Raw genomic sequence first — 72,089 nt, forward strand, 5'->3', positions numbered from 1 at the left:
GCTAACTTCTTCGTCTCCGCTATCACCGTCACGATGCTCTCTCCACTGCTAACTACTTTGCCTCTGCTCTCCGCTATCACCATCACGATGCTCTCTCCACTGCTAACTACTTTGCCTCTGCTCTCCGCTATCACCGTCACTATGTTCACTCCACTGCAAACTGCTTCGTCTCTATTTACCGCTATCACCGTCACTATGCTCTCTCCACTGCTAACTGCTTCGTCTCTGTTCAGCTCTGCTATCGCTATGCTCTCCACTCCTGGCTGCTTCTCTTCTTCAGCTCCGCTATCGCTACGCTCTCTCCACTCCTGGCTGCTTCTCTTCAGCTCCGCTATCGCTACGCTGTTTCCAAGCTCCGTCTCCAACTCTGTCTCTCCAACTCTGTCCCTCCAACTCTGTCGCCAAGTTCTCCACCCTTCAATTCCCCGCTGCTGACTCCAAGCTCTCCAACTTCAACAACTTCGCTCCAATTCCCGACTCCCCAATTTATCCCCGCTCTCATTACTCCCCAATTAATTAGTCCGTGCCCCAACGACGCTCCGCGTCGTTCGCACCTGTTTCTCACCCAGACCTTTAGGCGCCACTCTAGCCTTAACAACAGCTCCAGACAATCACAGCCGTCCTTGGCTCTCCCAGCTTAATTGCCCTAACATAACCTGCACTGTATTTGCCTTCGCTACAGGCTGACCCAACATAACCCGTACTGTCTGTGTTATCATGTAATCACGCTGTTTGCACTACACACCTTCCTGCTCCACTACATATTCATACAGCCGCCAGTTATTTTCAGTTAGCATTGCGGGCACGCGGATTAGGCCTTAATCCCAGGAGGTGCGCGCGTGTTACTGACAGCAGCAGCCGATTTCTTTGTTTAGCGCTCGGCGTGCGCGGGAGAACGCCGGCGGCGGTGAGCCGGCCGTGTAGAGATGTCCCTCGGAGCTGGTGCGGGGGGGGGGGCGATCACTCGATCGGTGGGGGCCCGGCGAGAGGTGGCCAACGAGGAGGGGGGAGTTGAGGGGGTGGACGTCACGCCCTGCCTGCTCACGGGGAGTGGGGAGGTGGGCGTCCACCCCCACAAATGATGCTGTGCCAACTCCCTTCACCGTGGGCGTCAATCGACAAGCCACGCAGCCCCCCCTGGCTCGCCAGGAGATGACGACATGGCAACGAGGCGTGGACTCCACCTGTTGCCTCTCCACAGGGAGGCAAATCCCCATCACCTCCCCGATGTTGCACCGCACACTCGGCTTTAGGGTGTGAAAGAAGTTTCGACGTAACATGGGGGACTAACAGACGACCCGTAGACTCATAGACTCACCCATGGGTGTCTGTTGTGTGTGGGTGTCTGTTGTGTGTGGGTGTCTGTTGTGTGTGGGTGTCTGTTGTGTGTGGGTGTCTGTTGTGAGTTTATGGGTGAATCTATAAGTCTACGGGTCGTCTGTGAGTCCCCCATGTTACATTGAATCTTCTTTCACACCCTACACGCGTAAATATACACATGTAAATAAAATGGTCCGCACCTAGAGAAAAAAATGTTTATTGCCAAAATAATCCTGCGGACCCACCCGAAGTGAGACCTGGGCTGGAGGGCCCACCGTGGGCTCCCTGGATGCGCTGAATGGAGCTCTCCTGCACGTCTCACTTCATTTTGATTCATTCTTGCTCCAAAGGTATCATTGCCTTGTGACGGACGCCTTTTAAGGGCGTACGAAAGGCGTGCCTGTTGTGTAGATCAGGAAGCCGATTCACTGGACGTCACCTTGCGGGTGCCCCTTTCTCTGACGCGGGGCCACACGCCATGCGTTGCCGTGACGTCGAAAACAAACGGCGTGAAATAATGGAAAACAACAGCAAAGGTGGCAAACAAAATAAACGTTCTGATATTATTTTAATGTGACCATCACTAAAGGATTCGTGTACGACGGTGTTTTACCTTACTTGTTGGCTGTGTCGGGTGGTGGCGGGTTTAACGACATTTAGATATTTACGCGATCTAACCCACACACCTCTGTTATGGATGAACTGCATCGTTTTGCAAGTCGTCAGAGTGGACGAAACGTTTGCAGCTTGACGTTAATTGCAAGACAATTCACACAGGGTGACTGTAGCAGTGTGACACACAGGGTGACTGTAGCTGTGTGTCACACACAAGGTGACTGTAGCTGTGTCACACAGGGTGACTGTAGCAGTGTGACACACAGGGTGACTGTAGCTGTGTGTCACGTGACTGTAGCTGTGTGTCACACAGGGTGACTGTAGCTGTGTGTCACGTGACTGTAGCTGTGTCACACACAAGTTGACTGTAGCTGTGTCACACAGGGTGACTGTAGCTGTGTGTCACGTGACTGTAGCTGTGTGACACACAGTGTGACTGTAGCTGTGTGTCACACAGGGTGACTGTAGCTGTGTGTCACACAGGGTGACTGTAGCAGTGTGACACACAGGGTGACTGTAGCTGTGTGTCACGTGACTGTAGCTGTGTGTCACACAGGGTGACTGTAGCTGTGTGTCACACAGGGTGACTGTAGCTGTGTGTCACACAGGGTTACTGTAGCTGTGTGTCACAGCTACAGTCACCCTGTCAGACTGGACGAAACGCAAACGTTTCGTCCAGTCTGACGACTTGCAAAACGAAGCAGTTCATCCATAACAGAGGTGTGTGGGTTAGATCGCGTAAATATCTAAATGTGTCGTTAAACCCGCCACCACCCGACACAGCCAACTAGTAAGGTAAAACACCGTCGTACACGAATCCTTTAGTGATGGTCACATTAAAATAATATCAGAACGTTTATTTTGTTTGCCACCTTTGCTGTTGCTTTCCCTTATTTCACGCCGTTTGTGTCATCGACGAACGCGTGGCCCCGCGTGGCCCCGCGTCAGAGAAAGGGGCACCCGCAAGGTGACGGCAAGTGCCGCTCCCCCAGTGAATCGGCTTCCTGATCTACACAACGGGCACGCCTTTCGTACGTCCCTTAAAAGGCGTCCGTCGCAAGTCAATGAAACCTTTGGAGCGAGAATTTATCCAATTGGAAGTGAGACGCACAGGAGAGCTCCATTCGGCGCATCCAGGGAGCCCACGGTGGGCCCTCCAGCCCAGGTCTCACTTCGGGTGGGTCCGCGGGATTCTTTTGGCAAGAAACATTTCATTCTCTAGGTGCGGACCGTTTTATTTCCACGTGCATATTTACGCGTGCGTGAATTGCACCTTCAATATTTTTTCGTAAATGCTTTGTATATCTTCTTTGGTTCTTTCGGTAAAGTCACCACATAGAATGAGAATAAAATAATAAACTGATAAAATAAAATAACGCAATAATATTTTCACGACGTTTCGGCCACAACACAAGCGGCCTTCATCAGGTGAAGGGACGAGACTGTGACTTTACCGAAAGAACCAAAGAAGATGAATCATTGCTGTCACGAAAGCTTTAAATCGAAATGCTTTGTATATGTTTACGCATATATATGGTAAGCGGTGCAAAGAACCACCGGACCAATGTGAATTTGGATCGGGTAGATATGTAGCGTTCGATTTCACTCGGACAACTTTTGTCTTTGTTCGAACACCGCTTTATTTACAACTCTCCTCAATATTCCACAGTGTCCATGTCGCCACGTGCGCGATGTGTGTGCGCAAACACAGTACCATGTATACACGGAACACACATGCAGGATGTTTACAATGATTATGAATTTAACGTCTTACACAGCACAAGCACTAAAGTACTGTTGAGTCCTTGTCGTACTTCCCAAAGCCACATTTACTACACCGTCATCAGCAGCTATGATCGATCCACTGCTGGGTGAAGGCCTAAGGTTAGAAAGCAAACATTAACCCCCCCCCCCTCTGCCCCCATCCCAACTCACCAGGCAATTTCAATGAATTGTCACAATTCAGGGTCGCGAATTGATTAAATAATCCATTCTTCTTTTATATAAAAAATTGCGGTGAATGTATCGGCCACTAGTGGCTGCTGCGAGGGTTACATGATCCCATGACATGCAACATACGTATACGATTTCACCAGAACAAATATTATTCTTACATGTGCACGTACACACGATGATGCATCGTGAGGTTAATAATTCAACATGAATCAGTGCATCATCTCTAAGAGACCGTTGTTTTAGTCACGTTTGAGGAGCTGAAGAACGTCTATGAAAGCAAATCTCAGCAAGCTCTCCAATGGACTTGGCGGTCCCGCTGTGGTTAGAAATGGAATGTTTACGTCAGCAGTGGCAGGTGGTGTGCTCCTCAACACACTGTGGTGCTCACTTCTGGCTTTACTCTGAAATTTTTTTTCCAACACCAACTTCTCTCCCTCTCTCTCTCTGCCCCCATCATGTTAATCCGCTGTTCTTTTACGTCGATCAACTGCGGGATGAATGCCTCCCCATGCCGAGCGGTCCGTGTGCGTTATTTGAACACATTTCATCGCGCCGGTCAGTGCGGGTTGGTGAGAATGGGGGTGCGTATGAAGTTGGGAGCGTAGAAGAACGCTACAACAATTAACTTTCCTGTACTGCCTTCTCCTACCACAGCCCTCTTGTACACGGTGGTTACTCATCCATGCACTAGCCGGGCTCAAACCTGCTTAGCTTCTGAGTGTTTTGATGACCTGGTGCATTCCGAGAAAATTGGTCACACGCCCTCGAGGCATTCTGTCACCAAGAACACGATTTTTTATGTTGAGCCCCACAAGTCATCACAGTCAGCCAATTTTTGCAGTCCTCTCTTTCTCTCCTTCTTTCCTCCCACTGCTCGACTTTGAAATAAACTAAAAACGAAACTTTGAACTATTTTTCATTTCACCAGGAAAGGCCCCACTGAGCTAAACACAGGCAGATATTTTTTTGTCAGAAGCGAGCAACCTGGCCACACATTATAGCTCAGCGAAGTGTGCTTATGTTGTGTGTGGTGGACATTTATAGCAGCCAAATATTCCAAATGCATGTTTCAAAAATGCGGAGGGAAAACCGGACCACGGGGAGAAACTGCAAACACCAAATATAAACATAAAATACCCCTCGTCACTTTTCTTAAGTTCTTATTACCTTGCTTATTGCAGGAAGTGTGTTGACGCTTCTCTTTTTAATCTTCTAGTGCACTGTTTGTTGCTGGCTCATTGACATTTTGAGCACAAGGCAGGATTGTGACCACAGGCTTACCCCTGCCTTGAATGTCACACGTGCACGTACAACAAATGACTCTGGCTCAGATCAAGAACCGCGTTCCACTCCCATCAACCACAGCTCCCATCAGAGTGCTGTTTGTGCCTGGCCGCCTCGCGCGTTGGGCCTCTACTCAGCAACTGTTTGCACGCAAAATGTACAGGCAGAAACCATCGCTTTTATGATTTTATTATTTTTAATGTTCAATTTATTATTTTTATTTGAAAATGTTATTTTATTATTTTTATTTTCTATCTTCCTGACTTTACCGCAAAGAACCAAGAATATTGTAATACATTTACACTGTCAACTTTAGCTGTACATTGTGAATACGAAGTGTATATGGTATATTTATGTTTTATATAACGTAACACAATCAGCCATAGATCGGCGGGGTCGTGGTTCAAGCGCGGGGTCAGAGGTCGGCAGGAAGCGCGCGGCGGGGTCAGAGGTCAGCAGGAAGCGCGCGGTAGGGGCAGAGGTTAGCAGGAAGCACGTGGTGCTGGCGGCAACGCGGCCCAGTTCAGTTCCATGTATTTGGTATAACCCTGTGAGCCATTCAGCTCTTGAATCGGGTGCGGCCCTTCCCTCTGCTGCTGCCCTCTGCTGCTGCTGCCCTCTGCTGCTGCTACTGCTGCCCTCTGCTGCTGCTGCCCTCTGTGCTGCTGCCCTCTGTTGCTACTGCTGCCCTCTGCTACTGCTGCCCTCTGCTGCTGCTGCCCTCTGTGCTGCTGCTGCTGCCCTCTGCTGCTGCTGCCCTCTGCTGCTGCCCTCTGCCGCTGCTACTGCTGCTGCTGCCCTCTGTGCTGCTGCTGCCGCCGGTGCCCGCGGGCTGCATTGAGCTTCGCGTGCGAGCCGAAGGGCGACGCGAAGCGGCGCTTCTACGGAGAGGAACAGCAGCAGGAGGAGCACAGCGCCCTCGACTGGCAGGTGCGGTGGTGGCGGCCTGGGGTCGTGTTAGTGCTGGCTATGGTGGTGGTAGTTGTGGTTGCTATGGTGGTGGTTGTGGTGGTGGCTGTGGTGGTGGTAGTGGTTGTGGTGGCTATGGTGGTGGTTGTGGTGGCTATGGTGATGGTTGTGGTGGTGGTGGCTATGGTGGTGGTTGTGGTGGTGGTTGTAGTGGTTGTGGTGGTGGTAGTGGTAGTGGTGGTTGTAGTGGTTGTGGTGGCTATGGTGGTGGTTGTGGTGGCTATGGTGATGGTTGTGGTGGTTGTGGTGGTGGTTGTGGTGGTGGTGGTTGTGGCTCTGGTGGTGGTGGTGGTGGTGGTGGTTGTGGTGGCTGTGGTGGTGGCTATGGTGGTGGTTGTGGTGGTGGTGGTTGTGGTGGTGGTTGTGGTGGTTGTGGTGGTGGTTGTAGTGGTGGTGGTTGTGGCTCTGGTTGTGGTGGCTGTGGTGGTGGTGGTTGTGGTGGTGGTTGTGGTGGTGGCTGCGGTGGTGGCTTTGGTGGTGGCTGTGGTGGTGGCTGTGGTGGTGGTGGTTGTGGTGGTGGCTGTGGTGGCTGTGGTGGTGGCTGTGGTGGTGGTTGTGGTGGTGGCTGTGGTGGTGGTGGTTGTGGTTCTGTGGTGGTGGTGGCTCTGGTTGTGGTGGTGGTGGTGGCTGTGGTAGTGGTGGTGGTTGCGGCTCTGGTTGTGGTGGTGGCTGTGTAATTGGTTGACAATATTTTGTATTTCTCTCAATTTCAATAGATTTTATAATTAGTATTGGCCAGTATTAAGACTAAAATAACACCAAAGAAATATGTTGACGTTTGCGTAAAACGAATTATTATTGGCCACGACTATTTAGATCATCTGTTGAAATTGAGAGAAATAAAAAACAATTTCACCGTTCTGACAGCTGCAGGCTCGGTGCTGCTGGGAGCGTATTGTTTAGTAATACATTTAACGCATGCTTATATCCAGGTTATCGTATGGTTACTCTTTGGTTCTTTCGGTAAAGTCACGTATGTAAAAATAAAATAAAACAAAAATAAAAACAACTAAATTAAATCATGACGTTTCGGGCGCAACACAAGCGTCAAATATTGCATTCACTTGCAGAGAGTTGTACCTGTACATATCCGCCCTGAAGCCAATACAGTCTTTTGATTTTGGAGAGCTTTTGTTTTTCTGTGAGGTTTACCTGAAATGGAATTGTGTAAAGTGTTGTGCATTTTTAACGCGAAGCTCTCTGTGTGTGTGTTTTTACGTAAATGTAATCACAGGCCGAGCGATATCAGACTTTTCGTCCCGAGACGGCGGTCTAGAGATTTGATCCAGACGTCTTGTCTCCTTGCACGCCTCGAAGGATGATGAAGCTACGCCTCCCGGTCCTGTTCCTCTCGCTGCTGCTGCTCAGCGTCTCATTGCTGCTGAGCGTCTGGTACATGTACAGCTGGAAGGGCTTCCTCGTTCGCGACCTCGACGCACTCGGCAACTCGTCCGTCTTCAGGCCAAAGCCGGGGTCTGCTTCCGATAAGATCAACCACGTGACGCTGTGCGGGCAACGGGGAGCGCTGCAGAACACGTCGATGATGCGCGTGCGCGACACCAAGATATTCTTGGTGTCGGCGTACCACGACCAGCGCGAGGCCGGTCAGAGCACACGCATCATCGGCATCGCCAACCGGTATGAGCCGGACGTGCTCTCCTGCCACTTCTGCTGCCGAGGGCACTCGGAGATCCTGACGGTCACCGCCAGCGCCTACGTCCACTCGAATCACTTTGACTTCCCGTACGGCACGGCCGACTTCCTGTGCACGGAGCCGCTGGACTGCGAGCCGGGACACGTGTCCGTCCAGCGCATGCGCACAATACCGGACGAGGAGGAGGCCGAGTGGGTCTTCATGCCCGTGCGAAATCGGCTCTACATGCCCCCCACCTTCACACAGGAATTCAGCGTCTGCATCTCCACGCTCTTCGGGAACTACGGCAACGTCCTGCAGTTCGTGCAGGCGATCGAAATGTACCGCATCTTGGGTGCGGGCCGCGTGACGGTATACAACACAAGCTGCAGCTCTGAGCTGAACAAAGTGCTCCTCTACTACATCAAGACCGGCCTCGTCGAGGTCGTTCAGTGGCCCATCACGGACTACGTGCGGGTGTCCAGAGGGTGGCACTACCCCGAGCACCCAGGCGAGCTGCACTACTATGGCCAGATAGCGGCGCTGAACGACTGCGTGTATCGGCACATGTACAGCACGCGCTACCTGGTCCTCACGGACATCGACGAAGTCATCATCCCTTTGAAGCACACAAACTGGAAGGACCTCATGCGGTACTTGAACGACAAGTACGGCGCCGACATTTACACATTCGAAAACCACGTGTTTCCCTACACGGTATCGGAAGAGTTTGGGTCGAAGTTCCAGGCTTGGAACGCCATCCCGGGCGTCAACATCATGCGCCACATTAGACGGGAGCCAAACCTGCCGGAGGTCTTCAACCCGACCAAGATGATCCTGAACCCACGCGCGGTGCTGCAGACGTCGGTGCACAGTACGCTCAACGCGCTGGGCATCTCGCAGACGGTGCCCGGAGACATCGCGATCATGCACCACTACCGATCGCCCGAGCAGCCCGACCTGCCGCTCGACTCGCTGGCCGTGGACCTCACGCTGTGGAGATACAATGCCACTCTGATCAGAAATGTCAACAAGGTCCTCAACAGGGTCTTCTGGAATGAGTAGGCACAACGGGCGGCGGTGGCGGCGGTGGCATTGATTGTCATCTTGCGTTTTTTGCGGTCTTGCAATTTGAGTTAAACACCGGTGTTTGTGAGTTTTCCGTTTGCGAATGTGGTCAATGTATGGGACATTTATTTGCTAATCTTATGATTGCGTTTACAGTTAAAATTTGTTATCTTAAATTTTTTCTGCATTTTAATCCACCAGGGCACAATAGGGTTTGTATTGGTATGTCTTATGGAAGCTAGGGAAGTTAACATTGGTTTATTTTAAACCAATCCTAATTATTTCTATTGCTTTTGGGAGTACCACTCGAAATGTTTTCAGGTTAAAACATTTAAAATGTGGCACAAATTTATTTAAATAAATGTTCAGTGTGCATGTTCTACCAGTCTCTAATGAGCTTATTGTTTTCATGACTCATGTCCACGGAGGATAGTCAAATCCCAGAGTGTCAGGATTTTAAAAAGTAAATCCTGTGGTGATAAAAAAAATGCACATACGATATTAAACTTTGAATTTGAGTGATAATTTGAGTGTTTTGGGCCAAATGAGCTAGTAAAGACTCACATTAAACATTACAATAGATTCAGTAGGAATATATTTATACATCCAAATGTATATAGTTGTATATTTGAATATGTAACAACACCAGCTGTTGATACATACAGCTAATTTCAAATTATAAAGCCGTGTTAATGTATTCCTAAACAATACATGGAGTTGACATTTCTGAATTGTTGCATTAGATAGTTTCACGATGGATTATTCAGCAGAAATCATCATTATCACGTACTATCAATCTTGCAAACCAGTTTTAAACATATACAGCAAAATGCTATTACTATTCTTTATCTACATATATAATATCACAGATCTGTCCTTCTGTCATTCTGTGACTGTGATTAACGCCTCCGGATTGGTTTAAGTGCGTCACGTGACCCCGAGCAAACAGCCAACCAGAGGTGCGCCCCCCCCAAACATGTATGCCCCCGGATTGGTTTAAGTGTGTCACGTGACCGCGAGCAACCATCCAAGCAGAGATGAGCCCCTCCCAAACATGTACGCCCCCCAATGCTGCCCTGAGGCAGAGCCGTGCTCGGGCCGCTGCTGCCCCGAGGGAGATGGGTGAGGAGACATGTGAGTGACAGGAGAAGGGTGAGTGAGAGTGAGAAGGTGAGTGAGAGTGAGGAGAAGGGTGAGAGTGAGAAGGGTGAGTGAGGAGAAGGGTGACAGTGAGAATGGTGAGAGTGAGGAGAAGGGTGAGTGGCAGGAGAAGAGTGACAGGAGAAGAGTGAGTGAGCGTGAGGAGAAGGGTGAGTGACAGGAGGAGGGTGAGGAGAAGAGTGAGTGAGAGTGGAGAATATATGTAATTTGTACGTGTTTATCTTAGGGATGATCCTTCGGTAGAATACTTCAATACAAAACTTCCATAAATCGTTAACAAGTTTATATGCTTAACCCAGATATCATGGCACTTATGTATTTGTAACGAGAGTGCGCCACCTACAGGACGACCGGGGGGTTATTGCAGACACGTGCTATGTTGTCTCACATCCAATCAGTAAGGGGGATCCCATCTGGGTGAAAGGTAAATGGGTAGAGCTAGCGGGAAGCCTCGAGAGCCCTCTAGAATGTTCCGAGAGGGGCGTGGCTAGAGGCAGAGCTTAGCACCGCCGAGAGGGATATAAGCAGAAGCAGCAGAGGACTCTGGGTCGTCGGTGTGTGAAGAGCCCGGGTCCGAACGTCGTCACCACCTGCGCTACCACCCATCGGCCACGTGGCGGGCTCCACCAGCTGAGCCTCCCCTCTCTCCGACACGCCGTCAGCCAGCGGCGAGGTGGAGAAAGAGTGAGTGCCACGGCGGCGGGAGGCAAAGCGTGCGCCGCCGTCCAGAGAGCAAGAGAGAAGCCAGCCGCGAAGGGAGACACGTGCTGTACTGCAACTTGAGAATAAATACAACTGAAGTTTAACCCAGGTCGGAGACGCTGATTACATATTGATAAGTGAATGTTAATAAAACATGCAACTAGTCGTATTGAAAACCTTCTGTATTGTCATGTAACCATGTATCCTTTCACAAAAGTTAACATTTAAAATCATGACGTTTAACAATATTCACATGCAGCGGGTTGGCATTTTTACGTTTCAACTTTCCAGGCACTCGGGTTTGTTAATTCAGAGAGTGAAACAGCAAGGGACATTCTCATCTCTTTGTCCTGTGTTTGCCCTCGGGTGCAGTGAGTTTATGGTGTTTTGCCATGGGTCCACCCTTGCTCTCTCAGAAATTCCCTGAGTCACTCCTTGCCCATGGAAGAGTTATTCCTTTATGGCCTTTCATTAACGTTTCACCTTTTGCTACATGAGTTAGGTTTATTCCTGAGAAGCGAAATATTCGACGGCTTTAAGGCCCTCCTCAGCTCTGGTTATTCTCATCATGCCCATCTGATCAATGTCTCTTGTATTATGTTTACCCGTTTCTCATTATAGTGCTGTTTTGGCTTCGTCATCTGGTTTTCCCAAGCTTCAGCATGCAGGGAACGCATATTTGTCTCCAAGGAGCCATGATATAAAAAATAGACAATATTACACAATAACATTTTTTTTGGAAGAGGCATATATACAACAGGTGTGGGAGCATGGCGCTGAGGTTTAGGAAACTGTAAGTCCCAGGCTTCTATGGTCTGGCTTTCCCATAAACAAAACGCGAGGAATGGTAATGGTGGTTGCTTATGCCTCAACCGACTATTAACACCAGTGGAGGGATGGTGGCAAGGCTGGTGAGTCAGATGCCTTCTATGACCTGTCACAAGTACTAGCTAAAGTCGCCCCTTGGGATGGAGTCATCCTGTCGGATGACTTTAATACCTGAGTGGGTCATGACACTGGCACCTGGGCCAGAGTGATTGGAAGGCATTGGCCAGAACAGCTCAATAATAACGGTAGGAGGCTGCTAGACTTCTATGCAGCACATTGGGCTTACCAACACGCTGTTCCGGCATCGGCGCATCCACACAGCATCATGAATGCACACTGGGTCCAAGCAGGAACATCTGCTGGACTATATAGTAACAGAACACCGAATGCGAGCCCATGTCCTTGACACCAGGACCTACTGTTGAGGTGATCTGCCCGCTGACCATATGCTTGACATCTGTAAGATTTTCCATTCCGGTGGTGGGTGTCCATCTAGGACACCATTCAAAGCCACAGTGGCCTGGTCTCAGCTAGCTGATGAAAGTTGCAAGTTAGAATGTCATCATCTCTTGCAGGAGAATACAAGTTAGGAAGCAGTAAAGTCAGAACACAGATCAGAACATTTAATTAAATGACTGCGTGTTGTCTTGGTGTGGTCTGGGACTGTTTTGTTGGTGTTTTACTGCCTTGCCCTAGCTTGCGTTCGGTATTGATACATCGGCAGGTATTGATACATCGGCAGGCATGTATGTACTCATTTAATTTGTACTTAGATACTATATTTATATTCGTACATTTTTAGTGACTTGCATTACTTTTTTCTATTTTGTACTCCTAACAAAATTGTATTGCTTGTTGTAACTTGATCCGCCCCTGCTGGACATTTGTGAAAAAGACCAGAAACCTTCACATTACAGGCATCGCAGAGTCCAATTCCAGTTGTCTCCAGACACTCAGACCGCCACACGCAAGCCCGCACTTTGTTGAAGGAATTGGTTCCCAGAGAGTTGGCTGCAACAATCCAATGCAACCGATTTAACGGGGTTCAGGAGTTACATGAGGTGCATCCGAAGTCAACGCTACATATTGACAGAAATAATTGAATCACGCTCTATTGGGGGGCAGTGGTGCACCAGAATGGGTCTGGGATCGATTCCAGACTCGTGTGCTTTTTTGGGTGGGGTTGGCATGTACTCCCCTTGTTCTGCATGAGGGTGAGTGAGCGTGTGAGTGGAGTTGGAATGTACTCCCCTTGTTCTGCATGAGGGTGAGTGAGCGTGTGAGTGAGTGGAGTTGGAATGTACTCCCCTTGTTCTGCATGAGGGTGAGTGAGCTTATGAGTGAGTGGAGTTGGAATGTACTCCCCTTGTTCTGCATGAGGGTGAGTGAGTGAGTGGAGTTGGAATGTACTCCCCTTGTTCTGCATGAGGGTGAGTGAGCGTGTGAGTGAGTGGAGTTGGAATGTACTCCCCTTGTTCTGCATGAGGGTGAGTGAGCGTATGAGTGAGTGGAGTATGAATGTACTCCCCTTGTTCTGCATAAGGGTGAGTGAGCGTGTCAGTGAGTGGAGTTGGAATGTACTCCCCTTGTTCTGCATGAGGGTGAGCGTGTGAGTGAGTGGAGTTGGAATGTACTCCCCTTGTTCTGCATGAGGGTGAGTGAGCGTGTGAGTGGATTTAGAATGTACCGTGGCGAGGCCCTAATCAGCTGTGTACCAATGCTAATGATAACGAAAAAGGGATGGCTGCGGCAGGACTCTGGGTGCACGCCTCGCCGCTAAGGCTGTTTTTACTATGCACACGCTGTGTAAGTGCGCGCGATTGCCAGCAAGCGGGGCCCACGCCGAAACCTTGCAGCACCGCGCACACCTTCTCATGCACACCCTCTCATGCACACCGTCTCCCCACAAAAATCACAGACTCCACGCCGAGGCTCTACCCACACACACAGAAATGAACTAAAGTTTATTAACGGCACAAAAACCCGCTACCTGGAGGGGGAATATTTCGTGAGGAGAACCTAGCCTAACTCTGCCTATGCCCCCAGTTACACAAACGTCCTACCATGTACCTCGTAGCTGTACTCACGGCATCGCACGGACGCTATGAGAGTCAGAGGGAGAAGGACGAGCGAAACCCTTGCCTATCGCTGCCTCATAGCAGCACTTGCTGGCATCACATGGATGCTGCGAGCGGCTCGAGGAGGCAGGACGGCAGGCAGTGGGTCTGGATTGCCCGGAGGTTGAAGACAACTGCCCCAATCGTCCCGGGGCTCCCACCTTCATTCTCTAAACTTAAAAGGCCCAAGGTGGAATTGTACCGCGCGGCCAATCGCGCGCTTAACCTGCGCCGTCTAAATGGAGGGCCACGGGGTCTGCTGCCGCTCACCCATTGTCCTCCCGTGCTCATTAATTCTAACCCACTGGTCTGCTCTTCTGGCCAATTATTCCACACTCCGCCTATCCCAAGGTCGTGAGTAACTCATCGCGGTTGGTCCAGTGAACCTTTCCCTTCTGCGCCCATAAAATCTTCAGCCAATTTAGGGGCACCGCAATGTAACCTGTCCTGTGGGGGGCTAGGCCAATCTCCTGGCACCGGGAAACCGTGGGACTCTCCCTCTAGGCGCCCTTTATATTAAAACCCGATGTGCCAGGAAACCCCCCGTCAGGACACTACTAGGGGGGTGGCGCTGTGTGCGGGTTGTGCGCTTAGTCGGGGGCCGGGAGGGGATTGTGGTATTTGCGGAGTTGCTCCGTGGTCGTGGCACCACAACTGAGATGACTGGCCAATGCATCACCTGTGCCCCCTACAGTGTACACACACACTGTTTGTACACACACACTGTGTACACACAGACAGTGTACACACAGAGTGTACACGCAGTTTGTACACACACTGTACACACACACAGTGTACACACACACAGTTTGTACACACACACAGTTTGTACACACACAGTGTACACACAGTTTGTACACACACAGTGTACACACAGTTTGTACACACACAGTGTACACACAGTTTGTACACACACACACAGTGTACACACACACAGTTTGTACACACACACAGTGTGCACACAGTTTGTACACACACACAGTGTACACACACACAGTTTGTACACACACACACACAGTGTACACACACACATACAGTGTACACACACACAGTGTACACACACACAGTTTGTACACACACACATACAGTGTACACACACAGTTTGTACACACACACAGTGTACACACACAGTTTGTACACACACACAGTTTGTACACACACACAGTGTACACACACACACAGTTTGTACACACAGTTTTAACACACACAGTTTGTACACACACACAGTTTGTACACACAGTGTACACACACACAGTTTGAACACACACACAGCGTACACACACAGTTTGTACACACACAGTGTATACACACACACACAGTTTGTACACACACACAGTGTACACACATACAGTTTGTACACATACAGTGCACACATACACAGTTTGTACACACACACAGTGTACACACACAGTTTGTACACACACACAGTGTACACACACAGTTTGTACACACACAGTGTACACACATACAGTTTGTACACACACAGTGCACACATACACAGTTTGTACGCACACACAGTTTGTACACACACACAGTGTACACACATACAGTTTGTACACACACAGTGCACACATACAGTTTGTACACACACAGAGTGTACACACACAGTGTACACACACACAGTTTGTACACACACACAGTTTGTACACACACAGTGTACACACACAGTGTACACACACACAGTGTACACACACACAGTTTGTACACACACAGTTTGTACACACACACAGTGTACACACACACACACAGTTTGAACACACACACAGTTTGTACACACACAATGTACACACACAGTGTACACACACACAGTGTACACACACACAGTTTGAACACACAGTTTGAACACACACAGTTTGTACACACACACACAGTTTGAACACACACACAGTTTGTACACACAATAATATCCACGTTCTTGTTGAGCTTACGCACCCAAGGGGTCTCTGTTGAAGAGAGGGAGCAATGGAAAATTAATCTAAATAAACAAACTCGAACTCCGCTCTGTGACGTCACCACTCAGCATTCTCTCATCGGCGTGAAACGCCAGGCGGCGGTGTCCTTCGCAAGTGACGTCATGTCACCGAGGTATTCGGTGCGCTCTTGAGCGTGACGTCACCTCCGCTTGGTCACTGTCGAAATCTGTTCCGGTACAATCCTTATTTGGGTAAAGCTACGCCCAGTGACTGGCGGATCATTAACATCCTCGACAAATGGACCAAACTAGTTAGCATAATTTATTCAGTTGTAGAGACTCATTGTGGGAGGAGAGTATTGTCTCCCGGAAGTGACGTCATGTCACTTGCTGCCGCGTGACGTCGCGAGGTAACAGGGAGTTGCCTCCGCCCGTGCACTGACATCTGAGGTGAGAAATTCGCATCGCGGTTGTCGTGGTGGTGGTGGTTGTTGTTGTTGTGGTGGTTGTTGTTGTTTACCAAGGTAGAGCCTCTCTCTCGTAGGGATGCCAATTGAGTAGCAGCGAGCATGGGAATCGATGTCCAGGTTGGAACTTTACAACGCGGGGCCTAGCCACGCGGGGCCTTGCCTCCTGCCCTCGCCTGATTGCATTCACTTTAATTATCTCTCTTAAGTTTCATTTGTTTTCACCCGGCTCGTCACTTTGTAACTTTGTTTTATTGTAAATATTCACGCAGTTTTTATTTTCTTTTGTTAGCAGGCCAAGCCCGCTTGAGCTGCTATACCGCTCTTGTTATCGGAAGCGACCTGACCACAACAACACAAGGTGAGGCTTTGTCAACGTGTGAATGTTTTGACTTAAAACTTTGGTGACTGCAGGAATTAATATTCTTGGTTCTTTCGGTAAAGTCACGTAGATAGAAAATTAAATCAAATTAACATAAATTAAATGAAAAATAAAAAAATTAAAATGAAGCAAAAAACCCACGACGTTTTGATCGCAACACAAGTGGTCTTTATCTTATTAAATTTAATCTGTTATTTTTATTTTCTGTCTACGTGACTTTACTGAAAGAACCAACAATACGTGTGTCAATGTATCTATCGGTCAAAGACGCTAAGCGCGTGCCGCTGTTGACTCTGAATGTGTGGAGGGGAACACCTTCACCACGGGGAGAGAGAGACAGAGACACGGATAGCCTCGGCTATGTTGATTGATCCTCGATTCATTACTTGGTGGAGTGAGGAAGAATTAATGCTGAGCAGATGAAGGTGGCCAGGCATGGTTCTGGTCACATCACCACCTGTTTTACTCATGGCAGTGTGTGACAGTGTCAAGTTTGTGTTTGCAGTAAAGGCTATTAACTCTGTTGAACACGAGGATATATAAAAACAATAGTTTATTTTAGTTTTCCTCTGGAACTCTTCATACGAATGGAAACAGGAAGTTAACACAGCACACACATTCAGCTGAAGTCGGAACTGTTCATCCCCAGCATTCAAGGACATATGAGCCTGGATTCACACCTCTAAGTTGCGATTGAACGTTAATTTATGCATTTCTGCATAACACAAATAGTATTGTTTTCAACACCCTTTGCTATGTCAGCTGAATTTAGCTTTCATAAATATTCATTTTGTAGTCAGACAGAAATTGTGTGCTTAGAGTTTTGAGTTAACATTCATCTTGAAGATATGAAGGCTTCCAGCCATATTAATGATATTTTCCCTCTCATTGTGTGCCATAACAGCCCGTGGAGAGAAATCCTTCAGGTGCAGTGTGTGCGTGTCGGGCGTTTGCACGTTCATCAAATCTGATTAATTTGTGAAACTTTTTCACTACATCATGAATATATTAATAAGTTTAGACGTGTAAGTCACGTGTGCATTCCTCTGTGCCTGACGTGTAGATGGTGTGGATATTATTTTTTTATGTCTGCAGCTGACTCTTCCTCTGCAGAATTGTTCTGATGGAGCAAAGGCAGTCAGCACAGCTCGATACGACAAGTCAACAATGCGACCAGCGTGCATACAGCACGGACCGGACTGGAAATCTGACACGGCACCAAAGTCACACAGGAGAGAAACTCTTCAAATGTACTGTGTGTGACAAGGCATTTGCATGGCCATCAGTTTGTCAGAACCACCAGAGAACACACACGGGAGAGAAACCCTTCATGTGCACGATGTGCGGGATGGCGTTTACACAGTCATGTAATCTTGTAACACACCAGAGAACACACATGGGAGAGAAACCCTTCAAGTGCAGTGTTTGTGGGAAGACATTTTCAGGTTCATTTGTTCTTAAACACACCAGAGAACACACACGGGAGAGAAACCCTTCAAGTGCAGTGTGTGTGGGAAGGCATTTTCATGGTCATCTGCTCTTAAAAAGCACCAGAGAACACACACAGGAGAGAAACCCTTCAAGTGCAGTGTGTGTGGAAAGGCATTTTCAAATTCATCTCATCTTCAAAGACACCAGAGAACACGCACGGGAGAGAAACCCTTCAAGTGCAGTGTGTGTGGGAAGACATTTTCAGATTCATTTGCTCTTAAAACACACCAGAGAACACACACAGGAGAGAAACCCTTCAAGTGCAGTGTGTGTGTAAAGGCATTTTCAAATTCATCTGCTCTTAAAACACACCAGAGAACACACACGGGAGAGAAACCCTTCAAGTGCACTGTGTGTGGGAAGGCATTTGCACAGTCATCTGCTCTTAAAGAACACCAGAGAACACACACGGGCAAGAAACCCTTCAATTGCACTGTGTGTGGGAAGACATTTTCATATTCATCTCATCTTCAAAGACACCATAGAACACACACGGGAGAGAAACCCTTCAAGTGCAGTGTGTGTGGGAAGACATTTGCAGATTCATTTGCTCTTAAAACACACCAGAGAACACACACAGGAGAGAAACCCTTCAAGTGCAGTGTGTGTGGAAAGGCATTTTCACATTTATCTACTCTTAAAAAACACCAGAGAACACACACAGGAGAGAAACCCTTCAAGTGCAGTGTGTGTGGGAAGACATTTTCAGATTTATCTACTCTTAAAAAACACCAGAGAACACACACGGGAGAGAAACCCTTCAAGTGCAGTGTGTGCGTGAAGGCATTTGCACAGTCATCTGATCTTGTAAAACACCAGAGAACACACACGGGAGAGAAACCCTTCAGGTGCAGTGTGTGTCGGAAGACATTTTCAGGTTCATTTGCTCTTAAAACACACCAGAGAACACACACAGGAGAGAAACCCTTCAAGTGCAGTGTGTGTGGAAAGGCATTTTCAGATTCATCTCATCTTCAAAGACACCATAGAACACGCACGGGAGAGAAACCCTTCGAGTGCAGTGTGTGTGGGAAGACATTTTCAGATTCATTTGCTCTTAAAACACACCAGAGAACACACACAGGAGAGAAACCCTTCAAGTGCAGTGTGTGTGGAAAGGCATTTTCAAATTCATCTGCTCTTAAAACACACCAGAGAACACACACGGGAGAGAAACCCTTCAAGTGCACTGTGTGTGGGAAGGCATTTGCACATTCATTAAATCTTCAAGTACACCAGAGAACACAGAAGCATCACAAGATCCACAAGGAGTGGAGTCTGAAATCAGCTTGTGAAAGTCAAAGTGCCGCAATGAGCCCATCCCTCATGAAACAAGAACCGGACGAAAATCCCAGCTTGGACACTTTTAAAGGTATCGAGGTGAAATATGAAGAGGTGATGGTGAAGAGGGAAGAAGTGATGGTGAAGAGGGAAGAAGTGATGGTGAAGAGGGAAGAGGTGATGGTGAAGAGTGAAGAAGTGAAGGTGAAATGTGAAGATGAAGATGAAACTCCAAAATGGGACCTTCACATCGATGGAGGCAACGTGAAGCAGGAGGAGAATTCTGACTGTGAGGCAGAGCGAGGCAACTCCCAGCAGTTTGTGGAAGTGGAGGTGTGGGTGGACTTCCTAGACAATACAAAGTCAAGTGGAGACCCGGTAGATGTGTAAGCCAGAGACAATGTCGCTACAATAGATGCACCTTTGTGATAGGCCTTTAATGACAAGAATGTGAAGTTGAACACTCAGCTCCTTGGTTCATCCTGCAGAGTAAGAGCGGCCAGTCTTTGTGGACCTGTGGGTTGGGTCAATCTCTCACCAGGAGCGAGAGACAATAAGCTCCCAAGCATTCACTATGTTATAATATTTGCATTTACACGGTGCTTGCTTAACCGCCTCAGCAACACGGAGATTTGTGTCGTACCTCGTCTGAAACACTCGAAGAGCATCCCCAAGTAGCAGCTGCCCCTGTGTGGCACAAGGTGGTGGCCCTGCACCAGCCTGCATGTGAACAAGAGCCTGTCAGTAGGGGGCGATGATTGATGCGTCATCTCAGTTGTGTAGTTTGTAGGTAATCTTGATTCGAAGCTTTCGTGACTGCAGGAATCCACACTCTTGAGTTCTTTCGGTAAAGTCACCACGTGGGTAGAAACATAACAGATCACGGCGTTTAGATCACAACACAAGCAATCGTCATCAGGTGGGACAACCACAGCAAGAGAAACTGCTGAAGTAGTAGGCGCCTACTCCAGCAGTTTCTTCTTGCTGCTGTGCTTGTCCCACCTGATGACGATTGCTTGTGTTGCCATCGAAAGCCGTCATCTATTATTTGTAGCGTAATGTTTAGAATTTGCTACATTTTGACCCAGACGCCAGCATGCAACGGCCTACTCGTTTTGAATGACGCAACAATAGTACGTTGTACATACACTCTTAAGCAGACGGTGCGTATTTTTAAAATAGCTTCTTGTTAATACGATGTAACGTGATGCAGTCAATTTCGCTGCAGTAATTCAATGTTGTTAATATTCATTTAGAATGAATACTTGTCTGATTGTGCGCGTGCATGTCACATATTGTCTGAGGGTCAAACATTGAATAAGTGATGTTAGGACAAAGTGCGTGTGTGTGTTTTGGAAGTAACCTGTACAGAGAACTCGGGTGAGACCCGTTGTTCTTGTGATGCAGGTCAAAGGGTACTTTTGTGTTTCACGAAGCGTCTGCCTCTGGAGCAACTCATTATCTTTGAAATAGGGAGCACGCTCGGATCATTCATCAGTTACAAGGCATACCACTTGAAAGTTACACGTATAGGAGGAGGTACATTCTCTACAACACGAATTGTAGTTTTGTCTTACGTGTTGACGTAGATTTTGTCTAACTAGGACTAGAAATGCACCTTGCTAATTCACGTCTGGATGTTCGTACCTATCGGTTGAAGCAAACCCCACTGCTGTTGTTGAGACGCTGTGCACCAATAAGGGTCCAACACGTTGACGGCCTTCAGGCCAGGAAAGTCACAACATTTGCACACGAAGGACGCATTCACGCAAGTACCCCATGCTCCGTTTTGAAGTTTTAAAATGAAACATCTTTGAATTGTGTTGTGTTTTGAATTAGATGATTTTATTTCTTCATTAAAAGCTTGTATCAATTTACATCTGGAAGACTTGATTGAAAAGGACATTTCGTGTGAATTTTCTCTCGTCATTAAGTAGATGGCCTTGACGGGGGTTCGGACACAAACAGTGTACACACACAGTGTACACACACAGTGTACACACAATGTACACACAGTGCACACACAGTGTACACACACACTGTACACACACAGTGTACACACAGTTTATACACAGTGTATACACAATGTACACACACACAGTGTACACAGTGTACACACACAGTGTACACAGTGTACACACACAGTGTGCACACAGTGTACACACACAGGGTACACACATAGTGTATATACACAGTGTACACACACAGGGTACACACAGTGTATATACACACACTGTACACACACACAGTGACACACACAGTGTGCACACACACTGTACACACACAGTGACACACACACAGTGACACACACACACAGTGACACACACATAGTATACACAGTGACACAACAACAACCGCCATTCGCCACTAAGTGGCGGTGACGTCACCACGACGCTTGTGCCAGGCACAGTGACACACAAAGACAAAGATCCCCCGTATAGCCTTAACAGACTGTAGGGGCAAGTGCTGTTAGCGAGCACCTATGAAGGCCGGAACGGTACACGAGGGGGTCGGTGGCCAGCACCACGCCCGACCGCCTTTGTCTCCCTAGTGGCGATATTTACACACCGCACCAGGTACTCAGTGACACAGCGACACACAGTGACACACACAGTGTACACACACACACTGTACACACACACAGTGTATACACAATAATGTCCACGTTGTTGCTAAGCTCACACACCCAAGGGAGGGAGCAATGGAAAATGAATCTAAATCAACTTAAGCTCCAACTCTGTGACGTCGCCACTCAGCATTACCTCATCGGCGTGAAACGCCAGGGGGAGGCGTACCTCGCTAGTGACCTCATGTCACCAAGGTATTCACCCCTCCCCCGTCCACCGCGCTCTTGAGCGTGATGTCACCTCCGCTTGGGTCACTGCCGATATAGTTCCAGTGGCAATCCTTATTTGGCAAAGCTACGCCCAGTGACTGGTGGCTCATTAACATAATGTGTCCGTTAAAGCCGTCGCGAGTTTATTGCGACGGGTTCAGCGCCCACGCCCCATCCCTCGACATGTGGGCCGGCCTCATTAACATAATTTATTCAATTTTGATTTAAAGCTTTCGTGACTGCAGTAATTCATATTCTTAGTTTTTTCGGTAAAGTCACGTTGAAGAGAAACAACAAAATAACAAAATATATATAAAACAATAAAAAATTCTCACGACGTTTCGACCATAACTCAAACGGTCACCTGATGATGACCGTTTGAGTTATGGTCGAAACGTCGTGAGAATTTTTTATTGTTTTATATATATTTTGTTGTTTCTCTTCAACGTGACTTTACCGAAAAAACTAAGAATATAATTTATTCAGTTGGAGAGCCGCTCGTGCAGGGGAAGTGACGTCATACTACCTGTTGCCGCCTGCGCTCTTGCATTGAAATCCGAGGTGAGAAGTTCTCATCGTTGTGGTGGTGGTGGTCGTTGTGGTGGTGGTGGTTGTTGTTGTTGTTTACCAAGGTAGAGCCTCTCTCTCGTAGAGATGTCAGTTGAGTAGCAGCGAGCATGGGAATCGATGTCCAGGTTGGAACTTTACAACGCGGGGCCTAGCCATGCGGGGCCTTGCCTCCTGCCCTCGCCTGATTGCATTCACTTTAATTATCTCTCTTAAGTTTAATTTGTCTTCACCCGGCTCGCCACTTTGTAACTTTGTTTTATTGTAAATATTCACGCAGTTTTTGTTTTCTTTTGTTAGCAGGCCAAGCCCGCTTGAGCTACTATACCGCTCTTGTTATCAGAAGCGACCTGCCCACAACAACACAAGGTGAGGCTTTGTCAACGTGTGTGAATGTTTTGACTTAAAACTTTGGTGACTGCAGGAATTTATATTCTTGGTTCTTTCGGTGAAGTCACGTAGATAGAAAATTAAATTAAAATAACAGGTAATAATATTTCTTTTTTTAAATGAAGCAATACACCCCACAACGTTTCTATGGCAACATTAATGTTGAAGATGCGAGGGCTTACAGGAATATTTATGACATTTGCCCTCTCATTGCGTGCCATGACAGTGCTGTTTGCACAGTCACACATAGTCACTGTAAGATGTTTTTCTTGGTCGTGTTTTTGTTTTGTTGCTTGTTGTGGTTGCACCCGATTCGAGAGCCGAATGGCTCACGGGACTATAACCAAAATAAATAAAACTGAAAATCAAAAAACTGAAACCGCGTGATGAATTTTGGGAAAGTTTTTCACTGCATCTCCAAATATATATAAAAGGCAAAGTTGTGATTGTGTGTGGTGTCTGTTCAACATGTTTAGCGTACTTCCCGACATGCAACAAACTGGAAATTTGCCATGTGGGTACTTTCCAGACTGTACACCATGCAAACATTATACAAATACACTTTTGTGTTTTTGTTGGGGGGGGGGGAGCTCAATAATGTATAGATTTTTTGCACGGCAAGTGAGCTGTGACGTCAAATCTGTCACGTGACCCTCGCATGTGGAAGCGTAACGCATTGTAGTGTAGCGGTTAGCGTTGTCTGTGTGTGCGTCTGTGTGTGTGTGTCTGTGTGTGTCTGTGTGTGTGCGTCTGTGTGTGTGTGTGTCTGTGTGCGTGTCTGTCTGTGTGTGTGTGTCTGTGTGTGTGTGTCTGTGTGTCTGTGTGTGTGTGTCTGTGTGTGTCTGTGTGTGTGTCTGTGTGTGTGTGTCAGTGTGTGTGTCTGTGTGTGTCTGTGTGTGTAAGCATAACGCATTGTAGTGTATCGGTTAACGCTACGCCATGCTACGAACCCGGTGACCCGAGTTCAATTCCCGCTCATGGCCACCACCGGTGACGATTATTTGAACCGCTTCTGGGCCTCCCCTAGGTAGACTCAGCCTCAAACGAGTAACTGTCGTGGTGTGAACATCGCCACTGGGGAGACAAAGGCGGCCGGACGTGGTGGATCCAAGTCCCGGGCGAAGCCGGGTAGTACAGCTAGTCATGAATACATGAATGAATATAGACGTGTAAGTCACGTGTGACTGTATATATTCATTCCTCCATGGCTCGATACTGACGTGTAGATGGTGTGGATATTCTTATTTTCTGTCTGCAGCTGACGCTGGTCTGATGGAGCAAAGGCAGTCAGCACAGCAGCTCGGTACGACAAGTCAACATTGCGACCAGCGTGCATACAGCACGGATTGGACTGGAAATTTGACACAGCACCAGAGAACTCACACAGGAGAGAAACCCTTCAAGTGCAGAGTGTGTGACAAGGCATTTGCATGGCCATCAGTTCTTCAGACCCACCAGAGAACTCACACAGGAGTGAAACCCTTCAGGTGCAGTGTGTGTGGGAAGGCATTTTCACGGTCATCTGCTCTTAAAATACACCAGAGAACACACACGGGAGAGAAACCCTTCACGTGCACTGTGTGTGGGAAGGCATTTCCAGATTCATCTACTCTTAAAATACACCAGAGAACACACACGGGAGAGAAACCCTTCAAGTGCAGTGTGTGCGTGAAGGCGTTTGCACATTCATCTACTCTTGTAGTACACCAGGGGACACACACAGGAGAGAAACCCTTCAAGTGCACTCTGTGCGTGAAGGCGTTTGTACGTTCATCTCTTCTTGTAGTACACCAGAGAACACACCCGGGAGAGAAACCCTTCAAGTGCAGTGTGTGTGGGAAGGCGTTTGCAGATTCATCAAATCTTCAAGTACACCAGAGAACACACAGGAGAGAAACCCTTCAGGTGCACTCCGTGCGGGAAGGCGTTTGCACAGCAACAACAACTTAAAGTACACCAGAGAACACAGAAGCATCAGAAGATCACAAGGAGCGGAGTCTGAAATCAGCTTGTGAAAGTCAAAGTGCCACCATGAGCCCATCCCTCATTAAACAAGAACCGGAAGAAAATCCCAGCTTGGACACTTTTAAAGGTATCGGGGTGAAACATGAAGAGGTGATGGTGAAATGTGAAGAAGTGAAGAGCAAAGGAGTGAAGGTGAAATGTGAAGATGAATATTCAACTCGAAAATGGGACCTTTACATCGACAGAGGCAACGTGAAGCAGGAGGAGAATTCTGACTGTGAGGCAGAGCGAGGCAACTCCCAGCAGTTTGTGGAAGTGGAGGTGTGGGTGGACTTCCTCCGAGACAATACAAAGTCAAATGGTGACCCGGTAAATGTGTAAACTTTGCGTTTTAATAATTGTGTTTTTTTATTTTATTTTGGGCACCTTTATAATACATGCCACAAGACCCGCACGAGCTTAATCCGGCACTGTCCAGGATACCGTTCCAGTGCCCAACCAGGCTGCTGAAAACACCGCGGGTGGAGTTGAGGGTGATCGGTGGAGGGTGTGAAGGGGTTATCAATTCTAGATTTAAAGCTTTCGTGACTGCAAGGTGCTATTCGGTAAAGTCACCTGATGAAGGCCGCTTGTGTTGTGGCCGAAACGTCGTGATTTTTTGTTTTGTTTTTTACCTACGTGACTTTACCGAATAGAACCAAAGATTATGGTGTGAAGGGGGCGAGTGATGCTGATGGGCGGCGAGGTGGTCATCCGAGAGGATGCCCAGTGGGGAGACGAAGCAATGAAATCGCTCCACGTGTCAGGTGCTGGATGGATCACCGCACAGCGGCATCGTGGGAGGTGGCGACGGCACGGGGAGTCTCTACCCGCCAGTGGATTGACCGTGGCTGATGGTGACGATGACGACGATGGATGTTGCTCACTCAACTCTGCGACGTACGAAACGCCGAAGACGCACGGCGATGTGCGGGGTGTTCAGCGGCACGGTGGAGCCGATGGCCTCCTTGCAGCCGCTGTACAGTTGACGCACGACGTGGAGCAGGGCAGGGAGCACGCTGTCCACTATGTCCTCACTGTGGCTACTGCACAGCTGACCCATAGCCTGCAGTAGGGCAGGGAGCACGCTGTCCACAATGTCCTCACTGTGGCTACTGCACAGCTGACCAATAGCCTGCAGTAGGGCAGGGAGCACGCTGTCCACAATGTCCTCACTGTGGCTACTGCACAGCTGACCCATAGCCTGCACTAGGGCAGGGAGCACGCTGTCCACTATGTCCTCACTGTGGCTACTGCACAGCTGACCCGCAGCGTGCAGGAGAGGAGTCGGCGCGCTGTCCATGAGCCAAGACATCCCGGGGGGGCCAGGCTGGGCCGCCCCTCTCCTGTCCGTCTGCGTGGCCGCTGGTGAACATCGGTCCCCAGGTGGCGACCGCTGCCGGTGGAGAGACGTCCTTCACGAGTCCCGAGTAGTTGTTGATCGTGGTGGTGGTGGCGTTGGAGCCGTTGATGTTCGAACCCCCACGCCGAGATCCTCCGAGGAGTTCCACCACCGGCTGCGTGAGCATCAGAACCACAGTGAGCACAGCCGTGAAGATCGCCACGCTGGTGGTGGTGGTGGCGAAGTTCTCCGCAGACCTCGAAGTGGAGGAGCAGCGTGGGGCGAGGTGGTTGCCTCTCCCGGAGCCGACTCCACTCTGGTCGCTCCAATAGATGCACCTTTGTCACAGGCCTTTAATGACAAGAATGTGAAGTTGAACACTCAGCTCCTAGGTTAAACCTGCAGGGTAAGAGCGGCCAGTCTTTGTGGACCTGTGGGTTGGGTTAATCTCTAACCAGCAGCGAGAGCCAATAAGCTCCCAGGCATTCACTCGGTTTTAATAATTACATTCTAAATTTGAAGCTTTCGTGACTGCAAGGATCCATACTCTTTGGTTCTATTCGGTAAAGTCACGTAGGTAAAAAGATAAAATAACAAAAATCACGACGTTTCGGCCACAACACAAGTGGCTTTCATCATGACAGCACGGTCCCTTCACCTGATGAAGGCCACTTGTGTTGTGGCCGAAACGTCGTGATTTTTGTTATTCAATTATTCCACTTATATGGTGCTTGCTTAATCGCCTCTGGCAATTCGGAGTCTTGTATCGTCTCATACACACGAAGAGCATCCCCAAGAAGCAGCTGCCCCTGTGTGGTACAAGGTGGTGGCCCTGCACCGGCCTGCATGTGGACAAGAGCCTGTCAGTAGGGGGCGATGGTTGATGTGGCATCTTAGTTGTGGAGTTTGTAGGCAATGTTTCGAATTTGATAAATTTTGACCCAGACGCCAGCATGCAATGGCCTACTCGTTTTGAATGACGCAACAATAGTACGTTGTACATACACTGTTAAGCAGACGGTGCGTATTTTTTAAAAATAGCTTCTTGTTAATGCGATGTAATCTGATGCAGTATATTTCAGTGCAGTAATTCAATTTAGAATGAATACTTGTCTGATTGTGTGCATACATGTAAAATTTTGTCTATAAGGGTCAAACATTGAATAAGTGATGTTAGGACAAAGTGTGTGTGTGTGTTTGGAAGTAACCTGTACAGAGAACTCAGGTGAGACTCATTGTTCTTGTGATACAGGTCAAAGGGTATTTTTGTGTTTTCAGGAAGCATCTCCCTCTGCAGCAACTCATCGTCTTTGAAATAAGGAGCATACTCGGATCATTAATCAGTTACGTGGCACACCACTCAAAGGTTACACGTAGAGGAGGTTCATTCTCTGCAACACGAATTGTAGTTTTGTATTACGTGTTGACGTAGATTTTCTCGAACTAGGACATGAAATGCTCCTTGCTGATTCACGTCTGGATGTTCACGACCAAGAGTTGAAGCAAGCCTGACCGCCTGCGGCGCCCCTCACAACCATTTGCGGCCTTGGGCCAGGAAAGTCACGAAAAAAATTGCACGCGAACGACGCCTCCACGCAAGCTCCCGATGCTCCGTCTTGAAGTTTGAAAATGAAACAGCTTTTAATTGTATTATGTTTTGAATTGTATAGTTGTATTTCTTCATTAAAAGCTTATTCATTGAAAACGACATTTCGTGTGAGTTTTCTCTCATCGTTAAGTAGACGATGGCCTTGCCGGGGGTTTGGTTCGATGCGGACTATCACCTGGTAGGGATCGCGGGATCGAGATAAGGCGACACGGAGCTGCTGGCCGTCTGCAGATCGATTCCAACGTAATCGAGCATCTGTCCCTGCGCCTCCGTCGTTGGTACAGGGGGTGCGTGTCTCCGTTGTGGAGTTTCTGGATAGTGTTACTGGAATTGACACAATTTTGACCGTGACACCAACATGCAATGTGCGTTGTGAGCGACAGTGGTTTGTTTTACATCTGCCGTTTAGCACACTGCGCATGTTGTGGTGAATGTTACTGGGGTAGCCAGGTGTGCCTGTCGGATTTTAACCTTGAACCTCTGCAATAAATAGAGAATGTGCTACCACATTCTTGGTTCTTTCGGTAAAGTCACGTAGATAGAAAACAAGAAAACAAGAAAATTGGAAAATAATAAATTGATGAAAAGATGCCCATTGGTCGACTGAGATGACTGTGCCCCCCACAGTGTACACACACACAGTGTATATACAACACAGTGCACAGACACACACAGTGCACACACAGTGCACACACACACAGTGCACACACAGTGTGTGTACACACAGTGTACACACACTGTACATTCACAGTGTACACGTACACACAGTGTGTACGTGTACACACACACAGTGCACACACAGCGTGTACGTACACAGTGTGTACACACAGTGTACACAATAGTTTCAGTTTATATATTTTGGTATACCCCTGTGAGCCATTAAGCTCTTGAATCAAGTGCAACCACAACAAACACAAAAACGAACAAGAAACACATCTTAAAGTGACTACTTTGTGTGACTGCAAACAGAAAATCCATGAAATAAAAACAGCAAAATATTCCTGAAAAAAGCACCATACACCAACGCTGTGTGCTAAAAAAATCCCAGTGGGATGCAATGTCCACGTTGTTGTTGTTGCTGAGTTCAAGGGAGGGAGCAATGGAAAATGAATCTAAATCAACTTAAACTCCAATCCCGCTCTGTGACGTCACCACTCAGCAACACCTCATCGGCGTGAAACGCCAGGGGGAGGTGTACCTTGCCAGTGACGTCATGTCACCAAGGTATTCACCCCACCCCGTCTACCGCGCCCTTGAGCGTGACGTCACCTCTGCCTGGGTCAACTTCCGTTATCTGTTCAAGTACAATCCTTATTTGGGCAAAGCTACGCCCGGTGACTGGCGGCTCATTAACATAATGTATTCGTGAAGGCCGTCGCGAGTTTATTGCGACGGGTTTCAGCACCCACGCCCCATCCCTCCACGTATGGGCCGGACTCATTAACATAATTTATTTAAATTAAGACCCGCTCGTTGCGGGAGGGGAGTGTCTTGTACCACTCAAGTGACGTCACCTCCTGCTGCCGCGTGACGTCACGAGGTAACAGGAATCTGCCGCTCCGCACGTGAACTGAAATCCGAGGTGAGAAATTCTCATCGCGGTTGTGGTGGTGGTTGTGGTGGTTGTTGTTTACCAAGGTAGAGCCTCGCTCTCTCTCGCTCGTAGGGATGTCAGTTGAGTAGCAGTGAGCATGGGAATCGATGTCCAGGTTGGAACTTTACAGCGCGGGGCCTAGCCACGCGGGGCCTTGCCTCCTGCCCTCGCCTGATTGCGTTTACTTTAATTATCTCGCTTAAGTTTAATTTGTCTTCACCCGGCTCGCCACTTTGTAACTTTGTTTTTATTGTAAATATTCACGCAGTTTTTATTTTTTTTCACCAGGCCAAGCCCGCTTGAGCTGCTATACCGCTCTTGTTATCAGAAGCAACCTGCCCACAACAACACAAGGTGAGGCTTTGTCAACAGCGTGGTGGTGTTCACTCTAGATGCGTGGTGGTGTTCACTCTAGACACGTGGTGGTGTTCACTCTAGACGCGTGGCGGTGTTCACTCTAGACGCGTGGCGGTGTTCACTCTAGACGCGTGGCGGTGTTCACTCTAGACTCGGGGTGGTGTTCACACTAAACGCGTGGCGGTGTTCACTCTAGACACGTGGCGGTGTTCACTCTAGACACTTGGTGGTGTTCACTCTAGACGCTTGGTGGTGTTCACTCTAGATGTGTAGTGGTGTTCACTCTAGACACGTAGTGGTGTTCACTCTAGACGCGTGGTGGTGTTCACTCTAGACGCGTGGCGGTGTTCACTCTAGACGCGTAGTGGTGTTCACTCTAGACGTGTGGTGGTGTTCACTCTAGACACGTAGTGGTGTTCACTCTAGACGCGTGGTGGTGTTCACTCTAGACGCGTGGCGGTGTTCACTCTAGACGCGTGGCGGTGTTCACTCTAGACACGTGGTGGTGTTCACTCTAGACGCGTGGCGGTGTTCACTCTAGACGCGTGGCGGTGTTCACTCTAGACGCGTGGCGGTGTTCACTCTAGACTCGGGGTGGTGTTCACCCTAGACGCGTGGCGGTGTTCACTCTAGACACGTGGCGGTGTTCACTCTAGACACTTGGTGGTGTTCACTCTAGACGCTTGGTGGTGTTCACTCTAGATGTGTAGTGGTGTTCACTCTAGACACGTAGTGGTGTTCACTCTAGACACATGGTGGTGTTCACTCTAGACGCGTGGCGGTGTTCACTCTAGACGCTTGGTGGTGTTCACTCTAGACGCGTGGCGGTGTTCATTCTCTACACGTAGAGGGGAGACCGGGGGATCGGGAAGGAAATCCACACGACCACGGGGAGAGAGACACGCAGCCTGGGCTGTATTGATTGATCCTCAATTAACTACTTGGTGGAGTGAGGAAGCATTAATACTGAGCAGGTGAAGGTGGCCAGGCATGGGTCTGGACACACCACCACCTGTGAACCATGCCAGTGTGTGACAGTGGTGGAGCCAGTGGGGGTGGAGTTGCACGTGCCCCCCCAACGATCCGATCGAAATCCCTAATTTTGATAGGATCATTGGGGTTTATTAGTAACGAGCTTCACTACCAGGCTTCGCCCGGGACTTGGATTATTGTCTTTGATTAACTTCACATTCCCTTCTATTTCACTGAAAAACCCTGGAAAAAATTGATGCTTGCAAGAAAGAAAAAAGCCGAAACAAATCAACTTACCTAAATCGGATGTTTTCACTCAAGGAAATTCAACCTTACCCCACTTCTACGTAAGGTCGATTTCGGCCACTCGGGAAGGGAATAATGACGTGGCGAGCTGAAAATAGTCACGTTCACTTAGAAATTCCAGACAGCGTAAGCTGTGCAAATTTTCACGACGCCAGAGCTCAGCGTTGGAGAGGTTTTTGCTGCTTCGCACAAACAAACAGATGGAATGTTCTGCTTCATATTTAAGATAGCAGTTCTACCCGTTCTTCGCACGGAGGATATGTATTGAACTCGGAGAATCCAATGGCTTCATCGGCCAGGAGCGAAGCGCCACCTAAAATCTCCCGGCACGCTGTTAACAGCTCTAAGCATTGCAGAGCGCTTAACTCAGAGGTGTTGCGGGTTGACGCCAGACACTTCATGGTCATTCCCCCCCCCAAAAAAAAAATACAAAAGACTCTTTTTATATTTTGTTGCATTGTGTACAGTATGGAACATACCCACATGCCAAATTTCAAGTATGTGGCACGTTGGGAAGTATGCTAAACATTTCGAACAGACACACGTATCCACACATTTCCCTTTCATATATATAGATAAATCAGCATTTTGCGTCCCCCACTGCCACCGTGTGGCATATTATTACGTGCCAGGGACTCTATGAGAGGACAACAGTCCGAGTCCATAATTGGCAATAAGTAACGGCAAAGCAGTTGTGAGTCACAGAATTTTGCGCAGTTGCGTATACAGTACACGACTTCCCTGAAGGCAAACACCTTCAGCGAGCGCAATGCCGATCACACGCGTCGAATAAAAAGCAAGGGACAAGTCATTACTTACTAACAACTCCTTACTAACAACTCCTTACTAACTAACAACTCCTTACAACTCCTTACTTACTAACAACTCCTTACTAACAACTCCTTACTAACAACTTCTTACTAACAACTACTTACTTACTAACAACTACTTACTAACAACTTCTTACTAACAACTCCTTACTAACAACTCCTTACTTACTAACAACTCCTTACTAACAACTCCTTACTAACAACCCATTACTTACTAACAACTCCTTACTTACTAACAACTCCTTACGTACTAACAACTCCTTACTAACAACTCCTTACTTACTAACAACTCCTTACTTACTAACAACTATCATTTTTCATTGCTGGAGGGGTTGCCCCCCCTACCTGAAAATCCTGGCTCCGCCTCTGAGTGTGTGACAATGTCAAGTTTGTGTTTGCAGTAAAGTCTATTAACTCTATTGAGCACGGAGGTTATATCAAAACAGTAGTTTAGTTTTGTTTTCCTCTGCAACTCTTTGTAAGAATGGAGTCAGGAAGTTAACACATCACACACGTGCAGCTGAAGTCGGATCTGTTCATCCCAGCATTCAAGGACATCTGTGCCTGGCTTCACACCTCTAAGTTGTGATTGAACATTAATTTATGCATTTCTGCATAACACAAATAGTATTATTTTAAACACCCTTTGCTATGTCAGCTGAATTTAGCTTTCATAAATATTCATTTTGAAGCCAGACAGCTGAAATTATGTGCTCGGAGTTTTTGGTGAACATTCATTTTGAAGATATGAGGGCTTCCAGGATATGTGTATAACCATTTGCCCTCTCATTGTGTGCCATAACAGCCCGTGTGATGAATTTGGGACACTTTTCCACTATATCATGAATATATGAATAAGTATAGACGTGTAAGTCACGTGTTACTGTGTATATATGCTTTCCTCTGTGCATCGATACTGACGTGTAGATGGTGTGGATATTATTTTTTTCTGTCTGCCGCTGACGCTTCCTCTGACGCTTCCTCTGCAGAATTGGTCTAATGGAGCAAATGCACTCAGCGCAGCTCGGTATGACAAGTCAACAATGCGACCGGTGTGCATACAGCACGGATCGTACTGGAGATTTCACACGGCACAAGAGAACTCACACAGGAGAGAAACCCTTCAAGTGCAGTGTGTGTGGGAAGGCGTTTGCATGGCAATCTGTTCTACAGACCCACCAGAGAACACACACAGGAGAGAAACCCTGCAAGTGCATTTTGTGCGGGATGATGTTTTCACAGTTATCAAATCTTAAAGTACACCAGAGAACACACACGGGAGAGAAACCTTTCAAGTGCACTCTGTGCGGGAAGGCATTTTCACAGTCACCACATCTTAAAGCACACCAGAGAACACACACGGGAGAGAAACCCTTCAGGTGCACGATGTGCGGGAAGGCGTTTGCACAGTCATCAAATCTTAAAGTACACCAGAGAACACACACGGGAGGGAAACCATTAAAGTGCACTTTGTGTGGGAAGGCGTTTTTACTGTCATCTGTTCTTATAAAACACCAGAGAATACACACAGGAGAGAAACCATTCAAGTGCACTTTGTGTGGGAAGGCGTTTTCACGGTCATCTGTTCTTAAAAAACACCAGAGAACACACACAGGAGAGAAACCCTTCAGGTGCATTTTGTGCGAGATGATGTTTGCACAGTCATCAAAAGTCTGCACACAGTGTACACACAGAAACAGTGTACACACAGAAACAGTGTGTACACACAGTAATATCCACGTTGTAGTTGCTGAGCTCACGCTACCCAAGGGGTCTCTGTTGAAGAGATGGAGCAATGGAAAATGAATATAAATCAACTTAAACTCCATTCCCGCTCTGTGACGTCACCACACAGCATGAGCTCATCGCTGTGAAACGCCAGGGGGAGGTGTACCTCGCTCGTGACGTCATGTCACCAAAGTATTCACCCCACCCCCGTCCACCGCGCCCTTGAGCGTGACCTCACCTCTGCTTGGTCACTGCCGATATCTGTTCCGGTACAATCCTTATTTGGGCAAAGCTACGCCCAGTGACTGGTGGCTCATTAACATAATGTATCCGTTAAAGCCGTCGCGAGTTGATTGGGACGGGTTCAGCGCCCACGCCCCCATCCCTCGACATATGGCCCGGACTCATTAACATAATTTTATTCAGTCACGGAGCCGCTCGTGGGAGGGGAGTGTCTTGTTCCCCGGACGTGACGTCATGGCACCTTCTGCTGCCGCGTGACGTCACGAGGTAACAGGAAGCGATCGCTTCGCTCTTGCACTGAAATCCGAGGTGAGAAATTATTATCGTGTGGGTGGTTGTTGTGGTGGTGGTGGTTGTTGTTGTTTACCAAGGTAGAGCCTCGCTCTCTCTCGTAGGGATGTCAGTTGAGTAGCAGCGAGCATGGGAATCGATGTCCAGGTTGGAACTTTACAACGCGGGGCCTAGCCACGCGGGGCCTTGCCTCCTGCCCTCGCCTGATTGCATTCACTTTAATTATCTCGCTTAAGTTGAATTTGTCTTCACCCGGCTCGCCACTTTGTAACTTTGTTTTATTGTAAATATTCACGCAGTTTTTATTTTCTTTTGTTAGCAGGCCAAGCCCGCTTGAGCTGCTATACCGCTCTTGTTATCAGAAGCGACCTGCCCACAACAACACAAGGTGAGGCTTTGTCAACGTGTGTGAATGTTTTGACTTAAAACTTTGGTGACTGCAGGAATTAATATTCTTGGTTCTTTCGGTAAAGTCACGTAGATAGAAAATTAAATAAAAATAACATAATAAATGAAAAGAAAAATAAAAAAAATTGAAAATGAAGCAAAAAACCCACGACGTTTCGATCGCAACACAAGTGGTCTTTATCTTATTAAATTTAATCTGTTATTTTTATTTTCTATCTACGTGACTTTACTGAAAGAACCAACAATACGTGCGTCAATGTCTATCGGTCAAAGACGCTATGCGCGTGCGGCTGTTGACTCTGAATGTGTGGAGGGGAACACTTTCACCATGGGGAGAAAGAGATAGAGACACGGATAGCCTCGGCTATGTTGATTGATCCTCGATTCATTACTTGGTGGAGTGAGGAAGAATTAATGCTGAGCAGATGAAGGTGGCCAGGCATGGTTGTGGTCACACCACCACCTGTTTACTCATGGCAGTGTGACAGTGTCAAGTTTGTGTTTGCAGTAAAGTCTATTAACTCGGTTATATCAAAACAATAGTTTATTTTAGTTTTCCTCTGGAACTTTATACGAATGGAAACAGGAGGTGAACACAGCACACACATTCAGCTGAAGTCGGAACTGTTCATCCCCAGCATTCAAGGACATAGCCTGGATTCACACCTGAGTTGCGATTGAACGTTAATTTATGCATTTCTGCACAACACAAATAGTATTGTTTTCAACACCCTTTGCTATGTCAGCTGAATTTAGCTTTCATAAATATTCATTTTGTAGTCAGACAGCCAAATTTGTGTGCTTAGAGTTTTGAGTTAACATTCATCTTTAAGATATGAAGGCTTCCAGGCATATTAATGACATTTTCCCTCTCATTGTGTGCCATAACAGCCCGTGGAGAGAAACCCTTCAGGTGCAGTGTGTGCGTGAAGGCGTTTGCACGTTCATCAAATCTGATGAATTTGGGAAACTTTTTCACTACATCATGAATATATTAATAAGTATAGACGTGTAAGTCACGTGTGCATTCCTCTGTGCCTGACGTGTAGATGGTGTGGATATTATTTTTTTCTGTCTGCAGCTGACGCTTCCTCTGCAGAATTGGTCTGATGGAGCAAAGGCACTCAGCGCAGCTCAGTACAACAAGTCAACAATGCGACCAGCGTGCATACAGCACGGACCGGACTGGAAACTTGACACAGCACCAGAGAAGTCACACAGGAGATAAACCCTTCAAATGTACTGTGTGTAACAAGGCATTTGCATGGCCATCAGTTTTTCAGAACCACCAGAGAACACACACGGGAGAGAAACTCTTCAGATGCACGATGTGCAGGATGGCGTTTACACAGTCATGTAATCTTGTAAAACACCAGAGAACACACACGGGAGAGAAACCCTTCAAGTGCAGTGTTTGTGGGAAGGCATTTGCACATTCATCAAATTTTCGAAGACACCAGAGAACACAAAAGCATCGGAAGATCCACAAGGAGTGGAGTCTGAAATCAACTTGTGAAAGTCAAAGTGCCACAATGAGCCCATCCCTCATGAAACAAGAACCGGACGAAAATCCCAGCTTGGACACTTTTAAAGGTACCAAGGTGAAATATGAAGAGGTGAAGGTGAAATGTGAAGAAGTGATGGTGAAGAGCGAAGAAGTGAAGGTAAAATGTGAAGATGAAGATTCATCTCCAGAATGGGACCTTTACATTGATGAAAGCAACGTGAAGCAGGAGGAGAATTCTGACTGAGGCAGAGCGAGGCAACTCCCAGCAGTTTGTGGAAGTGGAGGTGTGGGTGGACTTCCTCCGAGACAATCCAAAGTCAAGTGGAGACCCGGTAGATGTGTAAGCCAGAGACGATGTCGCTCCAATAGATGCACCTTTGTCATAGGCCTTTAATGACAAGAATGTGAAGTTGAACACTCATTTCCTAGGTTCAACCTGCAGAGTAAGAGCGGCCAGTCTTTGTGGACCTGTGGGTTGGGTAGATCTCTAACCAGGAGCGAGAGACAAGCCCCCAAGCATTCACTATGGTATAATAATTGCATTTACACGGTGCTTGCTTAACCGCCTCAGCAACTCGGAGTTTAGTGTCTCATCACAAACACTCGAAGAGCATCCCAAAGTAGCAGCTGCCCCTATGTGGCACAAGGTGGTGGCCCTGCACCGGCCTGCATGTGGACAAGAGCCTGTCAATAGGGGGTGATGATTGATGTGTCATCTCAGTTCTGTAGTTTGTAGGAAATGTTTAGAATTTGCTACATTTTCACTCAGACGCCAGCATGCAATGGCCTACTCGTTTTGAATGACACAATGGTATGTTTTACATACACTGTGAAGCAGAATGTGCAACTTTTTTTAAAACTTCTTGTCAATACGATGTAACGTGATGCAGTATATTTCACTGCAGTAATCCAATTTTGTTAATATGCCTGTCAATAATTTAGAATGTATCCTTGTCTGGTTTTGTGTATACTTGTAACATTTGATCTGTAAGGGTCAAACATTGAATAAGTGATGTTAGGACAAAGTGTGCATGTCTGTTTGGAAGTAACCTGTACAGAGAACTCAGGTGAGACCCGTTGTTCTTGTGATACAGGTCAAATGGTGTTTTTGTGATCCACGAAGCATGTGGAGCAACTCATCGTCTTTGAAATAGGTAGCATGCTCGGATCATTCATCAGTTACAAGGCATACCACTTGAAAGTTACACGTATAGGAGGAGGTACATTCTCTACAACACGAATTGTCTTACGTGTTGACGTAGATTTTGTCTAACTGGGACTAGAAATGGTCCTTGCTGATTCATGTCTGGATGTTCGTTACCTATCGGTTGAAGGAAACCCCACTGCTGTTGTTTGAGATGCTGTGCACCAATAAGGGTCCAACACATTGACGGCCTTCAGGCCAGGAAAGTCACAACATTTGCACACGAAGGACGCATTCACGCAAGTACCCCATGCTCCGTTTTGAAGTTTTAAAATGAAACATCTTTGAATTGTGTTGTGTTTTGAATTAGATGATTTTATTTCTTCATTAAAAGCTTGTATCAATTTACATCTGGAAGACTTCATTGAAAAGGACATTTCGTGTGAATTTTCTCTCGTCATTAAGTAGATGGCCTTGCCGGGGGTTCGGTTCAATGTGGACACACAGTGTACACACACAGTGTACACACACACAGTGTACACACAATGTACACACTGTACACACACAGTGTACACACACACAGTGTATACACACATTGTACACACAGTGCACACACACAATGTACACACACAGTTTATACACAGTGTACACACAATGTACACACACAGTGTACACAGTGTACACACACAGTGTATTACACACTGTACACACACAGTGTATACACACAGTGTACACAGTGTGTGTATACACAGTGTACACACAGTGTGTGTATACACAGTGTACACACACAGTGTATATACACACAGTCAGTGTATACACATAGTGTATACACACAGTGTACACACACAGTGTACACACACACAGTTTATACACAGTGTACACACAATGTACACACACAGTGTACACAGACTGTACACACAGTGTACACACACAGTGTATACACAGTGTACACACACACAGTGACACACACACAGTGTATACACAGTGTACACACACACACAGTGACACACACATAGTGTACACACACAGTGACACAACAACAACCGCCATTCGCCACTAAGTGGTGATGACGTCACCACGACACTTGTGCCAGGCACAGTGACACACACACAGTGACACAGTGACACACAGCGACAGACAGTGACACACACAGTGTATACACATAGTGTACATACACACACAGTGTACACACACACACACAGTGTATACACAATAATGTCCACGTTGTTGCTGAGCTCACACACCCAAAGGAGGGAGCAATGGAAAATGAATCTAAATCAACTTAGACTCCAACTCTGTGACGTCACCACCCGGCATTACCTCATCGGCGTGAAGTGCCAGGGTGAGGTGTACCTCGGTAGTGACGTCATGTCACCAAGGTATTCACCCCTCCCCCATCCTCCGCGCTCTTGAGCGTGACGTCTCCTCCGCTGGGGTCACTGCCGATATCGTTCCAGTGGCAATCCTTATTTGGGCAAAGCTACGCCCAGTGACTGGTGGCTCATTAACATAATGTATCCGTTAAAGCCGTCGCGAGTTTATTGCGACGGGTTCAGCGCCCACGCTCCCATCCCTCCACATATGGGCCGGCGTCATTAACATAATTTATTCATATTCTTAGTTTTTTCGGTAAAGTCACGTTGAAGAGAAACAACAAAATAACAAAATATATAAAACAATAAAAAATTCTCACGACGTTTCGACCATAACTCAAACGGTCATCATCAGGTGTGTCGGTTTGCATAAATTTATTTTGTAAAACGGCACATTTATTTATTTATATATATAAAAAAACGTTGGCGTCACGCGCAGCGATTGGCAGTTTGCCCAGGACTAGTCCATCTATTTTTTTTTTTAAAGAGGAGGGGGGAGACGAATTTTTTTATAATGTATGCTGTCTGAAAGCCACTGTAAGTGTGAACAATCAATCAAGAACTGAAATGATTTATCAAATCTTTCCAATGATTGCTAAGATAGAATCCATCTTCTCGGTTGAAATTGTCTCTGTGCTTGTATATGTGGATAGCCTCATGAACGAATCTCTCATGGAAGCCAGATGGCTTACAAAGAACCTCCGTCTTGGAAAAGTCAATGGCATGTGAGCCTACTGAATTAGAACAATGATCTGCTACGGCCGAGGTGTTGGTCCTACCGTGTTTAAGGTCTGCTTTATGTTCACGAATGCGGTCCGAGACATGGCGTTTGGTTTCTCAAATGTAACTACTACCACAGAGGCAACTTAGTTTGTAGACACCAGGGTATTGTATGTCCGGAATCACATCTTTTACAGATGGAACCAGATCACGGATTTTATGTAATGTGTTGAAACGGACCTGGATCTTGTGTTTATTCAAGATTTTGGAGATCTTTTTTGTGATCCCAGCAATGTAGGGTAAAGTGATGGTTTTGAAAGGCTCCTCAAGAGGGTTCTTCTTCATGGTTTGAGTGATAGCTTTGCGGATTGTATAGTCGGAGTAACCATTAGCCCTAAGAGCTTGGTGTACGTGCTTGAGTTCACTGCTTATGTGTTCCTGGTCGGATATGCATTGGGCTCTATGATACAGAGTCTTGATGAGAGAATTCTTCTGTGATGGATGGTGGTGGGAATCCGGTTTCAGATAAGCATCCGTATGGGTAGCTTTCCTGTAGACAGAGTGGCTCATTGAACCATCAGGTCTCTTTTTAATTAGGACATCCAAAAAAGGTATCTTGCCATCTATTTCGACTTCCATGGTAAATCTGATGGCTGGGTGTATGGAATTGATGTGGTCGAAGAATTGGTCTAGAGCAGGCCGGCCATGTGGCCAGATGACAAAAGTGTCATCCACGTACCTCTTCCATAAGGTTGGGCGCAGAGTGGCAGTCTGGATGGCGTCAGTCTCAAATTTCTCCATGAAAATGTTAGCTATAACTGGAGAAAGGGGGGAGCCCATTGGGGTGCCCTCAGTTTGTTTGTAGAAAGTTCCATTCCAAGTGAAGTATGTATTGGTTAAACAGTGTCTCACCAGGGGGGGTACCTCAGTGTTTAGTCCTTGATGAACCAAGTCTTCAATGATTGCAATGGTGTCAGGTACAGGAACCTTGGTGAATAAGGAAACTACATCAAAACTGACAAGCAGGTCGTCTGGGGACAGGGAAATACCCTTGATTGTTGATACCAGGTGAGTAGAATTTTGTACCGCAGAGGTGGTCTTTCCAGTGAAAGGACGCAGGATTTCAGACAAAAAACGAGCTAGTTTGTAGGTGGGGGAGCTGATAGTAGAGACTATGGGACGAAGAGGTGTATCAACTTTATGTATTTTTGGTAAGCCGTATAATCTTAGTGGCCTGGCAGCAGAAGGTTTCAACGAAAACTGTTTAAATTGATCAATTAATGCGGTTGAATCAGAAATTATTTTGTTGGTTTGTGTGACGAGGCTGTTGGTGGGATCTCTTTTTATTTTTGTATAACTACCATCGTCGAGTAATTCTTTAATTTTGTTGTTGTATTCTATTTTATCCATGATGACAGTAGCATTGCCTTTGTCAGCTGAGAGAACTACAATATCATTCCTCTTTTTAATTTATATAATTCAAAACGCTCATCTTTGCTGAGGTTGCTAGCTGGCATCTTAGCGTTTTTGAGGGTTGCAGCGATTTCAGATCTTGCTACGTCTGCAGCGATGTGACCCAGGCCCCTGAGAGCAACGTCTACTTGGGCAATTATATCATTAACTGGTATGTGTTTAGGTGTGACTGCAAAGTTTAGACCTTTAGCTAAAACGGATTTCAGACCATCGGAAATAGAACTGTTACTGCGATTAATTACGACTTTATTAACGTCTAACTTTTTGGTGTGTGGGTCCGGTTTTTTGTCAGGTTTTCCTTACATTTGGTCGACATAGTAGCAGCTGTATCATAGAGCCCAATGCATATCCGACCAGGAACACATAAGCAGTGAACTCAAGCACGTACACCAAGCTCTTAGGGCTAATGGTTACTCCGACTATACAATCCGCAAAGCTATCACTCAAACCATGAAGAAGAACCCTCTTGAGGAGCCTTTCAAAACCATCACTTTACCCTACATTGCTGGGATCACAAAAAAGATCTCCAAAATCTTGAATAAACACAAGATCCAGGTCCGTTTCAACACATTACATAAAATCCGTGATCTGGTTCCGTCTGTAAAAGATGTGATTCCGGACATACAATACCCTGGTGTCTACAAACTAAGTTGCCTCTGTGGTAGTAGTTACATTGGAGAAACCAAACGCCATGTCTCGGACCGCATTCGTGAACATAAAGCAGATCTTAAACACGGTAGGACCAACACCTCGGCCGTAGCAGATCATTGTTCTAATTCAGTAGGCTCACATGCCATTGACTTTTCCAAGACGGAGGTTCTTTGTAAGCCATCTGGCTTCCATGAGAGATTCGTTCATGAGGCTATCCACATATACAAGCACAGAGACAATTTCAACCGAGAAGATGGATTCTATCTTAGCAATCATTGGAAAGATTTGATAAATCATTTCAGTTCTTGATTGATTGTTCACGCTTACAGTGGCTTTCAGACAGCATACATTATAAAAAATTTCGTCTCCCCCCTCCTCTTTTCAAAAAAAAAATAGATGGACTAGTCCTGGGCAAACTGCCAATCGCTGCGCGTGACGCCAACGTTTTTTTTATATAAATAAATGTACCGTTTTAAAAATAAATTTATGCAAACCGACACACCTGATGATGACCGTTTGAGTTATGGTCGAAACGTAGTGAGAATTTTTTATTGTTTTATATATTTTGTTATTTTGTTGTTTCTCTTCGTGACTTTACCGAAAAAACTAAGAATATGAATTACTGCAGTCACGAAAGCTTTAAATCAAAATATAATTTATTCAGTTACAGAGCCGCTCGTGGGAGGGAAGCGACGTCATACTACTTCCTGCTGTCGCGAGGCAACAGTAAGCTGCCGTGTGCGCGCTTGCACTGAAATCGGAGGTGAGAAATTCTCATCGTTGTGGTGGTGGTGGTTGTTGTTGTTTACCAAGGTAGAGCCTCTCTCTCGTAGGGATGTCAGTTGAGTAGCAGCGAGCATGGGAATCGATGTCCAGGTTGGAACTTTACAACGCGGAGCCTAGCCACGCGGGGCCTTGCCTCCTGCCCTCGCCTGATTGCGTTTACTTTAATTATCTCGCTTAAGTTTAATTTGTCTTCACCCGGCTCGCCACTTTGAAACTTTGTTTTATTGTAAATATTCACGCAGTTTTTATTTTTCATTTTTTGTTAGCAGGCCAAGCCCGCTTGAGCTGCTATACCGCTCTTGTTATCAGAAGCAACCTGCCCACAACAACACAAGGTGAGGCTTTGTCAACGTGTGTGAATGTTTTGACTTAAAACTTTGGTGACTGCAGGAATTAATATTCTTGGTTCTTTCGGTAAAGTCACGTAGATAGAAAATAAAATAAAAATAACAGATAATCATTTTTCTTTTTTTACAATGAAGCAAAAAACCCCACAACGTTTCTATGGCAACATTAATGTTGAAGATGCGAGGGCTTACAGGAATGTTTATGACATTTGCCCTCTCATTGCGTGCCATGACAGTGCTGTTTGCACAGTCACACAGTCACTGTAAGATGTTTTTCTTGGTCGTGTTTTTGTTTTGTTGCTTGTTGTGGTTGCACCCGATTCAAGAGCCGAATGGCTCACGGGACTATAACCAAAATAAATCAAACTGAAAATAAAAAAAAACTGAAACCGCGTGATGAATTTGGGAAAGTTTTTCACTGCATCTCCAAATATATATAAAAGGCAAAGTTATGATTGTGTGTGTTGTCTGTTCAAAATGTTTAGCGTACTTCCCGACATGCAACAAACTGGAAATTTTCCATGTGGGTACTTTCCAGACTGTACACCGTGCAAACATTATACAAATACACTTTTGTGTTTTTGTTGGGGGGGTAGAGGGGAGCTCAATAATGCATAGATTTTTTGGACGCCAAGTGAGCTGTGACGTCAAATCTGTCACGTGACCCTCGCACGTGGAAGCGTCACGCATTGTGGTGTAGTGGTTAGCGTTGTGTATGTGTCTGTGTGTGTGTCTGTGTGTGTGTGTCTGTGTGTTTGTGTGTGTGTCTCTGTGTGTGTGTCTGTGTGTGTGTCTGTGTGTCTGTGTGTGTCTGTGTGTGTCTGTGTGTGTGTGGAAGAGTAACACATTGTAGTGTAGCGGTTAGCGCTGCGCTACGTTTCAAACCCGGTGACCCGAGTTCGATTCCCGCTCATGGCCACCACCGGTGACGATTATTTGAACCGCTTCTGGGCCTCCCCTAGGTCGACTCAGCCTCAAACGAGTAACTGCTGTGGTGTGAACATCGCCACTGGGGAGACAAAGGCGGCCGGACGTGGTGGATCCAAGTCCCGGGCGAAGCCGGGTAGCACAGCTAGTCATGAATACATGAATGAATATAGACGTGTAAGTCACATGTGACTGTATATATTAATTCCTCCATGGCTCGATACTGACGTGTAGATGGTGTGGATATTCTTATTTTCTGTCTGCAGCTGACGCTGGTCTGATGGAGCAAAGGCCCTCAGCACAGCAAGCCGGGATGACAAGTCAACAATGCGACCAGCGTGCATACAGCACGGATCGGACTGTAAATTTGACACAGCACCAGAGAACTTGCACAGGAGAGAAACCCTTCAAGTACACTGTGTGTGACAAGGCATTTGCATGGCCATCAGTTCTTGAGACCCACCAGAGATCACACACAGGAGAGAAACCCTTCAAGTGCACTGTGTGTGGGAAGGCATTTTCACAGTCATCTGCTCTTACAACACACCAGAGAACACACACAGGAGAGAAACCCTTCAAATGCAGTGTGTGTGGGAAGGCATTTTCAGATTCATCTCATCTTCAAAGACACCATAGAACACACACGGGAGAGAACCCCTTCAAGTGCAGGGTGTGTGGGAAGACATTTTCAGATTCATTTGCTCTTAAAACACACCAGAGAACACACACGGGAGAGAAACCCTTCAAGTGCAGTGTGTGTGGAAAGGCATTTTCACAGTCATTTGCTCTTAAAAAACACCAGAGAACACACGGGAGAGAAACCCTGCAAATGCACTGTGTGTGGGAAGACATTTTCAGATTCATCTACTCTTAAAACACACCAGAGAACACACACGGGAGAGAAACCCTTCAGGTGCAGTGTGTGTGGGAAGACATTTTCATGGTCATCTGCTCTTAAAACACACCAGAGAACACACACGGGAGAGAAACCTTTCAAGTGCAGTGTGTGTGGGAAGACATTTTCAGATTCATCTACTCTTAAAACACACCAGAGAACACACACGGGAGAGAAACCCTTTAAGTGCAGTGTGTGTGGGAAGGCATTTTCAGATTCATCTCATCTTCAAAGACACCAGAGAACACACACGGGAGAGAAACCCTTCAAGTGCAGTGTGTGTGGGAAGACATTTTCAGATTCATTTGCTCTTAAAACACACCAGAGAACACACACGGGAGAGAAACCCTTCAAGTGCAGTGTGTGTGGAAAGGCATTTTCACAGTCATTTGCTCTTAAAAAACACCAGAGAACACACACAGGAGAGAAACCCTTCAAATGCACTGTGTGTGGGAAGACATTTTCAGATTCATCTACTCATAAAACACACCAGAGAACACACAAGGGAGAGAAACCCTTCAGGTGCAGTGTGTGTGGGAAGACATTTTCATGGTCATCCGCTCTTAAAACACACCAGAGAACACACACGGGAGAGAAACCCTTCAAGTGCAGTGTGTGTGGGAAGGCATTTTCAGATTCATCTGCTCTTAAAACACACCAGAGAACACACACGGGAGAGAAACCTTTCAAGTGCAGTGTGTGTGGGAAGACATTTTCAGATTCATCTACTTTCAAAACACACCAGAGAATGCACACGGGAGAGAAACCCTTCAAGTGCAGTGTGTGTGGGAAGGCATTTTCAGATTCATCTCATCTTCAAAGACACCAGAGAACACACACGGGAGATAAACCCTTCAAGTGCAGTGTGTGTGGGAAGACATTTTCAAATTCATTTGCTCTTAAAACACCAGAGAACACACACGGGAGAGAAACCCTTCAAGTGCAGTGTGTGTGGAAAGGCATTTTCACAGTCATTTGCTCTTAAAAAACACCAGAGAACACACACGGGAGAGAAACCCTTCAAATGCACTGTGTGTGGGAAGACATTTTCCGATTCATCTACTCTTAAAACACACCAGAGAACACACACGGGAGAGAAACCCTTCAGGTGCAGTGTGTGTGGGAAGACATTTTCATGGTCATCTGCTCTTAAAACATACCAGAGAACACACACGGGAGAGAAACCCTTCAAGTGTAGTGTGTGTGGGAAGACATTTTCAGATTCATCTACTCTTAAAAAACACCAGAGAACACACACGGGAGAGAAACCCTTCAGGTGCAGTGTGTGTCGGAAGACATTTTCAGGTTCATTTGCTCTTAAAACACACCAGAGAACACACACGGGAGAGAAACCCTTCAAGTGCAGTGTGTGTAGGAAGGCATTTTCAGATTCATCTCATCTTCAAAGACACCAGAGAACACACATGGGAGAGAAACCCTTCAAGTGCAGTGTGTGTGACAAGCCATTTGCATGGCCATCAGTTCTTAAGACCCACCAGAGAACTCACACAGGAGAGAAACCCTTCAGGTGCAGTGTGTGTGGGAAGGCATTTTCACGGTCATCTGCTCTTAAAATACACCAGAGAACACACACAGGAGAGAAACCCTTCAAGTGCACTGTGTGTGGGAAGGCATTTCCAGATTCATCTACTCTTAAAAAACACCAGAGAACACACACGGGAGAGAAACCCTTCAGGTGCAGTGTGTGTGGGAAGACATTTTCAGGTTCATTTGCTCTTTAAAAACACCACAGAACACACACGGGAGAGAAACCCTTTAAGTGCAGTTTTTGTGGGAAGGCATTTTCAGATTCATCTAATCTTCAAAGGCACCAGAAAACACACACGGGAGAGAAACCCTTCCAGTGCACTGTTTGTGGGAAGGCATTTTCACGGTCATCTGCTCTTAAAAAACACCAGAGAACACACATGGGAGAGAAACCCTTCAAGTGCACTGTGTGTGGGAATGCATTTGCACATTCATCAAATCTTCAAGTCCACCAGAGAACATACAAGCATCAGAAGATCCACAAGGAGTGGAGTCTGAAATCAGCTTGTGAAAGTCAAAGTGCCGCAATGAGCCCATCCCTCATGAAACAAGAACCGGACGAAAATCCCAGCTTGGACACTTTTAAAGGTATAAAGGTGGAATATGAAGAGGTCATGGTGAAATGTGAAGAGGTGATGAGCGAAGAAGTGAAGGTAAAATGTGAAGATGAAGATTCAACTCCAAAATGGGACCTTCACATCGTGAAGCAGGAGGAGAATTCTCTCTCTGAGTCAGAGTGAGGCAACTCCCAGCAGTTTGTGGAAGTAGAGGTGTGGGTGGACTTGCTCCTAGACAACACAAAGTCAAGTGGAGACCCGGTAGATGTGTAAGCCAGAGACGATGTCGCTACAATAAATGCACCTTTGTCACAGGCCTTTAATGACAATAATGTGAAGTTGAACACTTTGTGGACCCGTGGGTTGGGTAGATATCTAACCAGGAGCAAGAGCCAATAAGCTCCCAAGCATTCACTATGTTATAACAATTGCTTTTACATGGTGCTTGGTTAATCGCCTCAGCAACTTGGAGTTTTGTACATCATCTCAAATGCTCGAAGAGCATCCCCAAGTAGCAGCTGTCCCTGTGTGGCACAAGGTGGTGGCCCTGCACCGGCCTGCATGTGCACAAGAGCCTGTCAGTAGGGGGCGATGATTGATGTGTCATCTCAATTGTGTAGTTTGTAGGTAATGTTTAGAATTTGCTACATTTTTACTCAGACGCCAGCATGCAATGGCCTACTCATTTTGAATGACACCATAGTATGTTTTACATACACTGTGAAGCAGACTGTGCAACTTTTTTTGTAAAAGCTTCTTGTTAATACGATGTAACGTGATGCAGTATATTTCACTGCAGTAATCCAATTTTGTTAATATGCCTGTCAATAATTTAGAATGTATACTTGTCTGGTTTTGTGCATACTTGTAACATTTGATCTGTAAGGGTCAAACATTGAATAAGTGATGTTAGGACAAAGTGTGTGTGTTTTGGAAGTAACCTGTACAGAGAACTCAGGTGATACCCGTTGTTCTTGTGATACAGGTCAAAGGGTACTTTTGTGTTCCACGAAGCGTCTGCCTCTGGAGCAACTCATCGTCTTTGAAATAGGGAGCACGCGCGGATCATTCATCAGTTACAAGGCATACCGCTTAAAAGTTACATGTAGAGGAGGTACATTCTCTACAACACGAATTGTAGTTTGTCTTACGTGTTGACGTAGATTTTGTCTAACTAGGACTAGAAATGCTCCTTGCTGATTGACGTCTGGATGTTCGTAACCATCGGTTGAAGCAAACCCCACTGCTGTTGTTGAGACGCTGTGCACCAATAAGGGTCCAACACATTGACGGCCTTCAGGCCAGGAAAGTCACAACATTTGCACACGAAGGACGCATTCACGCAAGCACCCGGTGCTCCGTTTTGAAGTTTTAAAATGAAACATCTTTTGATTGTGTTGTGTTTTGAATTAGATTATTTTATTTCTTCATTAAAAGCTTGTATCAATTTACATGTGGAAGACTTCATTGAAAAGGACATTTCGTGTGAATTTTCTCTCAACGTTAAGTAGATGGCCTTGCCGGGGGTTCGGTTCGATGCGGACTTTCACCTGTTTGGGATTGCGGGATCGAGATAAGGCGACACGGAGCTGCTGGCCGTGCGAGAAGACCGCCGTCTGCAGATCCATTCCAACGTAATCGAACGTCTGTCCCTGCGCCGCCGTCGTCCATGCAGGGGGTCCGTCGTTTTGCAGCGCCCCCTGCATGAAAACAACGGAAAGTGCAGCGCTCATCACAGATAAAGTTGTGCGCTTATATTTAAAATGTTATTCTTTTATAAGGTGATGTTGAAATCGAAAAGTGTTTAGCCAGTTGATCATTTCAATCAAATTGATTAATTTATTATGCACCACATATCTGAGCTTTTGTGGTCCTATTGAGCTAAAGTTGGAAAAAGTCCGTGACTATAACTTCGCTCAATATTGTAAACATCTTTATTATTTAGTTATTGTTTAATACAAAGTACTTCAGATAGTGGGTTTCAAGATGTACTTGAATGGCACGTTCGTTGTTCCGGTGTTTAATGGCTTGGACGTCATGGCAAATGGCTTCCATCGATGTGGAAGTCAATGGTGGATGATAATTTGACATTTTGGTGTTGATTTGGAGTAGATTGTTTAACTGTTGCATACCGGGTGGTGAAATGCTTTGCCGAGTACCTGAACTGTTTGACCAAGTGAATTCATGAAGAGTTCGATACGAGTTTGAGCATTAATATTCTTGCGGAACAACAAAGGTCGGATATTTTAAAGATTCCTGACCGTACGTTTATTGCGACAATGTTCAAGGGGAACACGTGTGGAGGAGAGTTCCGGGTGAAGTCTCCCCTTACCTGGCAACCATGGTGGCTGTCCTCTGATCACTCTCACTCCGTCACAGCTACGAGCTGTAGGGACGGGACGCTCCACCCTGGCGCTGTTTTAATTCACAGCACCACGAGCGGAGAGCCTCATCCCTGCAGTTCCCTCCTGTTGTGCCGCAGCGTTTACGGCGTAGCGAGGCAATGTTTTCATGAGCAGTGCGTTCCACTACGCACCCACACGAGCGAACCATGTGCAACAGTGTGCATACATACAAACACAAACAAACACGCGGGTGCACATACACACACGAGCGCTTACTTGCAAACACGGACGAGTGGAGATGCACACACGGGTGTGGTCACCACCTGGCTAGCTACACTAGTCACGTGATAACTAGTATACTAAACTATACACTACACTATACACTACAATAAACACTATTATACACTACACTATACACTACAGTACTATATACTACACTATACACTTATACACTACACTATACACTACTATACAATACACTATTATACACTACACTATACACTACACTACTATACACTACACCATACACTACTATACACTACACTATACACTACTATACACTATACACTATACTACTATACACTACACTATACACTTATACACTACAATATACACTACTATACAATACACTTATACACTACACTATACACTACACTACTATACACTGCACTATACACTTATACACTACATTATACACTACTATACACTACACTACTATACACTACACTCTACACTTATACACTACAATATACACTACAATATGCACTACACACTACTATACACTACACAATACACTACAATATACACTACTATACACTACACTATACACTACACTACTATACACTACACTATACACTACTATACACTACTATACACTACAATATACACTACAATATACACTACACTAAACACTATTATACACTACACTATACACTACTATTCACACTACTATACACTACACTATGCACTACACTATACACTACACTATACACTATTATACACTACACTATACACTACACTACTATACACTACTACACACTACACTACACTATACACTACAATATACACTAAACACTATTATACACTACACTATACACTACACTATACACTACTATACACTGCACTATACACTACTATACAATACACTATTATACACTACACTATACACTACACTACACACTACACTATACACTACACTATACACTACACTATACACTACTACACACTAGTGCTGCACTAGTCCCCAAACTGCAAAGACAAAGGCTCCCCAATGTAGACTGACGCATCCACAGACCCACACATGGACCCACGGACTCGCACAGAAACCCATGGACTCATCGACTCCCACTGGGCGTGCGCTGTTAGCGAGCACCGGTGAGGGTCGCAATGGAACACCACCAGGGGCTGGTGTGGACAGAACCACGGCTGGCCGCTCGTCTCTCAAATTCTGATGTTAGCACCCCCACCCACCTCACCACCTCCTTAATTATGGCTGAGTCCACCTAAGTGACGCTCAGGACTGCTTCAGGTAAGGGGCCGACCTTAAATGACGTCACGTGATTTTAGAGGATTTTTGACCCCCCCCCCGCCCCCATCGTCACACGACGTCACAAAGTCAGACCCCTCCCCCCTCAATTATGATGTCACAAAGCTCTGCCCCCCCCACCCCCCCCAAAAAATAAAACATGCTTCAAATCACTTTAAACTATTGTTGTCATTGTAGTGCGTTGTTAATGTGACGCTGCACTCTGATGTAGGTAGAAAACATTTATTACAAAGTCTAATTAAGTAGAACGTGTTTATATTTATTTAAAGTTGCGCAATTTGATGTGACGTCATGTTTCTCAAATCCCCCCCCCTCGTCACACATCGTCACAAACGTCTGACCCCGCCCCCCCCTCTAGACGTCATTCACGGACGGCCCCTAATTGTCGCTGGTATTGGCCGTGAGGGAGAATAGCGCAGCCATTCACGCTTACGGTGGCTTTCAGACAACATACATAAATTTTTTGTCTCCCCCCTCCTCTTTTCAGAACATAGATGGACTAGTCCTTCTAAATAAACTGCCAAATCGCTGCGCGTGGTGCTGACGTTTTTTTTATAAATAAAGAAATACACCGTTTTAAAGTAAATAAATTATTGCAAACCGACACACCTGATGACGACCGTTTGTGTTATGGTTGAAACGTCGTGAGAATTTTTATTGTTTTATATATATTTTATTGTTTCCCTTCAGCGTGACTTTACCGAAAGAGCTAAGAATATGAATTACTGCAGTCACGAAAGCTTTAAGTCAAGATTAAAATATATTAGCATACCAAAATTAGCATAGGTCAACCGTTGACCAATCGCTGCGCACCATCGCTGGAGACGCGCCCAGGTTTGCCTCTCGACCAATCGGATCGCTGGCCCTCCCCCCTCCCCACTTTGGCACGCGGCGACCAATCAGATCGCGGGAGGACGCTACCATTTTTAATGCCTTACACGCTGAAAGCCGCGCGCCCTTGTGCGTGTGAGTGTTTAGTTTTGTTTTAATTATTTTAATCATTAAAGTTCGCGAGTGTCAAGGTAAGCTACGTTGACTTTATTTTTTAAAGCATTTTCTCAAGAGAACCGTTGTTGTTGCTGCTGCTGTTGTTGTGAAAGGCCCGGTACACCCTGAGGCCTTGCCTAGACTAGGACAGCCTTGATGTCACGTGGGTCCATACTCTTTGTGTCTTTCGGTAAAGTCACGGAGGTAGAAAATGAAATTTATTATTTCATTTATTTTATACCTACGTTAAATTTAATTAAAATTTTTAATTAATTTAATTAAAATGTATTTCATACCTACGTTAAATTTAATTTAAAATTGGAATTATTTTAATTAAAATTTATTTTATACCTACGTATTTTTTTATAAATGAATATTTTTTATACTTTAAATTAATTTTAATTTATACCTACGTTAAATTTAATTTAAATTTGTAATAAATTAAATTTTATTTCATACATACGTTAAATTAAATTGATTTTTTTAATAAATTAAATTTATTTAAATTAAATTTATTTTATACCTACGTTTAATTTAAATTTTTAATAAATTACATTTATTTTATTTAAATTAAATTTACTTTATTTCATACCTACACATGTACAGTCATTTTAACTGCTCTGACTGCTACAAGCTAAGTGCGGCCTGGAATCGTATTATTAAGTAATACATTTTACAATTACAATTCCTTATAGAGGAACCCCATACTAATGAACTGACTACGTATCTATATAATTAAAAGACCGCACGCAAATACCGCAAAAGTGGACCCCGTTGTCAATGAGATAATTCGATGTACGTACAGCAGTTGCTGTACGTAAATCATTAAAATTACACCGATTGTAATACGTCACCAAAGACGACACAATTTTAATTTGACCCCTGGGTCTGATCGCGTTAACTGTGCAGGTGGCGGGTCGAGAGGTGACTTGCACGTGTGTGCAGCTTATTGAATATTGACGTGCGATGACTTGTGGAGAGGAAGAATGATGATGATGGCGATGCAAGTCTTGAAGTCTGACGTTGTTCTCCGAGTCGTGTAGCCTACCGCGTGCAACTTTGGGGATTGCGTAATGTCATTTTAGTTTCCTCTGTGGAACTTTTTATTTTGTTGATTCTAACGCTTTAACTAACGTAGGGCGGGCTTGGGAGCGGCGTTGACGATGTGTTTTGGCGTTACACCAACCAGCACCTTTGCATTCAGAAGTTGGAGGTGCTTTGATTGTTACAGCGATGGGTGGAATCGTCACCGTCATGGGTTTTAAGTGGGCATGGAGCCCGCCAAGGGAATGGGTAGGTAGAGGAATGGGGTTGGAGAGTATACACAACTTGCATTTCTAGTCATTTCAACAATTTATGGGCATGCGCATCATTAACAGTGTCCTGATTGATGAGCAAAACAAAATCGCAATTTAATCATCAATCTATTGTCATTAATGAGTCCGAAATAGCAATAGTCATGCTCAAAACCGCATTCCTATTATAAAAAATAATTGAACCCTCATTCATGATGACAATTCCAATATGGTCATTATGATGCTCAGAATTACACTTATATTCTCAGAATCATGAACATTTATTAAAACAGCAGTGTGCTCAAAATGCAAATTTACCAATTTCAACATGTACACAATCAATTCCAAGATTCTAATCAAAGTAAGTCCTATGTGTCTTGGTGTTTTCATGCTTATCCATTATTGCGCGCCCCCCAAAAAAATATACAAAAGTGTATTTTTATAATGTTTGCATGGTGTACAGTCTGGAAATTACCCACATGGCAAATTTCAAGCTTGGTGCGTGTCGGGAAGTACGCTAAACATTTTGAACAGACACACACATTCACAACTTTGCCTTTGATATATATGGAGATTAGTAATAAATTGTTAATTTAATTACTTTCATGTTGACGGATTGTAACTACGAATAGCACTGGCTCACCACGGGGCTTATCGCGTGGTATCTGGGCACTTTATTTGAAACGTAAACCCCACAGTGTGTGAGTACAATTCCTCGCAAGTTGCGTCCACAGACACAGACAATGACGTTTCTAGGTAAGAGTAAGAAATGAATCTACGTGTCGAGGAGAGACGAGAGAGCCAAGAGGTCACCTCGGGAGACGGGGCGGCACGTCAACCTTAGTCACGTGACTGAAGGAGTGAGGGCGTGCCGTGCGTGTGTGTGTGTACTGTGTGTGTGTGTACTTGCATGTGTGTGTGTACCGTGTGTGTGTACCGTGCGTGTGTGTGTGTGTACCGTGCGTGTGTGTACTGTGTGTGTGTACTGTGCGTGCGTGTGTACTGTGTGTGTGTGTGTATATATTGTGTGTGTGTACCATGTGTGTGTGTAACGTGTGTGGCGGTAGTCTAGCAGTTAGTGCGCTGCTCTACAAACATGACGACTCGAGTTTGATTCCCGCTCACAGCCAACACCCAGTGACGATTCTTTAGGATATGTTTTTCAAACGAACGGTTGTTTGGGTTGCGTTGTGTTCATTAAAGTTACTTGCAATTCAAATACAGGTGTGTTGTTGGTGGTTGTAATGCCAGACGATAACATTGTGAGGAGCAATGCCTGAATCCTTACCCTTGGGGTTCCTCTAGAAATGGCAAAAAGTCACTGAGAGTGGCCACGTGGAGGAGAGGCTGCTACTCTGCACAGAGCTGGACCGGTACTGCCTGGATCTCTGTGGCATTCAGGAGATCCAGTGGACCGGCTCTGACTCCAATCATCATGAGGGGTGCAGAGTCATCCACTCGGGGCAGGAGACTGCCAAACAACAAGGAGTGGCTCTTATTCTGAAAAAAAGAATGAAGGCGGCGTGGGAAGGTGGCGGCGAGGTGTGGGAAGCTGTAAGCCCCAGGCTACTTTGGGCTCGCCTCCCCATCAACAGGAGGCAGAGAATGGTGGTGGTGGCTGCTTACGCCCCCACCGAAGACGAACATCAGTGGAGGGATGCAGGCAAGCCCGTGGATTCAGATTCCTTCTATGACCTCCTGTCACAGGTGTTAGCTAAAAGTGGTCCCTCGGGATAGAGTCATCCTGTTGGGTGACTTCAATGCCCGAGTTGGTGATGATGCTGGCACCTGGTCTGGAGCGATTGGAAGGCATGGGCCAGATCAACTCAATAACAACGGTAGGAGGCTGTTAGACTTCTGTGGAGCCTGTGGGCTTGTCATGGCCAACACGCTGTTCTGGCATCTGTGCATCCAGATAACATCTTGGATTCACGCCGGGTCCAAGCAAGAACATCCGCTGGACTATATAGCAGTGGACCAGCGAATGCAGGCCCATGTCCTTGACACCAGAACCTACAGTGCTGCTGACCTCACTGACCGTTAGCTGTTCATATGTAAGATCTGTGGGCTGGGTAAATCTGTGAGCGAGAGATAATTAAGCTCCCAAGCATTCACTACGTTATGAACAACATATTTTCACTCATAAGTCGCTTGCCTAATTGCCTCAGCAACTCGGTGTTTCGTATCGAATCTCATCTCAAACAATCGAAGGCTGCCCCCTAGTGGCAGCTGCCCCTGTGTGGCACAAGGTGGCCCTCCACCGGCCTGCACGTGGCATGAGTCTGTCGGTAGGGGGCGATCATTGACGCGTCATCTACATTGTGGAGTTTCCGGATAATGTCTGGAATTAACCACAATTTTGACCGTTACACCAACATGCAATGACCTGTGCGTTGTAAGTGACACAATACTCTGTTTGACATCCGCCGTGAAGCAGAACAGCGCATATTGTGGTGAATGTTACTGGGGTAGCCAGGTGTGCCTGTCGGATTTGAACGTTAAACCTCTGCAACAAATAGAGAATACGCTACCATATTCCTGGTTCTTTCGGTAAAGTCACGTAGATAGAAAACTAAATTAAAGGTTAAACAATTTTTTTATACAATTAACAAATAAAAATAAATTGATGATAAGATGCCTTGGGTCGACTGACTCAGATGACTGACCAATGCACCGCCTTTGCCCCCCACTACACACACAGTGTGTGTACGTACACACACTGTACACACAATAATGTCCACGTTGTTGCTGAGTTCACGCACCCAAGGGAGGGGGCAATGAAAAATGAAGCTAAATCAACTTAAACTCCATCCCCGCTCTGTGACGTCACCACTCAGCATGACCTCGTCGGCATGAAGTGCCAGCGGGAGGTGTATCTCGCTAGTGACGTCATGTCACCAAGGTATTCACACTCCCCCAACATGCTTCCGCGTGACGTCGCGCGTAACAGGAGGCTGCCGATCCGCGCTTGCACTGAAATCCGAGGTGAGAAATTCTCATGCTGGTGGTAGTGGTGGTTGTTGTTTACCGAGGTAGAGCCTCTCTCTCGTAGGGATGTCAGTTGAGTAGCAGCGAGCATGGGAATCGATGTCCAGGTTGGAACTGTTGTATATATAGGTGTTATGAAAATTGATGAAAATAATGAAAATTAAATGAAATTTGCAAAATTCATCCGAAATTATGTTAATTTGTGTAATTATGTGCATAAATTATGCTGATTCGAGAGATGATCGTATTAATTATGCGAGTGGGCATGGTTATGATAATGCAGGTCGTTATGATAATTAGGTCGAGCCTCGGTGACGATTGTGTTATGAATTTGAACAACGCGATTAATCGTATGCAGTTCTGTAGGTGTTGTGAGCACGAATGAGAGAGAGTCGATTCGACTCTGCTCTTTAATTCCGTATTATCGATAAGGATACGATTACTCTCGATTGAACATTATGAATTATGTGTGTTATGGATTATGTGTGGTGATAGTGTGCTTATGATAGGTCCCCAGGATTCAGATCTCATACGCAGAACAATATGCAGAATTTCAGGAAGAATCACACACAAACCTGCTTTAATCAATTTTATTTTCTAGCTAACTTTAATTTAGGATAATATGAAAACTCAATCTCGGGATTTTGGAATTTCAACACAGCATTAACATAATACCATCACGATTGCGTTGTTTCACCTCGATAGCGGCACCTGTGGTTAATTCCCGACGCGTAACGCAATCAATCGGTTGTTGAGAGAGAGATTAAACATGCATAACTATTCTATCAAACCTTAACTCTATTATATGCTAATTCGTATACTTGAATGATTACACAAGACGGCACTCGGTCTTTGATTCGTATCCAATCCTTAACACATTCTGATATGCGAAATTATTATGCTTGAAATCGTCAGCACAGTACCACGGCGATGTTCGTTCATTGATTCATCAACGATTATGCAATTAAAGCGTTCGACTGAAATAATTCTGATTGCCTCATCAACGTAACTCAATGGGTGGCGATGTTTTTCGTTATCAGCTAATAGTTGACGCAGTTATCATGAGTCTTGTATGTTTAATGGGAGCGTTGTTGATTTCTTGCGTTGAGCAAACGCCTAGGTTGATTTCCTTGTCAAAAAAATGTTTGTTCGTTGTGTAGCGGTGGGGGAGTGAGGAGGGAGTGTGGGGGAGGGGCATACGAACGACTGCCAGTTTCTGTCCACCGCTGGCTGGATGAGTCAGCACGACGCTCGCCGTCGTCGCGCCGATGGGTGTTGAGTGCGGGGCCGTTTCCCTCTCAGCCCTGGTGACGTGAAGTTGCGAGCTGTGGCACGCTGGTGGCATGCTGTTGGCACGCGCTGGTGCTGGTGGCACGCCGGTGGCACGCTGTTCGCGCGCTGGTGCTGATGCTGGTGCTGATGGCACGCTGGTGGCGCGCGCTCCCTCTCCTTGAAGATGCGCGAACGCGCCCGTGCTGGTTCGCTGACAGCAGTTTCCTCCACTGCTGGATGAGCTGCTGCACGCTCTTGCTTGGCGTTGCTGGCTGCGCTCTTTCCGCTGCTGTAGTATCTGATGCTGCGCTCGCGGGCGACAGGTCAAGTTTTCTTCTGCTGAGTGAGCCGAGTCGCACGTGCTCTCTTTGTTGAAGTTGTTGGCGGCTCTCTGACAGCAGGTTTCCTCCACTGCTGTATGACTCAAGTCGCACGCGCTTGGTCGCTGGTTTGCTGAAGTTGTTGGCGGCTGTCCAAGCTTTTCCGCTGCTGGTTGAGCCACGTTGCACGCTCTCTCCCTGTGGAGATGCTCGAGCGCTCTCAGCGCTGATTCGCTGATAGCAGTTTCTCTCCACTGCTGTATGACTCAATTTCGTTGATACATGGCGACTCATGCGATCCTCGCTACTCAGCAAGGCTCGGAGCCAGCCGCTCCATGCGACTGCTCGTCCTGTGGACGTCTTGACTCGCTGATCTGTCTTGACTCTTGACTATTGACTGACTTTTGAAAATGCGGCTGACCGTTATGTTCAAAGACAATTCTCTCTGCGCAGTGGAAAAGGTGGGGGGGGGGGGGGGGGCGTGGTCTGTTTGTGTGTGAGTTCGTGTGTGTACAGATGGCTCCTGCGATAACGATCTGTTTGCCCTGGCGTGAAATTCCTCTCTCGCGCTCTGCGGGAGAGACAAAGGTGGTCGGGAGCACTTATCTCTTTATACTTTCGACTTTATATTTCTCAAATACCATTTAGTCCCATGTTCGCCAAGACTCGTGTTTGTAACTACGTCCTCCCGACACCCCTCTCGGGTTACCGAGGTTCGCATTGTTATGATGGAATTATTAAAAAGAAAAATAATTTTCATCCTGAGTTTAAGAGGTCCGTTTCTTGATTGTTGGAATCCATATCCCTTGGTTCTGTAAGGTTCTATAATGGAATATCGTTTAAGGTTAACACGTTATTATTAATGTTATATTGCAATTTCTTTAAAACTTTGTTTGCCTGGTTGCCGTGTGTGGGGTGGGGTGTGTCTCCTCATCAAACCCGGCTGGCTTTTCCAGATGGCCCCTTGTGATAAGGTGTAATTCTTGCTTCTCCGCGCTGCGAGAGAGACAAAGGTGGTCGGGGTTGCTTGGGATATTGTTTAAACTCTTTCGCAAGTTTGCCCGTTGTCTCATTCCTTCTCGAAAATATTTGATGTGACTCTGTATTTTGTCTCCAAGCTTTGTTTTAACAGTAAAAGTATTAAATGTGAAAATCATTTGATAGCGAATTAATTATTGGATAATAATTCACTGATGTATCTGGTGGCCTGGTCTTAATTGGAGTGAGCGCGAGGACCGCTAACTTTAGCTTATTCTTGTTATTGCATTTTAAATTTTAACTGTTTAAAAAAAATGGTTTAACCCGTGGGCGCCATTTCTGGCTTGCGGAGGGCTTCCCTCTGCGTGACCTCCCTTAGGGCACATTAAACTCTTGTTCATCTGGAGATCTTCGCAGATAGCTGCTACCATCCTCGCCTCGAGAGTTTTAGTATTTATTTATTAATGGCCTGTTTATGACCGACATCTGGTTTTTCGTGTGCCTGGCTTACGGGTTTTATTGATTATTTTTTTCGTTTGTTAAAAAAAAGATATATATAACGGCAAATATTATTGTTAATATCAATTTTGGAAAAGGCTCATATACAACAACAGCGCTGGAGTGAAAAAAAGCCACGCGCAGATCATGACCTTTAAGCTGTGTGAGAAGAAACAAAGCGCCTTGACAAAGGAATTAGCATAGAATTTAGCATTGAAATGGCTCATTGAAATAGCTAAGTTAAAGTATACACATCCGCAGAGGCACCCCTTGACAAAGGAATTAGCATTGAATTTAGCATTGAAATAGCTGAGTGATGTTCTGTTTGAGAGGAGACCTGATGGCTCATTCTGTCTACAGGAAACCCACCCACACAGATTCCTACTTGAAACCTGATTCCCACCACCACCCAGCCAAAAATAATTCTCTCATCAAAACTTTATACCATAGTGCTCATTGCATTTCGGACCAACACCACCTGACCAGTGAATTAAAACATGTACACCTGGTCCTCAAAAGGAATGGTTACTCTGACCATACCATCCGCCAAGCTGTCTCTCCCTCCATACAGAAACAACCACTTGATACTCCGGTCAAAACCATCACACTACCATATATAGCAGGCGTTACTAAATAGATTTCCAAAATTCTAAACAAACACAAGATCCAGGTCCGGTTCAATACAGTACACAAAATTCGTGATCTGATCCCATCCGTGAAGGATATCATTTCTGACTTACAGTACCCCGGGGTTTACAAATTGAGTTGTACCTGCGGTGATTGCTATATCGGGGAGACAAAGCGACATGTCTCTGACCAAATTCGCGAGCACAAATCAGATTTGAAACACGGCAAAACGAATTCTTCTGCCGTGGCTGATCACTGTTACAACACTGTGGGTGATCACGATATAATTTTCTCCCGATACCAAGGTTCTTTGCAAACCCACGGGTTTTTATCAGAGATTTGTTCACGAGGCAATTCAGATCTACAAACACAGACACAATTTCAACCGAGAAGATGGTTTCAAATTAAGCAACCATTGGAAAGATGTTCTAAATCGAACTAAACATTAAACTAATTTCAATGGTACAGTATATTTTTCAAGTAGTGGTACCCTAAACTTTCGCAGCTCTTATAAATTCCCTTTTCACACCATCAATAGCAAGTCTACCGGCATGTACACCACCTCTTTTCTAAAATTGGCCAATCAAATGCAATTTTTTATGCGAATTTCTTTGTCATGACACCTTGTTTGCTCGCACACAGTTTAAAGGTCTGCAGTCTGAGCGTGGTTGTGTTTCGCTAAATTCTCCTGTTTGATTTGTACTAGGTGCCTCGGTGAATGTATATGCTCTGACTTTAACATAGCTATTTCTGTGACCAGTTACAAGCTAATCACTCAGCTATTTCAATGCTAAATTCTATGCTAATTCCTTTGTCAAGGGGTGCCTCTGCGGATGTGTATACTTTAACTTAGCTATTTCAATGAGCCATTTCAATGCTAAATTATATGCTAATTCCTTTGTCAAGGCGCTTTGTTTCTTCTCACACAGCTTAAAGGTCGTGATCTGAGTATGGCTTTTTTCACTCCAGCGCTGTCCTCCAGACAGTCTCGTCCCTTCACCTGATGAAGGCCGCTTGTGTTGTGGCCAAAACGTCGTGACTTTTGTTATTTTATTTTTTTACCTACGTGACTTTACCCAATAGAACCAAAGGGTATGGATCCTAGCAGTCACGAAAGCTTTAAATCTAGAACTGTGATTCCATTTGCAAGTAAACTCACATTTCAACAACGAGGGTTGAAAGCATTAAGCATTAGCTCTGTCTGCATGTCTGCTCTGTTGTAAAGATGATCCAATATGAACACAATTGTAGTACAACAGCTCTGTTGCTCTTCTTTGGTTCTTTCGGTAAAGTCACGTAGAATGAGAATAAAATAATAAATTGATAATTTATCAGATTGATAATTTATCAATTTATTATTTTATTCTCATTCTACGTGACTTATCAGATTGATAATTTATCAATTTATTATTTTATTCTCATTCTACGTGACTTTACCGAAATAACCAAAGAAGATGAATCATTGCAGTCACGAAAGCTTTAAATCGAAATTTAACCAGCTCTGTTGCTGTTAGGGACCTAACAATGTTGAAAACTGGCCAAAATGTATTACACGGCCCACTCATGGTCCAGAGCAGAACTCGGTACCACCTAAGGTAGCAACACTTCAGTCGTACCCATTTATTTGGATGGAAAATGAAAGTAAATTACTTGATAGTCTCACTCATTGAATTTCTTTATCACTGGCCACGTAGAGAAATTGAAACTGCTCAATTTAGGCCACCTCACGTGGTACCGACAAAGGAGACATCTCATGGGCTATGAAAAAATAAGAATAGGTTGTATCCTTTCTGGCAATAAAACAGATCTTAAGATTCATTGAAGAAGGTTTCTGTTTGGTGTTTGAACATCTAAACACCCGTTTTATTGGCTAAAAAGGATCAAATCTATTCTTATTTTGTCATACTTTGATACCGGCCAAACTGTCTCATTTTGAAGCGTTTCATGGACTATTGGATGGGGAGAAAAAAAACGGCGCTAAAAGTCAGCGCCGACCTCTCCTGTCGTGCCCAGTGACGTCATCACGGGCGAAGTTCACCGCGCAAAGTCAAATGCCGCCTCGTGAGCGCCGCTCGAAACGCAAAATCATCGCTCGGTGAACATTTCCGAGGACAAACAAACGCATGCCGGGAACCGTGTGAGTTTGTGTTTCCTGTCTCCTCTGCGCAATGTGGGGGAGGGCTTCATCCAGCAGTGGATTGACAAAAGCGCTGTATGCATACTGCACAGGCTACGCTAACGTCACATTTAGGCCCATGGACCGAACAAACGCGTCTCTCTTTCTCCATCCGTCTCCACTCTCTCTCTCTTCCTCTCTTCACTGTTGGCCTGTAGGTTTGGGCCGAGCGAGTTCCTGCCGGGGATTTGGCTTTTCAGGAGCTGATTCCCCCCGTGGCTTTGTCGGCACGAGGCGACCGCGCGGAGTGTCAAGGGCTCCACCGGGCCCCAAGGTGCTGCCCCAGCACCACCGTAGTAGCCAAACCATCGGTGCTCGGCATGGCCTGTATGAAGGTCCTGCCGGTCCTCATGTTGCGCACGGGGTACAGCATCGTCCAGGAGAACGGACAGAGGAAGTTCGGACCGCCGCCCGACTGGCAGGGGCCCCCTCCCGCCCATGGCTGCGAGGTGTTTCTGGGGAGGATCCCGCGCGACCTCTACGAGGATGAGCTGGTGCCCGTGCTGGAGATGGTGGGGAAGCTCTACCAGCTCCGCCTCATGATGGATTATAGCGGAGAGACCCGCGGCTATGCGTTCGCTACCTACGCCACGCTCGCCCAAGCCATGGATGCCGTCAAGAAACTCGACAAATTCGAGATCCGTCCCGGACGCCGCATTGCAGTCTGCATCAGCGTGGACAATCGCTGCCTCTTCATTGGGGGGCTGCCAAAGGACAAGAAGCGAGCGGAGGTGATGATGGTGATGAGCTGTGCCACGGAGGGCGTGGTGGACGTCACGATGAGCGTCTGTTGCTGGGACAAAACCCTCAACCGAGGCTACGCGTTCATCGAGTACGGGAGCCATCACGCGGCCGCCATAGCCCGGAGCAAACTCCTTCGAATCAACTTGCAGCTATGGGGCGGGACCATAAAGGTGGACTGGGCCATCCCGGAACGGGTGGCTGCGGCCGCGGCGGTGGAGATGGAGGCGGCGGTGCCAGACCTGTTGCAGCCGGAGTGCACGGGCACCGGCAAAGCCGCACACAGCCAATTTGGGGACTGGGGGGCACGCATGCAGCTGTGGTGGGTACCTCTCCACCTGCGGCCCATGCCCATTGCTCTCGAGGCGCTGCCGGAGGTGGCCATGCTGTCGTGGGAGGTGCGGCTGCGGATGCTGTGCCGGACCGCCGGCATCAGCTACCCAATCTTCGAGCTGCACGCTTACTCGGAGCCCGGGATACCCGTGGGCCTCCTCTATAAGGTGTCGATTCCCGGGGTGGGAGAAGGCACCGGCATCTTCCCCGAATTTCTGAGCTCCAGCGAGGAGCGAGCACGGGAGGTGGCGTGTCAGCTCGCCTACAACATCCTCAGCAATGCGAATCCTCTGAGAATGTGCCAAGCCCCTGCCGCGACACCGCCTCCCAGCCGCCTCTTCCAGGACCTCTCGGCGTAACCTGGCTCCTTCCCCATAACCCAGCAGGTGGTCGCCACGTGCTGTACCTGCACCAAAAGCGACGTGTACCGTAATGACATGTGTCCATTGCAGGGGCGTTCGTCAGACCACTGACGATGTTCTACCCACGAGCCCTCACTTAGCGTTCACTCTGAACCTCACGTCCATTGCGGTGTTCAAACTGCAAATTGCCCGGCCACTCACTCTCTATGTTCACGTTCCCGCCCGCTCTCCCTTCAGCCATCCGCCCCCTTTCCTTTTTCCCTCGTGGGGGGGGGGGGGGGGGACCACCCCGGGGAGGGGGGGGGGGGACCACCCCTGACTTCATTTGACTCATCGCCCCACACACGTCCTCGTTGGCTCCTTCTCACCGGACCACGCGCCGCTACCTCGCTCGCTCCGCACGTCTCACCAAGTGACTTTCCACGTTAACGTCTCGTGACTGTGCCGGCTCTTCTTGGCCACGATTCCGGCTGGCGGCGTGACGACGACGGAGAGAGATGTCGGCGAACGGCGACACGCCAGGACCCAGGACCCCACGCACGAGCCCCGAGCTCCGGGTCCGCTCCCCCTTATATCCCCCCAGGCGTGGCTAGGCCCCGCCTCCGGCCACGCCCTCTCGTGGAACCTTCCAGCAGGTTACACGAGAGGGCGTGGCCAGAGGCATGACTAGGCCCCGCCTCCGGCCACGCCCTCTCGTGGAACCTTCCAGCAGGTTCCACGAGAGGGCGTGGCCAGAGGCGTGGCTAGGCCCCGCCTCCGGCCACGCCCTCTCGTGGAACCTTCCAGCAGGTTACACGAGAGGGCGTGGCCAGAAGCGTGACTAGGCCCCGCCTCTGGCCACGCCCTCTCGTGGAACCTTCGAGCAGGTTCCACGAGAGGGCGTGGCCAGAGGCGTGGCTAGGCCCCGCCTCCGGCCACGCCCTCTCGTGGAACCTTTCGAGCAGGTTACTGGAGTAACTCGGCTAGCCCCACCTGTTGCCTTTGCCCCAGATGCGCCTCCTTCCCTGATTGGCTGTTACCTCTGTGGCCGTACCCGTGAAGCCCTTGCCAGGCCAGCGGGTGTCACCCTGTCATGTCAGCAGGTGTCACCCTGTCATGTCAGCAGGTGTCACCCTGTGATGTCAGCAGGTGTCACCCTGTGATGTCAGCAGGTGTCACCTTGTCATTACACTTTAATGAAAACTGACAACAGAATCCTTGAAGAAAAAACTAATTCAGGTGTTTGACATGTCAACGCCATTTCGTTTTGAAAATGTAGCGGAGAAAAATATATATTGTTCACATCGCATTCTGTTTTGTCAATAATCTCTGTAACGTGCGCCTGCTCTGCAAGCCATGCATTAACCCCTTTCTGTCTCAATTTAATTCCCAGCATGCAATTCTCCAAGCCTCAGATTTTATAACATATTTCGCACAACTTTAATCCTGGTAAATATATTATTTTCTTTAAAAACACAAGCATTATATTTAGTCTATTGCATGGCTAAAGTATTCTAAGTAAAAATATAAATTGTATTAAACCAATATTAGATCATCGCTATGATAAATATATTTCTACCCTACAATATACAAATCTACATTGTGCTAATGTTTCAATTCTACTTTTATTAACTTACAAATATAGTGTCTAGGACACATTTTCAAAGAAATATTTTCATGTACCCAGACAATATTTGCACGTGCCCACATTAAAAAAAAACTTGCAGACTGCATACGTAACTACGACAACAGAATCCTTGAAGAAAAAACGAATTCAGGTGTTTGACATTTCGTTTTGTGCGGGAGAAAAATATATATTGTTCACATCGCATTCTGATGTCAAAACATTTGATTCTTTATCAAATTGAAAAACCCTTGAACAACTTTGCTGCACACGGAGATGTCCGTGCACCGCCTCGTTTCCACAGCCTCTATCCCAGTGCCATTTGTATTTCATGCACATACCGCTGTTAAGAGTTTGATGTTTTATTGATTTTCAGTTTTGGTGTTTTTTTGCTGTAATGTTTTTTTGTTACTTTTTGTGGAAATAAAGTCCTGAAAAGTCTCTTCCTCTCTCTCTCTCTCCACTCTCTCGGCCGAGTCTCTGCCACTTTTGGTTCTGAGTGTCGCATGCTTGGGATCCTTCTTTCCCTCCTCTGTGGATTTAATTTGATTTGCTGATTTACACGTCAACATATTTCAGACTTTTTCCTAATCATTACCAACGTTTCCATGGCCATGCACTTTAGAGTAACTTATTACCTTTTACCACAGCATCATAATATAATTTTCCTGGATCATCGCCTTCATAGCTTTGATCAATCACCAATGGTTTACTGGTTCGTTTTTGTATTTACTTATGCCACCGTCTTTCCCCGTGGGACCATGTGGCGTGAAGTTGTGTCGCACATAAACAGAATCGGTGCACATCACGATTTTCCGTACTCGACTGTCAGTTGCCATCCCCGGGGCAATATGCACATTTGTCGACTCGGCGAATCGATTTGATTTCGGGGCCCCGTTGGGTCACCCCTTTTGTGCTTTTGCGTGAGCCGGATTTCAACGCAATTCCCGATCCGCTGTGGTGCCACGGTCTCGGAGCAACTCTGCCATTGCCTCGACTCCCCCGTGCCCCCCCACACCGAGCACGCACCTGCAGCGTGCGCACGTAGCGTCCTGGCGGGTGATTGCCCGGCACGACGGGTTTTCATCCGAAGGGTCTCTGGGATGAAAGTCCCGCGGTTTCCCGGTGCCAGGAGAATGGCCGACCCTCGCGGAGCAAGTCACATTGCGGCGCCCCTGAGTTGGCTTCAAATTGTTTGGGCGCGCGAAGGTTCGCCGGGTCGGCGGCGACGAGTCGCACGCGACGCTCCCCGCCTTCTCGAGCCGCTCGCGGAATCCGTGCGACGCCGGCGAGCGCCGCTACGAGGCGGCGATAGGCAAAGTTCCCTTACGTCTTCGTCCCTCCGACTCTCACGGCGTCCGCGCGACGCCGTGAGCACGGCCGCGAGGTGCGTGACGGGGCGTGCGAGCATTTGCGGACTTGGGTAGCGGTAGGCCTAGGGTCGGCTCGTAGAATATTCCCTCCGGGCGGTGCGGGGTTTGCGCCACGAATAAAAGTTAGCAGAGTCTTATAACTGAAGACACTTTGGATTTTCAATCAAAATTTACAAATAATCCACTCTACCATGAACATGCTACATTCCAGCTAGAGTATAGTAGTATATTACTGTAAAGTAGTATGGTGTATAGCACAGATATTTTGTACAAACCCAGTGAGATGGGAGTGCTGCTTTGATGCATTACGCTTGGATCCGATCTCATGGGTTCAATTCAGGCTAACCCCTAAGGGTACAATTTTATTTTTACAGTTTCAATCGGACCAAGTACCTGGGGAGGTTTATCCCAAGTCAACATGGCTTAAAATCTGCCATGCTGAAATAAAATAGCTGGACGTTATTGCTTCTGACGTGAGTGCAGGACTCGCTATCCATGCCAAGGTGCGGAGGCTCATTTGGGCGACCAAAGGAATTCCGAATGCATGTTACAATAACGTTAATTTCAGATGACTGGATTCATTGGTAGAGTGCTCCAACTTGGGCAGAGATATCTGGCTGGAAAGTGATGTGGTTAAAACGTTTGTCTCGCAGTGTTAAAGGTTGCAATTTCAAAATACAGTTTGGGCATCAGAGCTCAATAAATTGAGTACTACTCTGTGTGAGGTTAACAGGAGTCATCCAATGGAGAGACTGGGCTACGCCATATAAATGTGGAATTTATATCAGTTGACAGGTTAAACGTACTCTTTGTCCTTTTTGGTCACTTTATTATTATAGGCTAGTGGTGTTTGTGTGTTTTAATCACAGAGATGGGGGCGGGCATTGCACCTCGCTACACCCATCCACTGCTGACGGTAGAGGTTGTGTCTGTGTGTACACACAGACACAGTGTAAACACACACAGTGTACACACACACACACATTGTACACACACACAGTGTAAACACACACAGTGTACACACACACAGATTGTACACACACAGAGTGTACACACACAGTGTACACACACAGTGTACACACACACACACAGTGTACACACACACAGTGTACACACACACACTGTACACACACAGTGTACACACACACAGTGTACACAGACACAGTGTACACACACAGGGTACACACACACACTGTACACAGACAGTGTACACACACACAGTGTAAACACACATAGAGTGTACACACACAGTGTACACACACACAGTGTACACGCACAGTGTAAACACACAGTATAAACACACACAGAGTGTACACACACACACAGTGTAAACACAGTGTACACACACAGTGTACACACACAGAGTATACATACACAGTGTACACACTGTGTACACACACACAGAGTATACACAGTGTACACACACACAGTGTACACACACAGACACAGTGTACACACACACAGTGTACGTGTACACACAAAGTGTACACACACAGTGTACACACACACAGTGTACACACAGTGTACACACAGTGTACACACACAGTGTACACACACAGTGTATACACACACACACACAGTGTACACACACATACAGTGTACACACAGTGTACACACACACAGTGTACACACACACACACAGTGTACACACACTGTGTACACACACACAGTGTACACACACACACAGTATACACACAGTGTACACACACACAGTGTACACACACACACACAGTGTACACACACACAGTGTACACACACACACACATAGTGTACACATACACACTGTGTACACACACAGTGTACACACAATAATGTCCACGTTGTTGTTGTAGCTGAGCCCACGCACCCAAGGGAGGGAGCAATGAAAATGAATCTAAATCAACTTAAACTCCAATCCCGCTCTGTGACGTCACCACTCTGCATTACTTCATCGGCGTGAAACGCCAGGGGGAGGTGTACCTCGATAGTGACGTCATGTCTTCAAGGTATTCCACCCGCTCTTGAGCGTGACGTCACCTCCGCTTGGGTCACTGCCGTTATCGTTCCAGTGCCAATCCTTATTTGGGCAAAGCTACGCCCAGTGACTGGCGGCTCATTAACATAATGTTTTAAAGCCGTCGCGAGTTTATTGCGACGGGTTCAGCACCTATATATCGAATTGTACATTAACATAATTTATTTATACTCTAATTTATTTATTTACGGAGAAGTTCATTGTGGGAGGAGCGTGTCCCGTTTCCCGGAAGTGACGTCATGTCACCTGCTACCGCGTGACGTCACGAGGTAACAGGCAGCTATCGCTTCCTGCACTGAAATCCGAGGTGAGAAATTCTCATTGCGATTGTGGTTGTTGTGGTGGTGGTTGTTGTTGTTTACCAAGGTAGAGCCTCTCTCTCTCGTAGGGATGTCAGTTGAGTAGCAGCGAGCATGGGAATCGATGTCCAGGTTGGAACTTTACAACGCGGGGCCTAGCCACGCGGGGCCTTGCCTCCTATCCTCGCCTGATTGCATTCACTTTAATTATCTCGCTTAAGTTGAATTTGTCTTCACCCGGCTCGCCACTTTGTAACTTTGTTTTATTGTAAATATTCACGCAGTTTTTATTTTCTTTTGTTAGCAGGCCAAGCCCGCTTGAGCTGCTATACCGCTCTTGTTATCAGAAGCGACCTGCCCACAACAACACAAGGTGAGGCTTTGTCAACGTGTGTGAATGTTTTGACTTAAAACTTTGGTGACTGCAGGAATTAATTTTCTTGGTTCTTTCGGTAAAGTGACGTAGATATAAAATAAAATAAAAATAACATAATAAAAATGAATTAAATAAAATTGTAAATAAAGCAAAAAAACTCACGTCGTTTTGATCGCAACACAAGTGGTCTTTATTTAATGTAATTGTATTATCTGTTATTGTTATTTTCTATCTACGTAACTTTACCGAAATCAACAAGAATACGTGTGTCAATGTCTATCGGTCAAAGACGCTATACGGAGAGACGCGCAAACTCCAAATATACAGCAGGCGTCAGGGTCGGGATCGAACCCACGACTTCCTGTATACCAGGTGAGGTAGTTAACATCTCACCACGGAGAGAGACACGCACACTCCAGTTAGCCTCGGCTATGTTCGTTGATCCTCAATTACTTGGTGGAGTGAGGAAGCATTCATGCCAAGCAGATGAAGGTGGCCAGGCATGATTCTAGACACGCCACCGCCTGTTTACCCAGTGACATTGTACAGTTTGTGTTTGCAGTAACGTCTATTAACTCTGTTGAATACGGAGGTTATAGCGTAACAATAGTTTACTTTTGTTTTCCTCTGGAACTCTTTGTAAGAATGGAAACGGGAAGTTAACACAGCACACACATTCAGCTGAAGTCGGAACTGTTCATCCCAGCATTTAAGGACATCTGAGCCTGGATTCACACCTCTAAGTTGCGATTGAACGTTAATTTATGCATTTATGCATAACACAAATAGTATTATTTTAAACACCCTTTGCTATGTCAGCTGAATTTAGCTTTCATAAATATTCCTTTTGAAGCCAGACAGCTGAAATTGTGTGCTCGGAGTTTTGGGTGAACATTCATTTTGAAGATACGAGGGCTTCCAGACATGTTTATAACCATTTGCCCTCTCATTGTGTGCCATAACAGCCCGTGTGATGAATTTGGGACACTTTTCCACTATATCATGAATATATGAATAAGTATAGACGTGTAAGTCACGTGTTACTGTGTATATATGCTTTCCTCTGTGCCTCGATACTGACGTGTAGATTGTGTGGATATTCTTTTTTTATGTCTGCAGCTGACGCTTCCTCTGCAGAATTGGTCTGATGGAGCAAAGGCAGTCAGCGCAGCTCGGTACGACAAGTCAACAATGCGACCAGCGTGCATACGGCACGGACCGGACTGGAAATTTGACACGGCACCAGAGAACTCACACGGGAGAGAAACCCTTCAAATGTACTGTGTGTAACAAGGCATTTGCATGGCCATCAGTTTTTCAGAACCACCAGAGAACACACACGGGAGAGAAACCCTTCAGGTGCACGATGTGCGGGATGGCGTTTACACAGTCATGTAATCTTGTAACACACCAGAGAACACACACGGGAGAGAAACCCTTCAAGTGCAGTGTGTGTGGGAAGGCATTTTCACATTTATCTACTCTTAAAAAACACCAGAGAACACACACAGGAGAGAAACCCTTCAAGTGCAGTGTGTGTGGGAAGGCGTTTGCACGTTCATCTGCTCTTAAAAAACACCAGAGAACACACACGGGAGAGAAACCCTTCAAGTGCAGTGTGTGTGGGAAGGGATTTCCAAATTTATCTAATCTTCAAAGGCACCAGAGTACACACACGGGAGAGAAACCCTTCATGTGCAGTGTGTGTGGGAAGGGATTTCCAAATGTATCTAATCTTCAAAGACACCAGAGAACACACACGGGAGAGAAACCTTTCAACTGCAGTGTGTGTGGGAAGGCATTTTCAGATTCATATAATCTTCAAGGACACCAGAAAAGACACACGGGAGAGAAACCCTTCAAGTGCATTGTGTGTGGGAAGGCATTTTCACAGTCATCTGCTCTTAAAACACACCAGAGAACACGCACGGGAGAGAAACCCTGCAGGTGCACTGTGTGTGGGAAGACATTTTCAGATCCATCTGCTCTTAAAACACACCAGAGTACACACACGGGAGAGAAACCCTTCAAGTGCAGTGTGTGCGGGAAGGCATTTGCACATTCATCAAATCTTCAAGTACACCAGAGAACACAGAAGCATCAGAAGATCCACAAGGAGTGCAGTCTGAAATCAGCTTGTGAAAGTCAAAGTTCCGCAATGAGCCCATCCCTCATGAAACACGAACCAGAAGAAAATCCCAGCTTGGACACTTTTAAAGGTATCGAGGTGAAATGTGAAGAGGTGATGGTGAAATGTGAAGAAGTGATGGTGAAGAGGGAAGAAGTGATGGTGAAGAGCGAAGAAGTGAAGGTAAAATGTGAAGATGAAGATTCAAATCCAAAATGGGACCTTCACATCGATGGAGGCAATGTAAAGCAGGAGGAGAATTCTGACTGTGAGGCAGAGCGAGGCAACTCCCAGCAGTTTGTGGAAGTGGAGGTGTGGGTGGACTTCCTCCGAGACAATACAAAGTCAAGTGGAGACCCGGTAGATGTGTAAGCTTGAGATGATGTCGCTCCAATAGATGCACCTTTGTCAAAGGCCTTCAATGACAAGAACGTGAAGTTGGACACTCAGTTGCTAGGTTCAACCTGCAGAGTAAGGGCGGCCAGTCTTTGCGGACCTGTGGGTTGGGTAGATCTCTAACCAGGAGCGAGAGACAATAAGCTCCCAAGCATTCACTATGTTATAATAATTGCATTTACACGGTGCTTGCTTAATCGCCTCAGCAACTCGGAGTTTTGTGTCGTACCTCGTCTGAAACACTCGAAGAGCATCCCCAAGTAGCAGCTGCCCCTGTGCGGCACAAGGTGGTGGCCCTGCATCGGCCTGCATGTGGACAAGAGCCTGTCAGTAGGGGGCGATGATTGATGTGTCATCCTAGTTGTGTAGTTTGTAGGCAATCTTGATTCCAAGCTTTCGTGACTGCAGGAATCCACACTCTTGAGTTATTTCGGTAAAGTCACCACGTGGGTAGAAACATAACAGACCACGGCGTTTAGATCACAACACAAGCAATCGTCATCAGGTGGGACAACCACAGCAAGAAGAAGACGCTGAAGTAGTAGGCGCCTACTCCAGCAGTTTCTTCTTCTTGCTGCTGTGCTTGTCCCACCTGATGACGATTGCTTGTGTTGCCATCGAAACGCCGTCATCTATTATTTGTAGCGTATTTAGAATTTGCTACATTTTGACCCAGACGCCAGCATGCAATGGCCTACTCGTTTTGAATGATGCAACAATAGTACGGTGTACATACACTGTTAAGCAGACGGTGCGTATTTGTAAAATAACTTCTTGTTAATACGATGTAACGTGATGCAGTCAATTTCGCTGCAGTAATTCAATTTTGTTAATATGCCCG

At 46.5% G+C, this 72,089-nt stretch overlaps 1 protein-coding gene, 2 long non-coding RNA genes and 1 pseudogene across 5 annotated transcripts; all 4 read left to right on the forward strand.

The window, feature by feature from the left end:
* Positions 1-5,655: 5,655 nt before the first annotated feature.
* Positions 5,656-9,225, forward strand: LOC142921805 (beta-1,4-galactosyltransferase galt-1-like). Of its 2 annotated transcripts, none has more exons than XM_076063139.1 (2): positions 5,656-6,105; positions 7,379-9,225. In XM_076063139.1, the coding sequence occupies exon 2, from the start codon at positions 7,463-7,465 to the stop codon at positions 8,840-8,842; it is 1,380 nt and encodes a 459-aa protein (XP_075919254.1). In that variant the 5' UTR covers positions 5,656-6,105; positions 7,379-7,462; the 3' UTR covers positions 8,843-9,225. The 2 variants fall into 2 exon arrangements, with proteins under 2 accessions (XP_075919254.1, XP_075919255.1); XM_076063140.1 differs by having other exon boundaries at positions 7,462-9,225.
* A 15,010-nt stretch (positions 9,226-24,235) lies between these two features.
* Positions 24,236-28,035, forward strand: LOC142921806 (uncharacterized). 2 transcript variants are annotated; one of them, XR_012939664.1, is made up of 2 exons: positions 24,236-24,282; positions 27,604-28,035. It is a non-coding gene; the product is annotated as an uncharacterized LOC142921806 (long non-coding RNA). The 2 variants fall into 2 exon arrangements; XR_012939663.1 differs by lacking the exon at positions 24,236-24,282 and adding an exon at positions 24,291-24,466.
* Positions 28,036-29,463: 1,428 nt separating this feature from the next.
* LOC142921755 (uncharacterized) lies at positions 29,464-34,384 on the forward strand. Its single transcript, XR_012939642.1, has 3 exons — positions 29,464-29,516; positions 29,817-29,882; positions 32,983-34,384. It is a non-coding gene; the product is annotated as an uncharacterized LOC142921755 (long non-coding RNA).
* A 17,019-nt stretch (positions 34,385-51,403) lies between these two features.
* LOC142921756 (putative RNA-binding protein 46 pseudogene) lies at positions 51,404-63,320 on the forward strand (annotated as a pseudogene).
* The last annotated feature ends 8,769 nt before the right edge of the window (positions 63,321-72,089 follow it).

The sequence above is a fragment of the Petromyzon marinus genome, unplaced genomic scaffold (genome assembly GCF_048934315.1).
Source record: "Petromyzon marinus isolate PM22_M1 ecotype Great Lakes invasive population unplaced genomic scaffold, UKy_Petmar_22M1.pri1.0 PM_G_Scaffold_9, whole genome shotgun sequence".
Lineage (NCBI taxonomy): Eukaryota > Metazoa > Chordata > Hyperoartia > Petromyzontiformes > Petromyzontidae > Petromyzon > Petromyzon marinus.

What these genes read in the sequence shown, in the direction of transcription:
- LOC142921805 (XM_076063139.1), top strand. Translation starts at nt 7,463, where the DNA reads ATGATGAAGCTACGCCTCCCGGTCCTGTTCCTCTCGCTGCTGCTGCTC.